This window comes from Camellia sinensis, chromosome 6 (genome assembly GCF_055761805.1).
Source record: "Camellia sinensis isolate YWXY chromosome 6, ASM5576180v1, whole genome shotgun sequence".
Lineage (NCBI taxonomy): Eukaryota > Viridiplantae > Streptophyta > Magnoliopsida > Ericales > Theaceae > Camellia > Camellia sinensis.
Window position 1 is genome coordinate 170,531,555 of NC_138966.1, and position 72,089 is coordinate 170,603,643.

A 72,089-nucleotide genomic window follows, 5' to 3' on the forward strand; every position below is an offset into this window, starting at 1 on the left:
AAGGGTTAGTTTGGTAATTAAGTCCAAAACTTGCAATCCATCAATATTTAATCTATTTTAATCATACTAAATCAAATTTCAGATAAATACACCATAAAATCACATTAATTATGAGGGTCGTGAAACATCAATTGATTCTCGGTTCGGCCGCCGATAAGGCCTTCAATTAGAAGTCTAAACATAAAACATGAACAGATGAATAATCAATCAGACAGATAGAATACAAATTAACATACATACTCCGTCAATTCAGTTCCAGTTTTCAGTCAGTCAGTTCAGTACTTTAATCAGTCCAATTATCAGTCATAATCAGTTCAGTTTAACGGTAATCAATGTTTATCGGTAAGCAGTGGTGAGGGTTATTACAAAAAACCAACACTTCTCCTAAGTTGAAGATAAGGATCTAGACTGTAGGACGTTTGGCAGGAATAACCAAACACTTCGCTCTAGATTGGCAGGAATAACCAACTTTGAGCTCTCTTCAGCCAAGATCAGGATCTAGGCTGAAGAGGTTGACTGGAAAAGCCAACACTTCTCCTAAGTCGAAGATAATGATCTAGGCTGTAGGACATTTGGCAGGAATAACCAAACACTTCGCTCTAGGTTGGCAAGAATAACCAACTTTGAGCTCTCTTCAGCCAAGATCAGGATCTAGGCTGAATAGGTTGGCTAGAAAAGCCAACACTTCTCCTAAGCCGCAGATAAGGATCTAGGCTGCAGGAAGTTGGCTGGAATAACCAACTTTTAGTACTCTTTAGCCGAGATAAGGATCAAGGCTAAAGAGTGGTTGGCTGGAATAACCAACTTTTAGTACTCTTTAGCCGAGATAAGGATCAAGGCTGAAGAGTAATTGGCTGGAATAACCAACTTCTGGTACTCTTTAGCCGAGATAAAAACCTAGGCTAAAGAGGTTGGCAGGTATGACCAAATAGATTACAAGGTTAAAACCGAGATAGGTATCTCGGCCAGAAAGTATTATACTTTACGCAAAACATAGTAGAAAATAAATACAAGCATGAAGTAAATTGAACAAACAGTTGAGAAAAACAAAAGACAAAAAACTGAAGATTTCGTTCCAAAGTGCATTACAAAAGGAGGGGCCGTAGCCCAGTTACAAATTTCATTGATAGCAAAAGAAGAAACATACAATCAGGCAAAGAGATCTTCTAGATCGGCGTCCAGATCAACCCGGGCTTCACCCAAAGGTAGCTCGATTGTGGCAAGCACACCTTCGTTGAGCTCAGTTGAGGGCACTGCGTTTGTCACAGTAGGGGAAGGCGGGATGGAGACCACCGGAGTGGAAGAGATAAATTGGCGACCGAGCTGGACGTTGTCTTCAGGAACAGGATCCTCGTCTTCCCCTTTTTGAAGAATTTTTTGCTGAATTGTAGTAGCATATTCCACCATGTAGCTCGGTATGAAATGAGGAAGAGGGTTGAGGAAGACCTCGGTCTCTTGGCTATGACTGAGCTGCGCCACAGCTGCCTTCCATCCACATTTGAAGAATATATCTTTCGCTGCTTCGCATTGTTGGATGTAAGTGGCCTCCCTCTCTTTGTAACCCCGGTCTTCAGCGTCTTCCACGGTCTTTTCTAACCGGGCAATCTCAGCATTCTTCTTTCCCTCGAGCTTGGCCAGCTCACGCAAGTATTTGTCTTTCAACTCGGCCGGAGCCTTTCACTTATCTGCTTCAGTCGAGCTGACAAAACCGGTCAGGCAGGCCACCTCGGTATGTAGCTCGGCCATTTTCTTCTTGGCCTCTTCTAGCTCGGCCGATTTAGTATTGGCCTCTGCCACGACCTGCCTTATGGTTTTTCGAAGCTCCAACACGCACTTGTGAACGACGTGGTTCTTTTGTAGGGCCTGCAAAAAGAGAAACAATTTTGAGCTAAACCGAGCAAACAAACGCAAAAATTAGGGCAAGAAAAATGAGAAACTTACCAGCACCATTGATTTTGTTGCCGAGCGAATGGCCTTCAGCTCGGTAAGGTGGTCGTGATGCTCCATATCGGCTGGAAGACATATGCTCTTGGCAAGGTTGAAAGCCAGCGAATGGTCTTTTTCGGCTACCACTGAGTTAGAGTCAGTGATAGCTCGGTTCTTGTAGGAGACCTTCGGCACCCACTTTGATGGGCTAGCCCGGTCTGAACACTCAGGTTGTGGGCTTGGTGGAGTGGTTTGGGGAAGCACTATTTCATCCTCATCAACAAGGCGTGGCTCGGTGGTGGAAGTCCAAGTACGCTTGCTTGGCCAAGATAAAGACGGCTGAGCGGTTGGAAGGGCTACCACGGCCGGTTGTGTTTGACTGGCTTGTGGTACCTCGGGTTGGTTTGTCTCGGTGATAAGGGCCCTTATTGCTTTCTTCTTAGCCATCTCTTGTTCTGTAGTTAAAGGGATCAGGTTGATTTGAGGCAAGGTTGGATTTGGTTCTGGCGAAGGCTCCAACAGGAAGTCTGTCACCCTGGTCTTTCGCCTGCTGTTGTATCTATACGTCGGCTCAAAGTTGAGTAGCTCAGCCCAACCTCGATTGGGATATCTAAGCGCGGCGCGGAGTGCGTCAAGGTTGGGGTAACTGTACAGTAACTTTAGATGGTCCAAATCTGTATAAAAGAAAAAAGACAACGGTTAGTGCGGTTCAAAACTTACAAATGGAGTAAAGAGAGCAGAATATTAAGCCGAGGTAATTATACCGGCTACTCCTTTGTTCCAGTTGATGCGGTCTCCAGGTATTTGGGCTTCTTGGTCCTCACAGTTACCAGAGACCCAGAAAAAGTCGTTATCGTTTACATCTTTGTCTGGGGTGTTTTTTATTATCTTTTCTCAACGTCTTCTTATTCTTAAATAATAGACCCAGCCATCTTCGTTCTGGCCGAGTGAATACTGGTGAAATAGCTTGGCTAAACCGAGATTAAGGCCAAGCCGGCGGTTTAGCTCAACGATGCCATTTATCATTCTGTACGAATTCGTGGAAAGCTGGGTTGGGCAAAGGTTTGTTTGTATAAGGAATTCACAAAGAAAAGGCTATACAGGGAATCGGAGTCCGGTTTCTACAATAGAAAGAAGAGTGAAGGGAACGAAGCCCGATTTTCCCCAGGAAGTGGTATCTAGCTCAACTAAACTAAGATGGACATCATCAGGGATATGGTAGTCCCTTCGGAACTCGACCATAACCCTTGGAGAGTTTACTAAAAACCTATATCTACCCATGTGGTCTTAAGTTATGTATAAAGTAACTGGGGTACTGGCTCGGTGGTGAGATGACGCTGAGTATCTCGGTTGAGCGATCAAGGGAGTACCTGGCCAACCTAAGTCTGCAAAGTGAAAAAAAAAGAAAGGTGTTAAGCACAGATCGTTGGACCGTGCTAAAAGAAATAAAGGCAAAATAAATGGAGTCCTAGCTCGGCTACGTGGGATATTATCCGTCCTTAGCTTAGTTGAAGCGAAGGACTTTAGCCCGGCTAAGTGGAACGAGGGGTTCGTAACCCGGTTGAAGCTTAGCATACGGCATTCTTGGTTAAGTTTTGATTAAGTCTGAGAGCTGGTTTGGTCCTAAGTGATAGCCCGGTGTAGACGTCCCCGAACGCCCCGAGAGAATGAGGCCTGTTCTGTTCATTTGTGGGTCTACTACAGTTCGGACTCTCAAATTGTCACGGTTCTTAATCTGAACCAAAGAGTCTAAATTCGGCAAATCGTTTTGAGAAACAGATTTTTGAAAAGAAGTGCCAAACATGGACTGTTTTTCCAGATACAGAGTTGCCACCTAAATATTTTATTTTGAGAAATTTAGGAAACCCTGACTCGGTGCCAAAGGCCACGTGACCGTCATCACCAAAGTTGCCTCGGCTCGGGAGCTTGGGTATGATTGGGGAAGGTCAGCTATGAGCACCCCCTCTCGCCCGATTCGAAGATCGGCCTCTACTGACCGTGATATCCGTTTTTGAAAACGTTATGTGTTCTTATTTCGGTTATTAGCCTAGAATTACTATGTTATACGCACAACAAACAAGTATAGACCAAATCGCCTAAATTGGAACAAAACATTGCATGCTTGTTTTGAAAATGATTTTCTACTCGCAAGTAGGCTAAAATGCAAGTTTTGCCACCCTCAAGTGGGCTTTAGAAAAGATGGTTTTGCCACTATCTAGTGGGCTTAAAACTCACAGTTTTAATGCATTATTCCAATTTAGGTAATTCGACCTCCACCCACAGGCACTCAAGTAGTTATATCACATAAGCAGCTAGCCTCATGGTAATCATGTTATTATGGCAACACTCACACGCATGCGGTATGCTAAAGCGCAAATGCTTACCTAGTACTCCGAGCCAAAACAAAAGCTAGTTAATAATCAATGCATGATCCTAGCTCATGTTAAGATGGCTAATGCAACACATACAAGATGCAACTAGAAATGGGCTCGGCTATTCTAAACATGGCATGTGAAATGCTACAACTAACACGTACTCAATTTGGAATTGAAACACAATGCAGTTAGCATGATGTGCCGAGCCTGGTGCATGCAAGACAAATGTATGAATGCACGCATGCATAGCATAAGGTATGCTAATTTAAATATGCCCTAGTCTACCATCATAAGCGAGTAAATAAAAGGGAAGAAAGACGTGGGGTTGGAAGACATACACACACTCACGCACACTTATTACACAATTGCCCTTGCTCGGAGGGTCCAAAAGAATAATATAGTCCGAATAATGAATCAACTATCCTAGCTAATTAATTATTACAGACCCTCTAATTAATTAACAAATTAATAACAAAAGAAGGTGGCCATAGCCCGCCTCGGGATGCGTGAATGATGCATTCTTGACTCGTCTCGCCTGGAAACTCGCTGTCATAGCACTGCTGCCTCTGTTTTTCACTGCCCTGCTCCTCTGAGGACTGCCAAAGTCCAAAGGCATGCTCTCTGGATGTTGGGGAATACCACCGACCAAGTAGAAACACCACCGGCCTAATAGGATGATCACCGGCCGCCTTTTAACCTGTCGGCCACAGATTACTGGCCGGTCGGCACTATATTTAGCCGACCGGCCAAAGCTTCCTGCAGAACCTGCAATTGACAGCAGCAGAGGGCAAGCAGTGTATGGCATGGAATTTTCAGGCAAATGTATGCATGGCCACACCCCCTATCATGCAATGGACTCAAGGGAGCATGGCCCTCGACCCTCGGGCCACCAATTGCGCATTTCGATGCATGATGGCCGAAGAGTCAAGTATGCATTTCAATGTCAAATGCAATACACACAAAACATACAAGGGAACCAACCTCAATCATGGTTGATCAAGAGGCGAGGCAATGCACAACGATGCACATGCGACCTAAGCATGCAAGCAAACATACAAACATGCAATGCAACTACATGGCACACACAATGCTAACAACATAACATGTACAACGCATTGAAACATGGCATACACAATGCAGGATGGACTTACACTAACATGAATGGACCTCAGCCACACTCACATCAGTAGCCACTAGGTGAAAATGAGACTCTCGAAATGCGTGCACACATGCATGCAAACCGAGGACCGAACCTAAAGCATAACATGTAACTCTAACAAGACATGGCAAGGGACGCAAGATGGCATGCAAACTCACAAATTCCAGCACTGAAATATGATGCTAAACAGCCCCAAAACATGGAAAATGGCACCCGATGCACGAGATGAAACCCGAAACTCGAAACTAGGCACATAGAATGACTTATAGCTATACAAAGCATGCATTATTTGATCATGAAGCATGAAGACAGAGCCAAGGCAGTCCCAAAACATGAACATTTCTATTTCAAAGCATGGCCAAAAGATGCTAGCGTGGTGGACAAAATAGCATGCAATCTTGACTAGTAATCATGGTTTACATGGCAAGTATATGAAGCAAATGTAATCTCACCAAACCAACAAAAATCAGTGAATAAATCATGTGAAAATAGATCCAAATAACCACTGATATACAACCATGGTATGCAAAAATAATGAGTTACTTTGGAGGGCCATGTAAGGAGTTATTAAGCACATGCAAGGTAGACATTTAGCATGGCATAAAAAACTATGAAAATCAAATATGGTAATCCGAAAACTCACTAAATTGACCCTGGAAAGTGACTTCGAAGCATGCAATGTAGGGTCTCTTTGGAAGGCCAAAAAGGCCACCAAACAAGAGAAGGAGAGAGGGGGTCACCCCCCTCTAATCTTGGCTCTCAAAACAGTGTTCCAGCCACTGAAAATCCACTGGATTTCAGTGGCTAGAAGGCCAAACAAAGCATGCAATTGGGGCTTAGGTGTAAGGCTCAAAACAAGGGACAATCAAGCATACAAGGAAGCATGTGGCCTCAAATAAAATAATGCCCTTAATAAAACATGAAGATGATGTCAAAAAAATCCTTTTTCCAGTTTATAACAAGTCTCAAAAATGAACATAAATAGGGCTAATCTATCATGCAAAAATGGCCCTAAAAGAGAGAATAGAGACAAGGGACAACATCTGGCCCCAAACAGTGAAGAGCCCTTCAAAAAAGTTGAAGAGGGGCTCAAAATGAAGCACTTTACAGTTTATATCAAGTCTCGAAAATGAACAAAAGTGAGGCTAAATCAGCATGCAATAAAAAGGCCTAAAAAAGGGATAAAGAGGCAAGTGGTAGCAGCTGACCTCAAACAGATGAAAGCCCTTCAACAAAGTTGAAGAGGGGCTCAAAATAAGATATTTCACAGTTTATGACCAAGTCCAAAACAGCTCACAAATAAGCTTAAAATATCATGCAAAAATAGGCCTAAAAGAGAGTTTAAACACGAAGGGGGAGGAGGAGACCTCAAACAGCAAGAGGTCCTTGATCAAACATGAAAATGAGCTCAAAATATGACTATTTACAGTTCAGGTCGGAGCCCAAAAATGTAAGCAACAAAGGCTAAGATTGCATGCAAAATAGAACAAAAAGACAGAGAAATGAGGCTCACCCTTGTAGTCCAAACTTCCAGCAGCTTTTGATCTGAGAAATGGTGTTCTTAAGCTCTAAAAAATAGCCTCAAGTTACTGGAATGGAGTATGGAGGTTGTAGGCTATGAGTGGTAGTGTAAAGGGGGCAAGAACCTTAGGGTTTGAAGGGTTTGGAAGGGAGAGATAGGGAGTGTATGTATCAATGCCCCAGCTGGTTTTTTTTAGAACCTGGTATAAGGAAGATAAGAGCTTCCTTTATAGAGTCAAAGGACTAAAGCTTCTCTTAGAAGCTTCAAACTAAGAGCAAAGATCCTCCATACACGTGTATGGAGGATCCAGTCTGTGCCCTCCAGCTGGCACAGCTGGCATCCATTCAATCTGTCGAATACACCAGAAGGTCGTCGGCTAGCAAAATTGGTCGGTCGGCCATCTATTTGGCCGGTCGGCTAAATTGATGGCCGGTGGTGGCTGCCAAGGCCAAAAAGTGGCCGATAGGTGTCCAGATTAAGGCCCCGGAAGTTATCTTTCCAATGGCGCAAACCTTGCATTAAAATTCCTCCTGTGGAAAAAGTTATGCCCATTTTGGTGAAGCCGCGCAGATTCGATCCAACCGGGATGATACCCATCTTCAACCAATCATATCTCCCCCACCCGGACTTGGCTCTAGGAGATTCTTGAGTGCAAAATGAAGCCCCAGAAGTAAGCTTTCCAACGGTGGTGGCCTCATAGCTAAAATCCAAGTATGCAAATGAATAAGCCCGATTCAGCGAGGGCTGCTCAACTCTCTTTTACTCGGATTCATGCCGAACTTCTCTCAAACTAGTTTTCTCCTCTCCTTTCCTCTTTTCTTCAACTCCAAACCCCTAAACAAAGTGTTTTGAAAGATTTTTCAAAGATTTCATCTCTCTTTCATTCATCTCCAACTTGTCCTTGCTCGGTTTACCGAAAAGCGCAACATTTACCGAAATGTGAGCGTCGGAACATCGTAGGAATTTTATTTTCAAAACATTTTGAAAGAGAGGATTTTAAGATCTAAAATCTTTTGATCAAGATTGTTTTGCTCCAAAAGGGGTATGAAGTTGGGATTTGACTCTCTCATTGCTGACGAATTTGAACCTTTGCCCTGCACACCTTGTACCACCAAGTAAACCATCAGTAACGCCCAAGTCTTAAGGGCGGTCAAAAATGGGGTGTCTACACCCGGTCATTAGTTAAAGTTTTCTAGTTTGGTAGTGCGCACACCTAGTACAATTACCTAGTTCGGCTAAGTAAAACAAAAAGTAAAGACCTACTGGAACTTAATCTAGTTTGGTTGGGTACACAAAGTACAAACATGTTGCTAGTTCGGTTGGAGTATTATTTTGGATCAAAAGTATCGTTTCTCAGGTTATTCATAAATACAGTGGTTCTATTACATGGTTCTTTCCCAGAAAAATGGAAGCAAAAATGGTATATGTGTTTTGAAAAGCATATGAGTACTATGCTATCTACTTTAGAAACTATACAAACGAAAAGAAAGTGGGATTGAGTTACTTACAGTTTGAAGACGAGAGGATGAAGATCGAGATAGCAAGGAAAAACTTCGCAGTCACTGAGTTTGGAAAAATGGAGGTTCAGAAAGAGAGAGAGAAGATGATGAATAGTTGAAATGGTGGGCACAAAACGTATGGTTTTAGTGCAAAGAAAGTGAAAAAGGCGGGACTGTTCAAAATTCGTGAGATACGAAGTCGGCGTTGACAGCTGTACTCAACCAGTAGGGGCCTGCCACGTGTCTATGGAATAACAAGCGATCTAGATGACTGCGTAACTGAAGAGACGTTTTTTGACCGGGCCAAACGGTAGCCCGACGGCATTTTATCTCGATTGAAAGGCTAAAGTTTTTAGCTCGGCAGGTAGAAAGGTAATCCTAATCATGCTACGTAGATGGAATTAAGGGGCAATTGAGAGGGTAATTTGTGAACAAATTGGGCCGAGCTAAGGAAAGGCCATCTTTGTAAGTTGGGCCGCACAAAGGGGCCGGGGTAAAGGGTTGACATAGCTCGGTCTTAGAACTAAATGAGTCGGACCCAAGTGATGTTGAACCGAGATAAGCATCGCGCATAGTAGCACCGAGCTAAGGTCGTCATTGGGCATAGTTCGGTCAGTCTCAAGCAAATAGCTTGGTTGGAGTATGCCAAACCGAGGTAACAACAGTAAAAGGAAGGCCGAGCTAGGCATAGATCGGTCTAAACTGTCCTTTGAGCATGGCAATACTAGCTCGGTCGTTTGGTCATACCACCGAGCTAGGACCATCTTACTTGGTTTATGCAATGAGTGGGGCGTGAAATGATAAGTATTATCTTTCAGGAGTGTGATTCGTAGGAGGATTCTATATGGAGGAATAAGAGTCCTACTAGGATTGTGCTACGCGGAACCTATAAAAGCTCACAACCTAACCTATAGAGAGGTAACACAACTTTGACTCTCGAATACACAGAGCTTTTGTCCATTTGTCTATTTTACTGACTTAGGCATCAGAGAGGTATCCGGCACACACCCGCCGGCTAGCTCACGTTTGTGTTTTCAGGGAGTAAAGCGACGACGTTTGGAGGAGCGCAGACTTGATCAACAGGATTATACGAGAAGATTGTTTCGTGCTCGTACAAAGGCCTATTCAACAATAAATGTACTTAAGTATAATCAACACGTAAGTCCCATATGTAAATCACTTCTACATTGATTCTTAGACATATAGGACTACCCGACCTAGCGCTTCTGTCATGATCACACGATGGCCCAAATAAATCGATCTGGGGATGCGATTTGCTTTGATGTAAGTTTGTGGAGGTTTTTTTCAAGTTTTTTTTTTAATGATTTGAACCGTTTATATTGTAGAATTTGTTGAATAGATCATTTATGTAAAAAATTAAATTGATTAGAAATCTATAGCTTTATAACAAGAGTACATTTGTTTTTAAAAAAGTAAATGGTTGACATTATTTTGATAATTTTTGTAAAACAATTTGAATCTGATCATGGGATTACGATCTTTTGATTAACTTGATTTTTTGTATGGTTGATATATTCTACAAACCCTATAATATGAATGATTCAGATCATCGAAAAAGACTCAGAAAAAGTCTACACAGATTCACAATAGATCATTGTTGTGACTTAGACATAGCAGGATTCTCAAGTCCCAAATAAATATGGACCCAGTGAAGCCCATATTTTGGATTTAAAGTTGGGAACTTACCGATAAGTCTTATATACAAAATTTAAAATCCATCTAATCTTAAAACAAAACATTTACACCAATTAGTTATACATATTTTCAATTGTTACCAAAAAATTATTTTTTTAAAAAAAATAAAATTACGGACACTATTACATCCCACCACCGTCAGACAGTCATCGGAGAATTGTTAGAATATTCAACATCACCAGAAAGTCCTCGGAGTATCGCCGAAGTGTTCTGAAAATACCTGGAAGTTGCCGGAATGTCCAGAACGTTCGTTCGACGTTAAGAATATTGTTGGTAACTCACCAGAATGTCAAGAATATTGCTAAAAAAAAAGAATAAATGGAGAAATTAGAGCAAAAAAAAAAAAATCAAATGTGCTAAATATTGATAAATTGAAAGAAAAAAAATATAACAACAAACAACAACAATAGGGGAAAAAACATATGTTATTTTTTAATTTTTGTAGGATTTAAGCAAATAATCTCTAATATTGATTAAACAACAAATTTTGAAACTGTAAAATGTTACAATTTCAAAGCAAAAAACTATTGAGCATTTATTCTTATTAATCAAACTGAAAAATATGTAATGAAACTGTAAAATTTTACAATTTTAAAGAATACTATGAACCGCAAAATTTTGCAGTTTTAAAGTATGATTCATTCCAGTACTAAAAAAACTAAAACTGTAAAATTTTACAATTTTCATCACTTGTAACTAAAACTCGAAAATAACTTATTCAGAATTTGAAATTTTTCTCCATTAAAACTAAAAAAAAGATGTGTGCAGCAGAGAAAAGGTAGAAAAATTGATAGATCGAAGGAGAGAGACAGATATAGAGAGAGGATTGTACTCCGGTAACTATTTTTGATTTAGATCTACTTGGATTTAATGTAGATCTACTCAGATTTGAGTAAATGTACTTATGTTCTTTGCTGGAAACTCACTTCCTTTGTCGTTGGTGAAGGTGAAGTAAGAAGTTGTGGTCGATAGTTGCTAGTGAACCCCAATTGATATTTGTTGTTGGTGATTATATATCAGAAAGAAAAAGAGAAAAAGCAATACGTGATCTCTAGTTGCCAATCGCCAGAAATTAGAAAGAGAAAGAGAAAAGAACGAAGACAAAGAAGAAGAAAAACGCTACAAAACTTTTAAATATAAATAAAAAAATTATAAAACTAAATAAGCCACACCTCTTTTAAATAGGACTTGTTGATAATTTGCCTCTTAAAGTTAATGGTCCTGCTTGGTGTAACTATTAAAACAGATTATAGATTATAGTTTAACAAATTATAGATTATGACTTTAATCAGAAGCTGTTAATCTGTTTGGTATAGCAGTCGGATTATAAATTTAAGTTGTTGAGTAGTGTTTGTTAAATAAGCTGTGAAGTAACTTTTTCAATTAACTTTTATTTTTTATTATTCACTATTTGTTTGCATTTCTCATAAAAAATAATAATAATATTTTATAGTCCATTTGGGTTTTTTTTTCTATTTTTAAAAAAATAAAAAATAAAAAAATCTAAGAGTATAACCGTGAATTAACATGTCTACAGCCGAAGTTGATAATCAGAAGCAAGAGGTGGGTACCTTCTCAGAATCAGCTTTTTTGGCTTAAAATAAGTTGTTAGAATCAGAAGCTATTTGAAACAAGTTTAACCAATTAGTCCAAAATAATTTTTTAAAAGCTAGAAACCATGAGTTGGCTAAAAAAAGCCCCACCAAACACCTCTAATGTCCCGTTGGACTTCATTAGATGGGCTAAACTTGCAATGCCATGCCCAATAACTGTGTAATCTATACATCATGAGTAGACTTTTACTTTACCTCTCTCTTTCTTTTCTCTTCCCCAAATAAAAGGGAAATTTTAGTAGGTGTTCGACATCTCTTAAAAAAGTTAAAAAGTCACAAAAAAGTAAAAAAATTAACACTATTCGCATGTTTGGGAGGGAAATAAAATTATGAATGGACAGAGGTAAAATGACATAGATGCCCTTACTACACTTCCCTTCAAACAGTTACTTTTTGGTGAAAAAAAAAAAAATTCAAAATAGTGCAGCACAGTGCATTGATACAGTACACTGATGCACAGTGCACTGTGCGGCAGCACATCACAGTCATTGACATGCACGGAAGATGTCAGTGCTCAGAAGGGTATCAAAGTAATTTTGCTAGTTGATACAATATTTTAATACATATTTTTTTCGTAAAAAGTTAAAAAGTTATCCCAAATATACATCTTTTTGTCCTCTACTTTTTTAGTCAAAAAGTCAAAAAGTACATTTATATAGTTCATCCCAAACAACCCCTTAGTCAAAATTCCTCTATTGGATTCTTATTTGGTAAGAATGACAATCCAATTTATTTTTCTTCATAAATTTCTTAAGGAGAAAACACATAATTGAGTAAGGATAAAACAAAATCAATTTTTTTTTTTTCTACTGTGAGACAGAGTAACGTATTACTGTCAAATATAGGAATTGTCAAATAGAGTAACATGTTACTATAAGATAGAATAACATGTTACTGTCAAACAGAGTAACATGTTAATATTACTGTTTACATCAATTTCAACGGTAATAATTTAAAAAAAAAAAAAGAATTTCATAGATCTTGTTTGATAGATCTTGATGAGAAAATTCTAAAAATATTAATTTTATTAAAAATTGACATCTACATCAAAAGTTATATTATTTTAAAGTTTAATATTTTGATAATAGTGATATTTGTTGGACTTTTTAAGAATTTTTTTTTGTACTTGTCCTTAATGGGTGTCCTAAATAAATGCACTTTTTATCTTTTTGGACTAAATAAGTGCACTTTTTGACTTTTTATGAAATATGGGTTGGGTTTGGATTGGGTTTGAAGTGATGTATTAGAGAGGTGATGTGACTTAAATAAGATGATGTGACTTAAATAGGATAGTGATTTTTTGACTTTTTGTCTTTTTTCAATCTTCCCAAACTAGGCCTTAAGAAAAAAAATATGGATGTTTGGGTTAACTTTTTGACTTTTTATAAAAAAATGTGTATTAAAAAATTGAATAAAATTATAAAATTACGAAATTGCCCTCGCTGACAAGAGAGTGCAGTACTGGCAATACACTTTGTCTCTTTTCAATTTTTTTTTTTTTTTTTAATGGCATGTGTGGCTACACAGTGTGCTACGTAACTTTTTGACTAGGATGTGTGGCTGCATCGTACCTGTGCAGCGCTGTTTTTCCCCCCCTTTTTTTTTCTCTCAATTCAAAGATTTCCCTCCAAAAGAGGTAACTAGTATGAATTTTTTTGTATTTTTAGTGATTTTTTGGCTTTTTGAATTTTCTTGAGGATGTCAAACTTGGCCTAAAATTTTATTATGAGGGCGTTTTAACCAAATCTCACCAAACAAAACCTATTGCAACATATAAGAAATTTACGGATTAAATTTTTTTATCTCTAAAAGCAAAAATTTTTTTACAAAAAATTGTTGAAAACAAATTATTGTTGTTGCTAAAAAAATCATTTTAAAAAGTCAAAAAAATTACTTTTTGTGATAAAATTTTAAACATATCGCTAATAAATGGGAACAAAATATTTGTTTCCAAAATGATAAAAATTTATCATTAAATGTCTAATTTCGTCTCTAAGAAAATAATAATGACACTTTTAGTAATACAATTAATTCATTCTTAAAAAATGATTCAACAATGATTCATCCCCCCTTTTCCCCCACCCCTTTGACCCCTTCTCTCTCTCATTGGTTACATTTTCATTTTCTTTTTCTTTTTTTTCCTGCTCCTCCAATCACCACCCACCACGTGACAAAGGGGGTGAGGGGTGATCCCCAAAAGGGGGTCCCAAGCATTATTCAAAATGATTTTACCCCAAGACTGTTTAGATCATAGATAGACAGGTATTTAAAAATAGGAAGGAAAAACATAAGGGCGAAATTATTGGTTGTAGTGGCATCTAGATCTGCCACATGGGTTGTCGCTTATGATGAAAAGAAGGTTAGCCAAATATTGTCCATGACATTAAATTGATACAATATTGATAATGATTTTTTAAAAATTAAATTAAAATTAAAGGATAAAATAATTTACTTGTTCTTTTCAAAGTAATTAAGGAATTGATGTGTAATTTGAAATAGTTCATTTTTTTAATTAATTAATTTGTCATTGATTTCTATCTAATTTCTTGACAAATGCTATAGTTCAATTAAATTGACATAATGTAAATTTTTTTAATATAATTAAAATTATAAATACTAAATTAACACAAGAGGTAATTTACAAGGGTTACAGGTATATAATTGCCTTACATATGTCAAAACAAATTATTGAAAAAGAAAAAAAGAGAGGAGAACACTTTTAGCAAGTAGTTGGAGAAGAGAGAAGGAGAGTTTGGAAGGGATTGAATGGCTGGAGCTTGTTCAAGGGGAGGGTGGTTGTTGAAGATATGGAAGAAAAAGAGAATTTAATTTGAAAACAAGTGAAAAAATACATATTTTTATATGATGTTTAGTTTATGTTATTTTTAAACTAAAATTTAAAAATAAACATATTTAGTCAGTTGTAAAGGAAAAAAATTGTTAGTTTATATTAATTGCATTCTCTCTCCTCTTAGGAAGAAAGAGAAAGAAAATTTAATTTTAAAATAAATGGAAATACATTTTTTTAAAGGGTTTGGTGTCGTTTGGTAACACTTACGTTTTTAGTTTTCTGTTTATATTTACAAAAATTTTAAAAACTCAAATAAAAACTTGTTTAGTAAATTTTTGAGTTGTAAGTCAGTGGTCTCAGTTTATAAATTTGGTCAAAAAATGTAAACTCAAAAAATGTATTTCCGTTTTGAGTTTTTTTTTTTACCACCCAATACTAGCAACCACCCGCCACTATTTTCCACCACCGTCTTTCGCCACCACCACCCACTTGCCACCCATTCGCTGCCGCCACCACCACCACCACCACCCACCACCCACCTACCATCCACCTGCCACCACCCACCACTCGTCACTACCATCCACCGCCCGCCACCACCACCACTCACCACCCACCTGCCACCATCATCCACCACCCGCCACCACCAACCACCCACCACCACCAGCCACCACCCACTTGTCACCCACCGGCCACCACCACCTGTCACCCACCGGCCACCACCACCCACCACCCACCACCACCACCACCTACTCGCTACCACCCACCACCCACCATTCGCCACTGTCACCCACCCACCTACCCACCCACCACCACTTGCCACCTACCTGTCACCACCTACCACCACCCGCTATCTGCCACCCACTTGCCACCACCACCCACCACCCGCCACTACCACCACCACCACCACCACCACCTACTCGCTACTACCCACCATCCGCCACCGTCACCCACCATCACCACCCGCCACCGACCCGCCATTCGCCACCCACCTGCCACCACCACCCACCACCCACTACCACCTCCACCGCCACCACTACCACCACCACCACCCACCACCAGCAGCCGTCACCCACCCATCCACCACTACCACCTGTCACCTACCTGCCACCACCACCCACCCGCCACCACCCACTACCACCCGCCATCCGCCACCCACCTGCCACCACCACACACCACTCGCCGCCACCACCACCACCACCACCACCACCACCATCCACTCACTACCACCCGCCACCGTCACCCACCCACCCACCACCACCAGCTACCCGCTACCCACCACCCAACGTTACCACTTTCCACCATCGTCTTCCGTCGCCACTTGCCACCACTTGCCATTTCTCACTATTTTTTATATTTTTAAAGTTTTTAAACATTTTGTCAATTACCAAATGTGTTTGTAGTTTATGTTTTTCAAAAAATAAACAAAAATCAGTTTATAAAATTTTTATAAATACAAACTAAAAACGTAAACGTTACCAAACAGTTCTCTTTGGTTGGGTATCCAACTAGGGAGATATTATTGGACTTGGTGGGTCTTCTCCCGGAAATATCTCGATAATCTGATTTATTAATTTTTTAAATTTTATTAAGTAAAATATTCATACATAAATAAAATGATCAGATATTAACAACATATAATCAATTCATATTTATATATAAAAAGGATCCACCATAATAATAATGTGTCGGTGACAATTTTAAATAACAAATCATTTTCATGTATCTTTAGTTAGAAATAAATGAGTATTAATTTGATATATATATATTTTATTTTAAATATATATATTTTTGTTTATATGTCATTATTGTTCATTGAATTACACAAGTCACACACAAGAAAAGCCAGTCAGTCATGATTTTGCATGGCCGCTGATTCACCCATACCCTGGGCTAGAATGGCTTGACAGACATTACTTACTAACGTAACATCTTAAATTTTCACTTCTTTTGATTCACCTAACTCTGCATCACGAAATTGAAAGGCAAGTGCTATTCTCGAGACACTCTCACACCCAAGTCTCTTTTCACTATGGACTATGGATATTTTGAAAAATATATTATATTTATATTAAGTATTTATTAGTGTATGATATATTATATAATATTTTTCATATGTATCAAGTATACAAAATGTATATTTAATTTTTTTTCTTAATTTTTGAAGTACTCAGATATATCTAATATATAATCAAATCAAGCCGTACCGTAATTTAGTTGAAATAATATTTTTTTCTATTTTAAAAATAAAACTCATTTCACTAGGTTTTTCTTTTATTTTTAGTTTTATACTTAATATAATTTTAAAATTAAATTATAATTTATAAGTTATTTAATATATTGACATTTAATTTTGATTTATACCTTTGTTTTTGGCGTTAAATATTAATTATAAGTTGGATCTTAATAAATTAAACTATTTAATTAATTTTTATATTACTCAAAATTAAAAATAAATATTTTTTTACAAGCGTACCAAACTCAAGCCGTGCTCACACCTTACTTTTTCACATTTTACCATATGTACTGGTATTATACCAATATTAGTACTCATATGCATGCCCGTCTTTCATAACTCTCTTATTGCCATACATACATTTACTACAACCCGTTTAATACTGCAACTGTCCGCTACCCTTCACTCTCTCCATAAATACCACACCATGTACGATCACAAGCACTGAGTGAGAAGCTAACTGTGATCACTTGCTTTTACAGAGAGAGAGAGAGAGAGAGAGAGAGAGAGATGGCAAATGGGTATGTTCTAGTGTTTATGGTTGCATTGATACTAGTTCATGCAAGTGCAAGGACTGTGCCAAGTACCAAAACAACTAGTGTCAATGATGAGCAAACTAACGCTGTGAATGTGCCTAATGCCAGCGCAGCTAGAGGAAAGGGTGTCAAGGATAAAAAGTGTGGTGTCATCTTCGCTGGCGTTGGCGGCGCAGCCGGGGTTGGTGGTGCTGCTGGGGTGATTCCGCTTGGTGGCATCGGTGGAATTAGTGGACTTGGAGGTAGTGCTGGTGGGCTTGGTGGCAGTGCGGGCAGACTCGGTGGTGGTGCTGGTGGACTTGGTGGTGGCGCAGGTGGGCTTGGTGGTGGTGCAGGTGGGCTTGGTGGAGTAGGAGGTGTAGGTGGTGCAGCAGGTGGTGGCGCAGGTGGAGTTGGGGGTGGAGTTACACCCTAGATTTTCTTAATTTTAATAATGCATTTATTTGTGGTTATTTTGCTAGTAGGTCTATTGTTGGTGTTTTGGTTATGGTAATTAGCAGAAGCCCTTGTTTTTTTTTTTGCTATGAATTAACTTATGTTTCTAAGTCATTGTAAGTTTCTTTGAATTTGAATGCATGGTCTTTGTTTCTAATGTGTCAAGTGAGTTTTTATGCTCTCTTTCACTTGCGTTTCTTAATTTCTTTTCCTTGTTTTCTTGTCGATTTAATCACAATTCACTTCTATAATTACTGAAATATTTGATCATTGAAATTACAAATCATACAAACGCTTGTAATTATAAATGAGAACATTATTGCAGTGTACCCTTTTTGCGGGATATAGGTATGCTTTTTCCAGTGCAAAATTTTTCATTTTAATGTTCTCTTACTCCGAAGAAGAAAAAAAACACATAAAAAAAATTACTTAGAAACATAATGGCTAGTCCGAATTTAACTCTTGAAGCTCATAGAGTGAAAACAAAAAAAGGGTATTTCTTAATGTTTTCTTGTATCTGAGCTCTTGGTGCTACCAATGTCTTCTTTACTGATGTAAGTATGAGCTCTTGGTGCTACCAATGTCTTCTTTACTGATGTAAGTATCATACTTGTTATGTTTTTCCATCAATAAAGATTCTCTTTTGCTGATAAAAAAAAAAAAGGATTCAATTGAGAACAAGTTTTGAGTTAAAATTTGTTTTGACATCAAACAAATTTGGGATTAAACAGTGATAATTTCACATCTCTAGACATGTTTGGCAAAAATAATTTTTGCTGGCAAAACAGAGTCAATTTTATTTTAATGGATGAAATGAAGTAAGCACACATAACAAAAGTAAATTAAGCTTCTTTGTTCTTAGCGGCCATGACCACCACCCCTGCCAAATCCAAAACCACCCCCTCCACCACCTCCTCCACCTCCACCTCCACCTCCAAACCCACCTCCCCATCCATATCCTCCTCCTCTGCCACCGCCGCCACTGCCACCACCACCTCCTCCTCCTCCTCCACCACCACCACCACCACCACCACCACCTCCACCTCCTCCACCAATCCCTCCATTACCTCCCCCACCACCCCCTCCCACACAATCACCATTGCCGCCTCCACAATCTCTGTTATTTCCATCGTTGCCTCTACCACCGCCTCCAATAGATCTGTCTCCATTCCTTCTACCACCATTCCTTCTTTGACTACCGTCATTCGATCTTCTTGCACCATGGCAGGCTCTATCATCATCTCCACCCCCACCGCCAACACCACCACCAGGGTTGGCGCCAGGTACTAAGCCAGTCGTTCCACCTGCTGACTCACCACCACCGCCTTCTTCACCACCTCCATAACCACCATAATTTTTACCATTGTCACCTCCTTCCGCACCACCACCACCACTGCCTACCACCACCCCCGGATTGACTCCAGGTGCACCTCCACCACCACCATAATCATCACCAACATTGTGACTTCCACACTCTACATGCCCACAATCCACTTTTCTTTCATCCAATCCATTGCCTCTAGTAAGGTTTGATGTATAAACCTTAGAAGAAAACAAGGCTAGCACTAGGAGTAGAACTTGAAAAGTTAAATGTAACAGCTTCATTTTTGCATCTAGCACAATAGTATGAGTAGACCAGACAGGATTTATATAGATAAAAAACTATAGAAGACGCCAATGCAGATCACTTCTCTGTGTGAAGAGAAAAAAAATAAAAAATTACAAAAAAGTTTGCATGGGGCATGCACGTGAATCTGGCAAGAGCTGGTCCAGAGAACAGACTCAAGCTCTAACTTTGAGTACGTGGTGGGCCTAGGAGGGTCTTAGCATTTCAGCAAGATTTGTACGAAATGGTACGTGGTTGGTTCTGACCACAGAATGGCTAGTATGTGCTAACCTTTGTGGTTCCAATGTTAATTTGTCCTCACACTCCATATTGTTTGTATTGTTTTCTGAATCAGTTGTGTAAAATGCTACTAATAAGTGTTCAAAATTTTATTTGTAATTTAAATGTGAACAAAATTCATTTTAATTATAGTTCACAACATATTAATTGGAAAGTGTTTAGGTATACAAGGTGCATATCATATGTACTTGCATAAATTTTTATAAATATACATAAGTTATCTCACAAAATCCGACCCGCCCAAACCGCCCTACCCGAACCGAACCGCACGCATGTGGGCGGTTTCGCAAACACATTAGGGTAGGGTGCGGTTTGGATTTTATATGAATTTCGGGTTGCGGGCGGGTTGCGGGTTTGAACCGCACCCGCCCAACCCGCCCGCATTTAATTTAATTTTTTTTTTTTTTCCCTTCCAAACCAAATCTAACCGTCCATATTTCTTTCACTCACCAACTCACTCATATAACAAAACAAAAGGAAAAAAAAACCCTAATATCTAATCCTAATCGGCATCTCCTCCTCCTCACTCACTCACTCTCTCTCTGAGTCACATCTCACTCTCTTCCTCACTCTCTTCTCCTCGGTTCAGCAGTGTGCACACACAGACCGATCGGCGATCGATCACTCTCCTTCTCAGCCGATCTACTTCATTCATTCACAGGTGAACTCTATTTCTCTCAATCTCTGTCTCTCTCTCTCCCGATCGTTGATTTGTTGTCCGATCGTTGATTTGTTGTGGATGAACAATAGAAAACTGATTTTTTTCATCTCCGACTCCGATCTACTTCACAGGTGATCTAGCAGGTGATCTCTGAATTTTTTTATCATCGCACAGCCGATCTGCTTCAAAGGTGAGCTCTCTCTCTCAATCTCTCTCTCTCTCTCTCTCTCTCTCTCTCTCTCGATCGTGGATGAACAACAGAAAAGGAACAGATTTTTTTCATCTATGATTTTTTTTCATCTCCGATCTACTCTTCGCAGGTGATCTCTGATTTTTTTCATCATCGCACAACCGATTTTGAACACTGCACAGCCGATCTACTTCACATCACAGGTGAATCTGATATCTCATCTCTGATTTGATCTTAGTTTATTAATTTTTGGAATTCAGATTATTTAATTTTTGGAATCTGTTTGTTTTATTTAAATCTATTGAATCTGTTTGTTTTTGGTTAATTTTTGGAATCTGTTTAATTTTTGATTAAATCTGTTTGTTTTTGGAATCTATTTTTGATTAATTTTTGATTAATTTTTGATTAATTTTTGGAATCTATTAAATCTGTTTGTTTGAATCTGTTTAATTTTTGATTAATTTTTGTTTTTGTTTTTGTGTTCAGATTTTTGATTAATTCAGATTTTTTTTTTCCTTGCTATTTTTGTCAATTTCTTGGATAGAATCATATTCTTGATGAAGTATTTGATGGAATGATCATTCCATTCCACTCCATTCTAGAGATTGAACACTACCTTTGGGAATTGATGTCTTTGCATTAGAGATAGGCATTGTCATTGTTTTTTAAATTTTCGAAGCTTTTTTCTCTTGAAATAATAATTATTTGAGAATGCATTCCAAATGCATGAACGAAAAAAATAAATAAAAATGAAATGTTCCTAATATCAAATAGAATAATTTCATAAAATAAGATATCAAAATATCATGTGATATTATTTGTGTGGTACTTCCAACAAATAATGAAAAACTTTACGAGTGAATGAAGATTATATGAAATTATTTGTGTGGTACTTCCAATATATAGACATTTGTTTATTTTTTCAGTTCTTACTATTTATAATTGAAGATTAAAGTTTATATTTTTTCAATTTGTTTGTGTAGGGTTCATCAACCAAATGCATGGAATTGGAATTTGTTAAAGTTGAATTGGATATGATTCATGAAGATGAAGTTTGATATTTTAGAAGTGTTTCAATTTTATTTCGTGGGTTTGTATTGAATGAAGTTTAAGTTTGACAAATTTTTTTTTTTAATTGCGTTTTGGTTTTGGATGAATGTAACTTAATGCATTTTTATTTTTTTTTGGCATTTTGGATGAATGTAAGCTAATGAAGAATTATTCTTTTTTTTTCTTTTTTTTTTGGGTTAGGATGGATGAATGTTTAATTTTTAATGTAGGATTTTCTTATTTGGATTATGAATGATGAATGTAGGATAGGATGAATGCAAGTTAATGATAGAATGTAGATTTTGAATGATTTGTTTAGGTTATGAATTGAATTTGTTGTGTTTTTTATTTTATAAGTTTTTTTTTATAAGTTTTAGTTCATTAATTATTAATGTTGGAGTATTTTAGAAAATATGAGAAAAAAGGTTCAAAATAAAGATTGACAAAATGGGAGAAAAAAAAGGTTTAAAAATAATTTTTTGGAAAAAAAGTTCAATCCGCAAACCGCCCGCAACCGCCCGCACACCCGCGAACCCTATCCGCACAAACCGCAAACCGCATTGCGGGCGGTTGCGGGTTGATTTTTTCTCAAACCGCATAGATGCGGGCGGGTCCAAACCGAACCGCAAACCGTCCTAAACCGAACCGCGGACACCCCTAGCTAGCACTAGGAGTAGAACTTGAAAAGTTAAATGTAACAGCTTCATTTTTGCATCTAGCACAATAGTATGAGTAGACCAGACAGGATTTATATAGATAAAAAACTATAGAAGACGCCAATGCAGATCACTTCTCTGTGTGAAGAGAAAAAAAATAAAAAATTACAAAAAAGTTTGCATGGGGCATGCACGTGAATCTGGCAAGAGCTGGTCCAGAGAACAGACTCAAGCTCTAACTTTGAGTACGTGGTGGGCCTAGGAGGGTCTTAGCATTTCAGCAAGATTTGTACGAAATGGTACGTGGTTGGTTCTGACCACAGAATGGCTAGTATGTGCTAACCTTTGTGGTTCCAATGTTAATTTGTCCTCACACTCCATATTGTTTGTATTGTTTTCTGAATCAGTTGTGTAAAATGCTACTAATAAGTGTTCAAAATTTTATTTGTAATTTAAATGTGAACAAAATTCATTTTAATTATAGTTCACAACATATTAATTGGAAAGTGTTTAGGTATACAAGGTGCATATCATATGTACTTGCATAAATTTTTATAAATATACATAAGTTATCTCACAAAATCGTGTAAATTCTCACAACTATATATAAGTTATGATTTCTCAAATTTTTATGAATTACTTACGTATGTTTGTAAAAACTTACGTAATTTTCTAAGATAATTTACATATATTTGTAAGAATTTATACAAATGCATATGGTATGTACTTGCATAATTAAAAATTGTCCTAATTTTAAATTTACATCATAATAGAATTATGAATAATTTTTTCATAGTTCCTAGAATTATTGGTTATGAATTGAGTAATGTTGTCAAATGGATCTAGATTTTCTTACGTCATTTAGTAATTTTATAAAAATAAAAAGTTGGTTTTTTTTTCATTTATAAATCAAAATAGGAGGATGTTCTTTAGCTTTACGAGTCTCACCATGAATCTTATTTCAATTATTCAAATTGTTTATTTTTTAAAATTATTGTATAAACGAGTTTTATTTGATAGATCGTAATGAGTATATTTGTAAAATAGTTATAAATAAATATAAAAAAAAAACGTATGTAAAATAAAAAATATATTTTATTTTAAATAAAAAATTCAAAATTATAATAGAATAAAGCTAAGAACCACAAAAATAACAAACTCCAATGCATTGTCATTGGATCGACACATATGGATGATCCGGATCTGATGCATTATAAACTACTCTACAAGAAATTAAAATACATTTTAATGTGTATAGACAAAATCGTCTGAATTATTGACTTCATTAATTAATTTATTTATTTTGTCAGTCCGTAAGAAATAATAAAGACCTCACATATCATGACAAATATATTCAGAGGAGATCAAATTAGTTTCAGTCCAAATCAAATGGTGCTACGTTAATAATTTTTTTCACAAATTAAAGGTACAGATTTGTTCACAACACAAATTTAAAATAAATTTAAATTCAACCAACGACCTTGCTACGTAGCTCGAAAGAGTTTGGCTCGAATTTGGCTCTGTCTTTTTTTTTTTTTTCCTGTGTTTTTGTTGCAAAAGGAAGAAGAAGAAGGGTGGAGAAGAAGAGAAGGAGAAGAGAAGGAAGGAGGAGGAGGAGGAGGAGGAAGAAGGAGGAGGACTGGAAGGGGCATAATCACAGGGAGAGAAGGAGGCAGAGGCGGGGCCGGAGGTGACGGCGGTGGTGCTGCGACGATCTCCTCTCCTCCTCTCTCTTTCTCCCTCTCTCCTCCTCTCTTCTCTCCCTCTTTCTCCTCTGTCTCGGTCTTCGAATTCAAATTCGAGCCAAAATCGAGCCATTTTATACAAGCTACCAATCATTTCCGTTCAACCAAAAACGTCCAACCTAAATGCATCAATGAGGTTTGTGAGTTGGGGTCAAATTTGAGCAATTAATATTACAAAAGGACTAGTGTGAACCATCTACTCGGGACTAAGACTGTATGCAAATCTGTTATGTTTATTAAGATATTTGGAACTAAATTAGTCTATTAAAAGATAGGGTAAATTATAAATACATCATCTGAGATTTACTTAAATTACAAATTATTCCTGTGATTTTAGAAATTACATTATGTCCCCAAAGATTTCTAATTTCATAACATATAGATCCTTTTATTAATAAATCTTCAAGTTAATTAACAGTTTTTAATAATATTAAAATTTTATTTCAATTAATAATTTAGATAATTTTATTATTGTATAAGTGAACAGTTAGAAATTTCACCTTTTCAATTAATTTTGTTAATAAAAAATTCTAACATTGAGGTATTTGTAGTTTTCCAAACAACAGGAGGCAATTCGTATTTTAAGCAAACCTTAGGGGGTGTACTTGTAATTTACCCTAAAAGATAAAAGAGGTTAAAAATTCAATAAGATAAAATGTCAAGTTCAAATTATAATTATTTTACTTTTTCTCTTACAAAATTACAATTTTTTTTTTTAAGATATCTGATATTAAGATTTTATAAGATAAAAGATATATAATATTTTCATAGTAGTTAATATCCTTCAAAATTTTCACAGAAAAAATTACACTTAGCGAAATTTTATCTGACTCAGAAAAATTTCAATTTTCACAGAGAAAATTTCTCTGAGTTGGCCAAAATTTCTCTAAGTCAAATTTTCTTATGAAAATGTTAAGAGACCTTAGCTAATAATAAAAAAATTCTTTATGAAAATGTTGAGGGACTTTAGTCCTATATATTTTAAATTGTTATTAAACTTTTTTATTTTTAATTTTTAAATTTATAGACGGTGTTATATCCCACTACCATTATACTTCCGTCAAATTTATTTTTAATTTTTAAATTTGTTTGTTTTGACATCAAACAAATTTGGGATTAAACAGTGATAATTTCACATCTCTAGACATGTTTGGCAAAAATAATTTTTGCTGGCAAAACAGAGTCAATTTTATTTTAATGGATGAAATGAAGTAAGCACACATAACAAAAGTAAATTAAGCTTCTTTGTTCTTAGCGGCCATGACCACCACCCCTGCCAAATCCAAAACCACCCCCTCCACCACCTCCTCCACCTCCACCTCCACCTCCAAACCCACCTCCCCATCCATATCCTCCTCCTCTGCCACCGCCGCCACTGCCACCACCACCTCCTCCTCCTCCTCCACCACCACCACCACCACCACCTCCTCCACCAATCCCTCCATTACCTCCCCCACCACCCCCTCCCACACAATCACCATTGCCGCCTCCACAATCTCTGTTATTTCCATCGTTGCCTCTACCACCGCCTCCAATAGATCTGTCTCCATTCCTTCTACCACCATTCCTTCTTTGACTACCGTCATTCGATCTTCTTGCGCCATGGCAGTCTCTATCATCATCTCCACCCCCACCGCCAACACCACCACCAGGGTTGGCGCCAGGTACTAAGCCAGTCGTTCCACCTGCTGACTCACCACCACCGCCTTCTTCACCACCTCCATAACCACCATAATTTTTACCATTGTCACCTCCTTCCGCACCACCACCACCACTGCCTACCACCACCCCCGGATTGACTCCAGGTGCACCTCCACCACCACCATAATCATCACCAACATTATGACTTCCACACTCTACATGCCCACAATCCACTTTTCTTTCATCCAATCCATTGCCTCTAGTAAGGTTTGATGTATAAACCTTAGAAGAAAACAAGGCTAGCACTAGGAGTAGAACTTGAAAAGTTAAATGTAACAGCTTCATTTTTGCATCTAACACAATAGTATGAGTAGACCAGACAGGATTTATATAGATAAAAAACTATAGAAGACGCCAATGCAGATCACTTCTCTCTGTGAAGAGAAAAAAAAATAAAAAATTACAAAAAAGTTTGCATGGGACATGCACGTGAATCTGGCAAGAGCTGGTCCGGAGAACAGACTCAAGCTCTAACTTTGAGTACGTGGTGGGCCTAGGAGGGTCTTAGCATTTCAGCAAGATTTGTACGAAATGGTACGTGGTTGGTTCTGACCACAGAATGGCTAGTATGTGCTAACCTTTGTGGTTCCAATGTTAATTTGTCCTTACACTCCCTATTGTTTGTAAGTGTTCAAAATTTTATTTGTAATTTAAATGTGAACAAAATTCATTTTAATTATAGTTCACAACATATTAATTGGAAAGTGTTTAGGTATACAAGGTGCATATCATATGTACTTGCATAAATTTTCATAAATATACATAAGTTATCTCATAAAATCGTGTAAATTCTCACAAATATATATTAGTTATGATTTCTCAAATTTTTATGAGTTACGTATGTTTATAAAAATTTACGTAATTTTCTGAGATAATTTACATATATTTGTAAGAATTTATACAAATGCATATGGTATGTACTTACATAATTAAAAATTGTCCTAATTTTAAATTTACATCATAATAGAATTATGAATAATTTTTTCATAATTCCTAGAATTATTGGTTATGAATTGAGTAATGTTGTCAAATGGATCTAGATTTTCTTACGTCATTTAGCAATTTTATAAAAATAATAAGTTGGTTTTTTTTTTTTTTTCATTTATAAATCAAAATATGAGGATGTTCTTTAGCTTTACGAGTCTCACCATGAATCTTATTTCAATTATTTAAATAGTTTATTTTTTAAAATTATTGTATAAACGAGTTTTATTTGATAGATCGTAATGAATATATTTGTAAAATAGTTATAAATAAATATAAAAAAACGTATGTAAAATAAAATATATTTTATTTTAAATAAAAAATTCAAAATTATAATAGAATAAAGCTAAGAACCACAAAAATAACAAACTCCAATGCATTGTCATTGGATCGACACATATGGATGATCCGGATCTGATGCACTATAAACTACTCTACAAGAAATTAAAATACATTTTAATGTGTAGAGACAAAATCGTCTCAATTATCGATTTCATTAATTAATTTATTTATTTTGTCAGTCCGTAAGAAATAATAAAGACCTCACATATCATGACAAATATATTCAGAGGAGATCAAATTAGTTTCAGTCCAAATCAAATGGTGCTACGTTAATAATTTTTTTCACAAATTAAAGGTACAGATTTGTTCACAACACAAATTTAAAATAAATTTAAATTCAACCAAAAACGTCCAACCTAAATGCATCAATGAGGTTTGTGAGTGGTGGTCAAATTTGAGCAATTAATATTACAAAAGAACTAGTGTGAACCATCTACTCGGGACTAAGACTGTATGTAAATCTGTTATGTTTATCAAGATATTTGGAACTAAATTAGTCTATTAAAAGATAGGGTAAATTATAAATACATCCTCTGATATTTACTTAAATTACAAATTATCCCTGTGATTTGAAAAATTACATTATGTCTCCAAAGATTTCTAATTTCATAAAAAATAGATCCTTTTATTAATAAATCATCAAGTTAATTAACAGTTTTTAATAATGTTAAAATTTTATTTCAATTAATAATTCAGATAATTTTATTATTGTATAAGTGAATAGTTAGAAATTTCACTTTTTCAATTAATTTTGTTAATAAAAAATTCTGACATTGAGGTATTTGTAATTTTCCAAACCACATGAGACAAGTCGTATTTTAAGCAAACCTTAGGGAGTGTATTTGTAATTTACCCTAAAAGATAAAAGAGATTAAAAATTCAATAAGATAAAATGTCAAGTTCAAATTATAATTATTTTACTTTTTCTCTTACAAAATTACAATTTTTTTTTTTTTTTTTTTTTTAAGATCTCTAATATTAAGATTTTATAAGATAAAAGATATATAATATTTTCATAGTAGTTAATATCCTTCAAAATTTTCACAGAAAAAATTACACTTAGCGAAATTTTGTCCGACTCAGAGAAATTTCAATTTTCACAGAGAAAATTTCTCTGAGTTGGCCAAAATTTCACTAAGTCAAATTTTCTTATGAAAATGTTGAGGGACCTTAGCTAATAATAATAAAAAAATCTTTATGAAAATGTTAAGGGACTTTAGTCCTATATATTTTAAATTGTTATTAAATTTTTTAATTTTTAATTTTTAAATTTATAGACGGTGTTATATCCCACTACCATTATACTTCCATCAGATAGTCACTAAAGACTTGTCGTAATGTTCAACATCACCGGGAAGTCATCAGAGTATTGCTGGAAGTTCACCAGAGTGTTTTGAACGTCAATAGAAATCATCGAAATGTCTAGAATGTTCGCTGGACGTTAAGAACATCGTTGGAGACTCACCGGAATGTCTAGAATATTGCCGGAAAAAAAGAAGAAGAATAAATGGAGAAATTAAAACGAAAAAATATAGCAAATGTGCTAAATATTGGTAAATTAAAAAAAAAATGTAACGACAAAAAACAGTAACAATGAGAAAAATATGTTATTTTTCAATTTTTTTAGGGTGTAAGCAAATAATATCCAATATTGATCTAACTGAAGGGTAAGTTTTGAAACTGTAAAATGTTACAGTTTCAAAGCAAAAATCTATTAAGCATTTATCCTTATTAATCAAACTTAAAAACATGTTATGAAACTGTAAAAATTTACAATTCTAAAAAATATTATGAAATTACAAAATTTTGCCATTTTAAACCATGATTCATTCCAGCACCAAAATATTGAAATTGCAAAATTTTATAATTTTCACCACCTGTAACTAAAACGCGAAAACAACTTATTCAAACCTTGAAAATTTTCTTCATTAAAACAGGAAAAGAGAAGTGTATAGCACAGAAAATGTAGAAAAATTAAGAGATCGAAGGAGAGAGGCAGGTATAGAGAAAGGATTATACTCTGGCAATTATTTTTTGTTTAAATCTAGCCGGATTTGATGTAGATCCACTTAGATCTATTCATTTTCTTCGTCGGAAATATATCTTCTTCACCGTCGGTGAGGGTGAAGTAAGGAGTCGGTGGTCAGTAGTTGCTGGTGAACCCCAATCAATAGTAGCTGTCGATCGCTGGTGACTATATATCAAAAAGAGAAAGAGAAAGAGAAAGAGAAGAAGCAAGACGTGGTTGCCCGTCGACGATCGCCAGAAATCAGAAAGAGAAAGAGGCAAAGAAAAACAAAGACAGAAAAGAAGAAAAACGTTACAGGATTTTTTGAATATAAACAAAAGATTATAGAACTAAATAGACCACATCTTTTTCAAAGAAGACTCTTTAGTGAGTTGTCCAAAAATTATTCCCAAACGAAGACAACGCCCAATTTATTTTCTTTGGATCATTTTAAGTAATCCCAAACCACCAAATAAATCCCTGGGACAAACCCAATGATTTAAATCACAGGATGGCATGACCTAGCGCTTCTGTCATGGTCATTCGATGTCCCACATAAATATAGGCTTGGTCAAGCCCATGTTTTGTATTTGAAGTTAGTGTCTTGTTGGACTTCATTCGATGGGTTTCACTCTCTCTATCTCTCACTTCTCTCTCTCCCAAACAAAACCCAACTGTGTGAGTGATTTTCTGACCACACTGCCCGCTTAGTAACCAGCTGGAGAGCACCGGCAGAATAAATGGCACCTGGCTGACCTGCAACAGAAAGAGAAGATTCCAGCGGTGGTTCGTCCACCCGGGGGCACTCCGACGATCAAGTTAGTATATCTCTCAAAGATAAATCAAGTGTTAAACTCACAAGCTTGAGTATCGAAAGCAAACCTTAGACCCATGGGGGTGCCTCTCTTTTATAGCCAACATAAACCTAGTCCCAATAGAAGCCTAACTTCTATGGACTCAGGATTACTGCTAATCTTAGATTCCCAATAAGATTAGGATAAACTCTCTAAGAGTCATATCTTAATACAAACTGAAGTCTTCTCTCATTCTAGGACTCTTGCCCCTCATCCGTTTATCTTGGATTCCGATATCTTCGGAGGTAACCTCGGCCTATCCGAGATGACCTCGGCATAACAACCAGGACACGTGGCACCTCGGCTGACACGTCGGCGTCACCTTGGCCACGTGTTGGTACTCAGAAAATATATCTCCACAACAACTATTATAAGAGTTTTAAGAATTAAATTTTTTATTTCTAAAAATAAAAATTTTGTTACAAAAAATATTTGAGAATCAATTCTTGTCGTCGCTTGGACAGTCAATAAAAGATGGTTTTAAAAAGTTAAAAAAATAATTTTTAGTGGTAAAATTTTAGAAATGTTGGTAATAATGCATTTTTGGGAACAATTATTTATTTATTTATTTTTTTTGTGTGTGTTCTCGAAAGGATGATAATTTATCATTAAATATCTAATTTTGTCCCTAAAAATATAATAATAATAATACTTTTGTGTGTGGGTGATTTTCTGACCACACTGCCCGCTTAGTAACCAGCTGGAGAGCACCGGCAGAATAGATGGCACCTGGCTGACCTGCAACAGAAAGAGAAGATTCCGGCGGTGATTCGTCCACCCAGGGGCACTCCGACAATCAAGTCAGTATATCTCTCAAAGATAATTAATAATGCTAAACTCAATGCTCAAAGCATAAGATTGCGTACCTTAGACCCACGGGGGTGCCTCTCTTTTATAGTTACCTCAATCTAAATCCCATTAGAAGCCTGACTTCTATGAATTCCTGTTCAGTACTTACTTTGGACTCCTCAAAAGATAAACTCCCTAAGAGCTTTATCCTTGTCTTGGCTAAGTCTCCTCTTTATTCTAGGACTCTGGTCCCTTATTTCTTATCCGCTTATATCGGATTCCGATATCTTCGGAGATAACCTCGGCTTGACCGAGATCACCTCGGCGTTATGACCCTGACACGTGGCACCTCGGCTGACATGTCGGCGTCACCTTGTCATGTGTCGGTACTCAAAAATATATCCCCACAACTGCCCCCTAGGTTCTATTACCTCGGCATTCTGAGGTGATGGAACCTATATCATTCCGTTTTTCCAGTACGTCGGTTTTTAGTATCTCAGCTGAGATCATTGTTTTGGCCGACATGTCTTTGTTGAAGAACAAGAACTTCAAGAACCCTTTCACGCGTATGAGCTTCCATACATCATAATTCAACCATTTTTAGCCACGCGTTTCTTTCTTACTGGTTCGTACCTATGATGCGCCCGTAAGCCGTCTCTCTCTCACGTGCGCCGTCTGACGCATACGTTTTTCCAAGCGTATTGATTACTTTTTGCCGCTGTTTTCATTTTTAACAAAACACCTCTTCGATTTTTTCCTCTCACTTTATTCTTGTTTCTGGAAAACTTTTTCTCTTTCTAACTTTCTCTTCTCGAGTCCACCATTGTTCAAGCTTCCTTGCTCTGAAACTTATTCCGTTCACCCCTTTCAGCGTGTTTTGTACCATTTTGTTGCCTTCACGACCGTCGTCTGACTTCGGCGATCTTTACACCGGCTTCATATTTTCTGGTAAGCAACTGTTTTCTTCTTTTTCCAGTTCTTGATCTTTTCTGGAATTTCTTGTTATTACTGCCTTGCTCAAACATTTAATTTTGTGAATCATTCATCTGAATGTGTTTGATTTTACTTTTTGCTTATGTCTTGAATACATGTACTGTTTATAGTTTTCTTGCACGTCTTGCCATTGTTCTTGGCCTTCAACCCTTTGTATTCTTCATGTTTTTGATAATCCATCTCTGTTCTTGATTCTGAAACTTCGCCTTTGTTTTCTGTTTTTTGTGTCTTTTCCAGATCTGTGCCTTTGATTTTCATCTCCATAGTTTTTTAGGTTTGGGATTTGTCTGTAGAACCCTTTATTTAGGAAAAACTAAAACATCCCTTACAAATTTTTGTACCAGTTCAAACCTAGTTTTTTTTGCTGAGGTCCCAATAATCCTTTTTGAAACATCTTCTTTTTAAAATCCAATACCTTTAGTTATCTCAATATCGGGTAGACACCCCTTTTAAGCTAGACTTTTTTAGGCAAGAGTTTGAATCCCAGCCGATGTCAATCTGAGGTTGGCTGGGGATGATGACTCCATCATGCCTACTGATCACTCCATGCCCTTCCCTGTAGTTAACTTGCCATCAATTCTTACCGAGTTATTATTGGTACTATAGCCTTAGTTAAACAAGAGAATGCCAGGATTACACTTGCCGACTTCCAATACTATTATACCACGTGTCGTCATAGAAAAGACACGGACTATGTCTATTACCTTAAGCCGAGATCCACGGAATATAAAATCGTAGCCGACCTCTCAGACTCTAACAAGGGAGCTGGAGACGCTTACTTCATTGTCTCGGGCAATTGGGAGTTTCAGCCAAACGACGAACTCCATCTTTATCCTTTAAGCCGCACTGTTTTGGGGGAAGGAGCTGGTAAGGGCCACCATTCATAAGTTTCTTTTTATCTTCTTGCATAAAGTTTTCATTATTCTTGTTCAAATGTCTATGCTGTTTTTATCTTTTGTAGTTCTTCCTCAACCTCCAAAGAATTTTCGCCAATCCTTCTATCCCAGCAAGGATTTGAAAAAACTTCTGAACTTGTCAATTCACAAACGAAAGGCGCCTCTGCTCCTCAACTTTATTCCAACATACAGGTCCGCTTTGCTCGACGTCCCTAGGAGGAAGAAAAAAAACCTTTCTCCACCATCTGCCACAACGCCACAGACCGCATCCACATCTTGGACAAACCAGGGGTCAACCTCTGATCCAGCCGAGCAACCGTTAACTTCAGCTCCATACTTGGTTCCAATATCATAGCGCCGTCGCTGACACCGAACAGTTTCTACTGCCGAGATGGGTCGCCCAAAACCAGTTGCAAAAGATCTTCTGGCCAGCATTCCATCATCTATTGACAATCAACCAGCACAAACCCAACCGTCACCGAAGCCGAAAAGAATAAAGAAGGCTCAACCAAAGGCTAAGGTAGCTCAGGTTGAATCTGAAGACACCTTGCCTATCTCAAAGTTGGTTGAGAGTGATAAATCTTAGCCTTTCGCTGGGAAGAGGCGCTCTGAGTCCCAATCACCAGAATCCCAAAAACCAAAAAAGTCGAGGTCTTCTTCTGCAATAACTTCGAGATCAAAAAAGCCTGATACCCCCTGGGCCCCCACTATTACTCTGTAAGACAAGCCTGTCATGGCAAGTGATAGTGCCGATGATATCAACGTCGGCGTTGCACGTAGTACCGCTCTGCTTCTTCCAGGCGATCTGGAGCGAAACGCCCAGTACAGTGAGTATGAGAACTACGCTCTAATGCTTCAGCACTCCGTTCAGGTAAATGTCTTCTATTTGGCACTTTTTCTTTTTCATACTTAGAAAATTTTCTAATAACTTTCGCTCTGTTTACTTTCAGGCTATTCAGCATGCTCATTCCTTTTCAATTCAGTCTTTTGAAAATCGGGAGAAGTTGGCCGAGATGAAGAAGGAGTTATCTTCTCTTCAAAAGACCAACAAAGGTCTTCAATCAAAGATGAAAAAATTGGAGGACCAAGCCGAGGCTGCAATCAAAGCTCAGACCAATGCCGAAGAGAAGACTGAGGCTGCTGAGGCTATTAGGAAAGTGGCTGAGTCTCAGAAGAGAGAAGCCGAGAAAAGAATGGTACAACCCGAAAAGGAGCTTCAGAAGGCACTGGCCACAAAAGAAGTTGAAATAAAAGATGTCAACGAGAAGGCGTATACCCAAGGCATGGCCGACGTCACAGATGCCTACGAACAATAGGTGAAGGAGGCATGCAACAAGGGTTTCACCCTTGGTTGGATGTCCTTTCTAAAGAAACTCAATGTCCCAGAGGACTCACCACTGAGGAAAGCTGATGCCATTCCTCTTCCATTCCCTCCAGCTCAACCTCCAAGTCAAGACGTCGGCGAATCTGAGTCTGAGGATGGTGATGAGGAAGACGATGAGGCTTTGGTAAGAAAATCAAAGATGCTGATGGGGCCAAGTCCCCTCTTTAGAATGAGCAAGTCCTAGACTTGACTCAAGATGAAGAAGGCGATAAGGTTAACAAATATGCTGCTTATGTGAAGGAATCAGCCGATGCCACCCTAGCTGATAAGAACCTTGATGACACTCTTGCAGAAATTGACACTGAGGTCGCGGCGGATAAAGCTGCTGAGATGTCTTCTCAACAATCATCTGATCTTCAAATTCAACCAACTGGTGGAGAGGAGTCTTAACTTTATGTTTTTCTTTTGCTTACTTGTATTTTGTTTCTTCTTTATCTTTTGGAACAATGTAAGCTTTTTGTATGGCCGACGTGCCCTTTTCTTGATAAATGCTAATACAACTTTTCTTTTCTAAGTGCTTGCACTCTTGTCTTCTCTTTATTGCCTCTGCATGATTCTATACTTAGAATATTCTGCATGTCTTTTACATACTTTTCCTTCTTTACACAATCTTCTCGGGGTGACATTACCTCGGATAGACAAACTTCTTGGTTTTAATCTTAACTTGTAAACTTTTAACAAGTGTTGAACATCATACTAGTTTAACTCAACTTGTAAATTGTTCACAAATTTCAACGAGTGTTAAACAATGACTTCTGTTTAATTTAACTTGTAAATTGTCCATAAATTTCAACAAGTGTTAAACAATGATTTCGGTTTAACTTAACTTGTAAATTGTCCACAAATTTCAACAAGTGTTAAACAATGATTTCGGTTTAACTTAACTTGTAAATTGTCCACAAATTTCAACAAGTGTTAAACAATAATCTCGGTTTAACTTAACTTGTAAATTGTCTACAAATTTCAACAAGTGTTAAACAATGATTTCGGCTTAACTTCAACTTGTAAATTGTCCACAAATTTCAACAAGTGTTAAGCAATAATCTCGGTTTAACTTAACTTGTAAATTGTCCACAAATTTCAACAAGTGTTAAATAATGATTTCGACTTAACTTCAACTTGTAAATTGTCCACAAATTTCAACAAGTGTTAAACATATTCTTCTTCTCTCTCCCCCCTAATGTGAACCTGAGTTTCACTTGGGTTCTCATTATGCATGTATTCTAGAGACAATATCAAGTATTCTTGAGAAGATAGCAGAATCTTTATTTATTTACTTGGACAAATGGCAAAGGAGCAAAGAAATTTTAATGATAGAAAAATTTCAAATTACAAGTGTTCCAAGGTCTTGGCAATTCTTTGCCCTCATTATCTTTAAGTCGATATGCCCCATTACCCAGTACCGAGATGATTCTGTATGGTCCTTCCCAGTTTGGGCCGAGCTTGCCCTCACTGGGATCTTTCTTGTTGTCGACGACTTTCCTCAGGACTAGGTCGCCGACTTGAAACTCTCTTGGATTGACTTTCTTGTTATAAGCTTTTGCAAGTTGCTGCTGGTATGCTGCAAGCTAGATTGCAGCTTTCTCTCTTATTTCTTCTAAAAGATCCAGATCTCGGGTTAAGAGTACATCATTAGTCCCGTTTTCAATTCCCTAGGTTCTTATTCCTGGGATGTCGATCTCTAGCGGGATGACTGCTTCTGTCCCATAAGCCATGGCGAAAGGGGATTCTCCTATTGATCTTCTTGGCGTAGTCCGATATGCCCAGAGTACATTGGGCAATTCGTCTACCCACTTGCCTTTTGCTGCTTGCAGCCTCTTCTTTATTCCATCCAAAATTACTTTTTTGGATGCTTCTGCTTGTCCATTGCTTTGTGAAAAGCTTGGGGTTGAAAAATAGTTCTTGATCTTGAACTTTGCACAGAAGTTCTTGATTAGCTTGCTGTCAAATTGAGTTCCATTTTCTACAACAATTGCTCTCGAAATTCCAAATCTGGTGATGATGTTTCTCCATATGAAGTTCTTGACGTCCACATCTCGGATCTTGGCAAGAAGCTCTGCTTCTATCCATTTTGTAAAGTAATCTGTTGCTACCAGCAAGTATTTTCTTCGTCCAGTTGCTTGGGGTAATTGGCCAACGAGGTCCATGCCCCATTGGGCAAATGGCCAAGGACTGGATGCAGGGTTCAGGTCAGCAGCTGGCTGGTGTATCAAAGGTGCAAACCTTTGGCATTGTTCACACTTTTTCACGTAGGTTGCTACGTCTTTCTGCATATAAGGCCACCAATACCCCTGGGTAATGGCCCTGTGAGCTAATGATCTGCCTCCAGTGTGGCTTCCACAAATTCCTTCATGGATTTCGTATAAAAAATCTTCAACCTGCGAAGGGTGTACGCACCTTAAAAGGGGTCTAGTAAAGGATCTTCTGTAGAGGTGTCCCTCTGCTGTTAGACTGAATCTTGTCAACTTCAATCTGATCTTGTGTGCCTTCTTGCGGTCGTCTGGCAGCTTTCCTTCTTTTAGGAACGCAACAGTTGCATCCATCCAGCTTGGTCCCATGTCTATGCACATTGCTTCATGCTCTATGGTTACTGGTTCAATGCTTGGGCTCGACAGGTAGTCAATCATTATTGTCCTTGCTTTTCCAGGTTGTACTCCACTAGCTAGGTTAGCCAACGCATCGGTGTAGTTGTCGTCATCTCGGCTTACCTGAAGTAGTCGGCAGTTCTGAAATAAGGCTGACAGTCTGATGACTTCCTTTGCGTAGGCCGACATTCGTTCATCTTGGGTTGCAAACTCATCTGTTGTCTGGTTAACTATTAGTTGTGAATCACAAAAAAATTATTACCTCATCTGCTTGCACTGTTGCTGCCAACTTCAGTCCTGCAATGAGTGCTTCATACTCTGCTTCATTGTTTGAGGCCTTGAACCCCAAACGAATTAACTGTTCTAGTACCTGCCCATCTGGGGATATCAATACTACTCATGCCCCCGCTTCTTGTCGGTTTGAACTCCCATCAACAAATAGTCGAAAGGAGTCGCCGATGTAAATGCTGCAGGGTCTGAGTTTGTCCTATTTCCTTTGTTCTTTTGCCTTTGGCTGTGCTTCTCCTTGTTTGGTTGGACATCGCTCATCCTGGCTCAACAGAGCCCGATGTTCGATGGACTCTGGTGTGAACTCGGCCACAAAGTCGGCCAGAACCTGGCCTTTAATTGCTGTCCTTGGCCTGTACTCCAGGTCATACTGGCCTAGGGTGACTGCCCATCTGGCTATTCTTCCTGTCAGGTCTCCTTGTTGCAGTAAAGACTTCAAGGGGTGCTATGTTAGCACCACAATTTTATGAGCTTGGAAGTAATGGTTCAATTTCTTTGAAGCCATTACTAAAGCTAGTGCCAATTTCTCTAAGGGTAGATACCTCGTTTCTGCATCGGCTAGGATTTTGCTTACATAGTAAACAACCCATTACTCCTCTTTTTCTTCTCAGATTAGTACTGCACTTATCGCATGTTCTGAAACGGCTAAGTACAGAAACAGCTCCTCCCCAGGTTCTGGATTTGAAAGAACTGGAGCTGTGATCAAGTACCTTTTCAGGTCGGCCAAAGCGGCTTCGCATTCTTCTGTCCACAAGAAGTCTGTGGCTTTCTTTACCAAGTTGAAGAAAGGTCTGCATTTATCTGAGCTTCTGCTGATGAATCTGTTTAGGGTTGCGGCCCTTCCAGTTAGCATCTGCACTTGTTTTGCCGACGTCGGGCTCTTCAATTCTAGGATGGCCCTGATTTGATCTGGGCTGGCCTCGATGCCTCTTCTAGTCACCAGGTATCCTAAAAACTTACCAGATCCAACTCCAAATACACACTTCGATGCATTGAGTCGGAGCCGATATGTTTTAAGGATTTCAAAGACTGTTTTTAGATCGGCAATATGACCCTCAGGCTTCTTGGTCTTAACGACCATGTCGTCGATGTAGACTTCTACTGTTCGGCCAATCAGCTGCTTGAAAATTTTGGTTACCAGCCTTTGGTAAGTTGCTCCTGCGTTTTTCAACCCGAAAGGCATTACTCTGTAACAGTACAGGCCTTTTGGGGTGATGAACGCTGTCTTTTCTTCATCTAGGGGGTATATGGCGATCTGGTGGTACCCCCTGTAGGTGTCTAGAAAGCTCATTCTTCCATGCCCTGAAGTAGCATTTACTAGCTGGTCAATCTTAGGTAGAGGAAAGCTGTCTTTGGGACAGGCTTTGTTGAGGATGGTAAAGTCTACGCAGACCCTCCATTTACCGTTCTTCTTCTTTACCACTACTGTATTGGATAGCCATGTTGGGTAGTGTACTTCTCTAATAGCCCTGGCCTCCAGAAGTCTGTCCACTTCTTCTTCTACTACTTCGACTTGCATCAACGTCAGTCTTCTGGCTCGTTGAATTACAGGTTTGGCTGACCTGTCAACATTCAGTTTGTGGCACGTGACCTCGGGGTCAATGCCAGGCATTTCGTAAGGTGTCCAAGCGAACACCTCAATATTTGCTCTCAAAAAACTTTCCAACTCTTTTTCCTCTTCTTCGACTAAGCCCGAACCGAGAAGAAAGAAGTATTCTTCATCTCCATCTTGAACGAGGATTTTCTTTAGTGCCTCTTTGCTTTTCTCGGCTGGCTCTTTGCCGACGTCTTCTAGGACTTCCACGTCCTCATCTTCAATTTCTGCCTTCTCTGGCTCTCGCACGCTGCAGGTAGATTTCATTGCTACTATAGAGCAATTCTTCACCTGCAGCTGATCGCCTCTGCCTTCCTCTATCCCATGCTTTGTTGGGAATCGCAATAGTTGATGCAATGTTGAGGGAACTGCCCCCATTGCATGCAACCATGGCCTTCCCAAGATGATGTTGTAAGGGGAGGGTGTGTCGATGATGGTGAATTCTGTCTTGATCTTCCTGGTGCCAGCCTGCACCTCCAAGCTTACTGCTCCCAGAGGCCATGTCGGCGTTCCATTGAACCCAACCATTGGGCCATTGGATTGTTCCATATTATCTAGGTGAAGGCCAAGCTCCTTGTAACATCGGATGTACATGATGTCGCAAGAGCTACCTTAATCAATCAGGATGCGTTTCATTTGGCACTCCCCAACCTGGAGGGATACCACCAAGGCATCGTTATGCGGATGCTGGACCATCTCTAGGTCGTCTTTAGTAAAGGTTATCGTTGGTCCTTAGTATTCTTCTGCCCGATGTCTTTTCTCTCCGACTTGGTAGACATGTTGCAGGTGCTTCACTTTCTGGGTCTCTTCTCGGATTTCATTTTCGTTGACCTTTGAGTGGATGACGTTGATTATCCGAGGTCCTCTTGCCTGCGGCTGTTATGCTGGGGGAGGTGGGACTGCTGGTGCCTGCGACAATCTTGCCCATTCTTCCCTTGTCCTGGTCTCATCGACGAGGTCTCTTAGATGTCCTTGTCTTACCAGGTCTTCCAAATATGTTTTCAGGGCTCTACAACCCTGAGTTGTATGCCCATCTTCATTGTGGTAGGCACAATGCCTGCCAATGTTTCTTCCCATGAACTCTCCTGGAGTCCTCTCTGGCGTTCTGAAATAGGGCTGGTTTTGAATTTGATCCAGGACTTTGGGAATTGGAATTCGGAACACAGTTGTTACTGCTTGTGTGGCCCTCAGTTCTGCCTCTTGCCTACTCCTCGTTTCGGCGAGCCGTTTCCTTTCTCTTGTTTTGTCTCCCTGGTTCCCGACGTGTTTTCTTCGGCTCTGGCGTACTTCTCGATTCTCGTCATGAGCTCCTCCATACTTTTTGGCAATGTCTTTGCCAAAGACTTTCTTAGTAGACAGTTGTCTTTCAAGCCATTCTTGAAAGATACGACTGCCACCTCTTGATTATATTCGGGTATTCGATTGAATACTTCATAGTATCTTTTGCATAGGCCCTAAGGCCTTCATCCTTGCTGATCTTCAGAGCCATCAATGCGTCCACCCTTAATGGCTGCAGCTTGTTTGTCACAAACCTGGACACAAACATCTCGGCCAGGCCTTCCCAAGTCTTCACGCTGCCCTTCGGTAGTTTGTGGAACCAATCTGATGCAATCTCCTCGAAGGATGAGGGGAATACTTTGCAGAGCAACGGCTCGTTTCCACTATATAATGCCATTGAATTCAAATATAGTCCAACGTGGAAGTTGGGGTCTGACTTTCCATCGTATATTTGAAATCTCGGCATACTAAATCGCTTTGGTGCCTCAAATCTGTCTAATTCCACCGAGAAAGGTGTCCTCGGTTTATCTGGAGAGGTTACCTCGGCTTCGGCATTCTGTTGCTTCCTTTTGAGGTAATCTCTTAAGTCTTCTTTGTTCCGCCCAGGAGCTCGGCTATCTTTTGACTTCAGTCTTTTCGGTATACTACTCTCGGTCTCGTGGTGAGCCCTTTTCGATCCTTCTCCATGAGTTGTGTCAAAGCACAGTGTCTGCCCCTGAACATGCCGATGTCCCTTGGGGTCTGCCTCCTTTGTGCGATGCGTCCTCCGTGATCATTCTTTTCTTGATTCTCTTCGTCCGTCCTCCCTAGAAGGTCGGTGAGAGTATCTCTCGTCTCCATTGTGCTGAGGGGCTATAGGGATTGTTTTCAGTCCTTCCTTCTGGGTATTGGCCGTTGGAATCGGCGTGTCGTGCAGTAGGTATGGTGGCTGCATGACGTTTTTTTGCATCATGAAATTGACGACCGATTGCAGGTCTACCAATTTGTTTGCCCTTTTTTTTTGCTTCTTTGTCCCTCCGCAGGCACCTATCCTTCCAAACCTAGAGGTCGTCTTCGTTGTAGTACCTGTTTTGATCAAGTTTCTTTGGTGCGTTGCTAGTCTGGCCGACGTCTTTCGCTCCATGATTTTGTTCATGAGTTTCTGCGTTTGACCTTTCTCCTTCGCCATCAAGGTCAATAGGTCTCCCACTCCCATTAGGAGTATCGTCCCCAATCTTTTCCTTCTGTCCGGTACTGGCCATCTATTCTACTTTCGTTCCCACAGACGGCGCCAAATTGTGTGGGTGATTTTCTAACCACACTGCCCGCTTAGTAGCCAGCTGGAGAGCACCGGCAGAATAGATGGCACCTGGCTGACCTGCAACAGAAAGAGAAGATTCCGGCGGTGGTTCGTCCACCAGGGGGCACTCCGACGATCAAGTCAGTATATCTCTCAAAGATAATTAATAATGCTAAACTCAATGCTCAAAGCATAAGATTACGTACTTTAGACTCACGGGGGTGCCTCTCTTTTATAGTTACCTCAATCTAAATCCCATTAGAAGCCTGACTTCTATGAATTCCTGTTTAGTACTTACTTTGGACTCCTCAAAAGATAAACTCCCTAAGAGCTTTATCCTTATCTTGGCTAAGTCTCCTCTTTATTCTAGGACTCTTGTCCTTTATTTCTTATCCGCTTATATCGGATTCCGATATCTTTGGAAATAACCTCGGCTTGACTGAGATCACCTCGGCGTTATGATCCTGACACGTGGCACATCGGCTGACATGTCAGCGTCATCTTGTCATGTGTCGGTACTCAAAAATATATCCCCACATTTTGGTAACAAAAATATTACATCCCCTAAAAGGTGATTTTGTCCCAAGATTGTTTAGGTCATAGATTTGTATAGGTATTTAGAAATAGAATGGAAAAAAAATACAAGTGAAATGTAAATGAGATATCAACTAATTTTTTTCTCTATTTTCTTTTCCCTTTTTAAATTTGTATCAAATTTCATGATCCAAACACTGTATAAGATTGAAACCTAATTTTGAAGATGAACTTTTGTACTGATGTGGTGAATCATGTTTGGAAAAATTGAAACCTAATTTTGAAGTGCAATTTAGAATAGGTTTCTTTGATATATGTATTGAATGTTGCAAGCCTTGCCATTCTTTTTCATTCAATGTTATCTTCAGTTATATTGAATCTTATCTGTTATGCAAAATTAAATAATAGGCTACAATTAGCAAAGAAAATTCATATATGTAAAAACAGTGAGATGGGCAAAGATCAACAACAGCATTGGGAGAACATTAAGGTTGTATTTGATTTATAAATTTAAGTAGATATTTGAAAATAGAAAAAAAAAATATGTGAATGTAATTATATTTTATCTATATTTTATCTATTTTCTCTAAAATTTTTATTCAAATTTATGAACCGAAAAAAAATATGTCAAAAAGAGTGAAATTAATTGGGGGTGGTGGCATCTACATCTGCCACATGCTTTAGTCAAATATTGTCCATATCGATACAATATTGATAACGATTTTCAAAAAATAAAATTCAAATTAAAAAAATAAAATAATCTATTTATTTTTTAAAAATAATTAATGAATTGTTATTTAATTTGAAATGATTCATTACTTTTTAAATTTAATCAATTTGTCATTAATTTCCATTTAATTTATTGACAAATGTTATACAAATGTTATTAAATGGATAAAAAAAACATTGAAATTGATAAAAATTAAAAAAATTAACACAACAACTAATTTACAAGGATTACGGGTATATAATTGCCTTATATATTTTAAAAACAAATTATTAAAAAACAAAAACAAAAATAGGGAAAACATATTTAGCAAGTAGTCAGGGAAGAAGAAAGGGGAGTCGCTAGAAGGGAATGACGGAATGGTGGTCCAAGAGAGGAAGTGGGGATACTGTGTGGGTTGTGCAACAGCGACTGTTGTACTGTGAAATGGGCCTCATTTCGGGGTCTATTTTGATAATTCGAACCGTTCAAATTTTAGAATAAATCAAATAGAACATGTTTACAAAAAATCATGTTAATCGAATATTATTTATCTATTCATCCACTCACGTTTGTATTTATTTTAATACTTTAAATTACAATTATTATTTATATTTGTAGATACAAATGTGAGTGGATGAATGGGTAAATGATATCCAATTAACTTGATTTTTTGCAGGCATGTTCTATTTGATGTATTTTAAAATGTGAACGGTTCAGATTATCCAAATGAGCCCTGAAAGGGGCCCTGTGACAACCCTACTCTATGTTAATTATGCTTATAATTATGAGCTTGATATGATTTTGAATGCTAATTATATGATTATATGTGTTTTTGAATTTCTATCTGTTCACCGACAGAAAATTTATTTAATTTTCTGTTATAAAATTTAAATTGAAGACCGTAGAGGCGACATAAACTGAAATTGACTGTATTATGGGGATTAGCCTAATTTTGAGAGCCTACGATGAAATTTAATTAAAAATTGATTCGGATTGAATTAATCAGATTAAATTGATTAAATTAAGCACAATTAATTAGTTCTAATTAAGGTTGATTATAGAAGTGTATATAAAGAAGCTAAATGTGCTTAGGCTCATTACGTGAGCTAAAAATATGAAAATAAACACTCTAGAGAGAGAGTGAGCCGATTCTAGAGAGAGAAAGAGAGCATCCTTGGAGATTTTGCTACAGAATTCAAGAATTGGGAAAATTAGCTCAAGAACTAGCTAAAGTTTAGAAGATTGAAGCCTCTAGGTGAGTAATTGAACTCACATTCATGAGTTTAAATTCATAGCGAAGTGAATTCAAAGAGGATATGAAGTTGAGAACAAGATTTGAGTTGGAAATGATAAAATTGAGATCAATATGTATATGCATGTAACAAATTGCTATAAATCTTCATGTTTGTGTATAAAACATGTTAAATAAGTTGAATTGGTAGTCATTTGAGGCATGCATCCATGAATAATAAGGTTATGAGACTTAATTACATGTTTTGAAGATGATGGATTCATGTAAGATCATACATGCATGTCTCAAAGTTATGAACATGAAATTGAATGATTTAAGCTTGTACGAAGAATTTTATGGCGAATTGAACTTCAACTCTTGTAAAACTAACTTTTATTTTCATGTTAAAAGTTATTTGCCCAAGATATGGAACTTAACATGCAAGAAAAACAAGTTGGCATCAAGTTTTGATCTTCAAATACAATTTTGGGAATTCCAGAATTCGACATGTCTGCTTGAGCGAGAAAAGTGTCACTCGAGCGTAAAAATCAAGCTTCCAGAAGTTTTGCAAACATTGATGTCGGCCCGAGCGAGAAGAATTGCGCTCGAGCGCCCACTTACATGTTTTGACTCTTCGCTCGAGCGCAAAAATGAGGCAACCAGTACTTTTGCAGCCCAAAGGGGTCTGCTCGAGCGGGAAAAGCTGTGCTAGAGCAGAAGGCCCTGTTTCAGAACCTTTTGAAAGCTGTTTATGTTCCAAATTCCATTCTCTTTCATTTCTGGGCATTCTTAGGCACACATTGAGCATCTTAAATGAATTAAAGGACATGAAAGAGGCTTAAGAACATTAAGTAAACTAAAGAACGAATTGAATTGTATTATGACCCAATGTGTTATGAATTATGTAGGGTCAAGTGCAAGGACGAATCAAGTACCAAAACACTGTGAGTAATATCTTAGCAAATATATTTTTGTATATGCATTATTTTTTAAATGATGCCTATGTGGTAAGGTTCTAAACTTTTAAAGTGATATTATGAATGAATATTCTAATCACTTAATTTGGAATGAAATATGCGAAGTGATCGATGTATGGGTATGAAATGGGCCTAAGGCCGTTCAGTATATTCAGTAAAAATGTGGATTGGGCCTAAGGCCGTTCTGTATAATTGTTAAATGGGCTGAAGGCCGTTTCGGATAACGAACTGAATGGATCTAAGGTTGTTTTGGATACAAGAATGAATATGTATATGACCATGGATTTAAATGTGTGCACACAAATGTGTATATGAATTAGACCTAAGGTCGTTCTGTGTGAATTGGACCTAAGGTCGTTCTGTGTGTAATAGACCTAAGGTCGTTCTGTGTGTAATGGACCTAAGGTCGTTCTGTGTGTAAGTTGGACCCAATGTCGTTTTGCCCATGATTGACCCAAGGTCATTTTGTATGCTACATGGACCCGAGGTCGTTTCTTGTTTGAGAAATGATAAAAAAGACTTGAGGTCGTTTTGCTTTATTATTGATTTCCAAGTGTAATAGTAATTATGATTGTAAGAATTTTGTTCACGAGCTCTTTTGCTTTGGTATTATTCATTGGGCGTTAGCTCACTCCTTATTTATGTATATGTAGGTGAGCAGTGAGATGTCCAGCCACAACCCCAGTGAGCAATGAGAAAACAAGTTTTGAGGAGTCAACCAAGGTCGTCTCATCCAAGAGGCCTTACTTTTGTTTTGCTTTTGCTTTTCCTTTTGTTCTTTTGTGATCGTGTATGACCAACCTTGTGTTTAACCTTGGTTTTTGTTAATACTGACTTTGAATGATCCTGAACTTATGTAATACATACATAATATGGATGTTTGTATAGTGTGAGTTATTTCATATATGAGAATGTTTTAGTTGAGCCATGTATGCACAGCTCATTTGACAATCTTTGTAAATTATGTTTCCGCAATTTGGCTTCCTATTATTGAATATGATTTGATTTCTAACTGAGACCTCAGGTAATCTCATGATTACTGGCTGATTATGACTCTAATCCATAGGGGTGGGTTTGGGTCATGACTGGCCCATTTCACCGCACAGCAATCGCTGCTACGCAGCACATCCCTAATTCCAGAAAGAGGAGGGTGGTGGTTGAAGGTATGGAAGAAAACAAAAATTTATTTTGAAAATTCGCATTTGGAAACTTTTAATATATAGCAAAAAATAAGGTCGCATTTAATATATAGCAAAATTTTTAAAAGGTCACTACAAAAAATTAAGGGAGAATTACATGTCAGTGAACACATAAAATAAAAAAATTATATAGACATGGAGAAATGCAACTTAAACTTGCGCCCCCACAGTTGTTGAGTTACACCTCACCACATAAGGAGTTGCACCCCAATGTTTTACAATTTTTTTTTTTTTTGATCTTTTACCAAGCACTGTTATTTTCCGAAAAATTAATTAATTCTCTCTATTTTTCTATACATCTTTTTATAAAAAATAATAATAAAAAAAAACTACAAAAAGTCAATCCCCAAACCACTCTAAGTGAAAAAACCTAGGGGTGTAACTTGGGCGGGGTTTAACCCTCGTAGCCCAAATTTTTTTAAGACTTAGGCGAGATAAATTGTAAAAACTACCATAGCAGCATCTCTCTTACATTATATAAATTATTTGTTTTGATGTTATTAATGATTTTTTAATTTTTTTTGAAAAAATAAATTCTAATTTCAATAAATTAATAATTTAGTTGCACAAAAAAATAAAATAAAAATAATAACTAAAATTCATGTGCAATTCGAGCAATTCGGATTTAACTCGAGTCAGGTTTGAACAGATAACTTCGAATTACAATTCGGGCCTGGCGTGAGGCTAGGTAAGTCTTAATGTAATTTAGGTTGGGTTTGGATAACCTTCCAACTAAACCGAACTTGCCTAAATTGCATCTCTAAAAAAAACACATCTTTTTTGTATATGATGTTTAGTTTACATTATTTTTAAAATAAAATTTAAAAAATAAATGTATTTGATGAGTTATCAAAATAAAGGACTCGTTAGTGGGTTCAAAGGGGACGGTAGGTTGTGGTAGGAGGAGAACGAATGAAAATTTATTTTCAAAATAAATGAAAATATATATTTTGAAAGGGTCAGGATTTTCTTTGGTTGGGGAAATTTTTGTATGTTGGGAAGATATCGTGTGGCATTGTCAAATGATTTCTTACACTAATCACAAATACAAATGACCTTAATGTTATATTTGGTTGGGGAATTTGAGGAGGGATTTGGAAAGGAAAATAAAAAAGATAGGTGAAATATGAATAAAACATATTTATATTTTGCCTAATTTCACGCACCTTTTCCCTTTTCTTTTCCAAATCCATCTCTAAATTTCCCAACCAAACACAGCATAATTGTCTCTCAAAGACTCAACATAAATATAATACATTTTACTGTCAAATTCAATCATAATAGAAAAAGGTACATGTGACATTTAACCTACTATCACCAAAAAATTTCTTATTGCCCTTGGTGGGTCTATTTGAGGACGTATCTCGATCTGTTCATCTTTCAAGCACTACAAAAAAATTGATTTTTTGCGACGGTAAAATACCGTCGCTAATACTCCTCATGCCGTCGCTAATACTTTTTGCGACGGCAAAATGACTTTTTGCGACGGCAAGAGGGGGGTCGCAACTGCAGGGGTTGCAAAAGAGTTTTTGCGACGGTAAGTGCCGTCGCTAATGTTTTGCGACGGCATTTTTTGTCTTTTTGCGACGGTACCATACAGTCGCTAATAACGTTTGAAATTTCTTGACTTTTTTGCGACGGCCCTATTTTACCGTCGCTAAAAATGTTATTTGAGACGGCAAAAAACACCGTCGCCAATAGTCTTTTTTTTTAAAAAAAACACTGTTTTTTGCGACACTGTGGTGCCGTCGCAGAAAGTATAAAAATATGAAATTTTCTATTTTTGGCGACAGTGTAATGCCGTCGCAAAAAATATTAAAAAATAATAAAATTTCTCTTTTAAATAATAAAATTTCTCTTTTTTGCGACAGTATATTGTCGTCGCAAAAAGTAAAACCTGTAACAAAATTAATAAAAATATTAAAATTTTCTATTTTTTCCGACGGTGGTGCCGTCTCTCTCTAAGAACTGATTATTTACATTCCATTCACAAAAACATCATAACAAAAAATAAAAATAAAAATTGATCAAACCATCAAATTCAATATTTTACAAAAAACAATTAAACTGTACATGTTCATAAAAGCATATTTAAATTATAAAATTCACCCAAATCCTAAAAAAAATAATAATAATAAAATAAAATCTAAAATTCACCAATCAACACATTGGATATTTAAATGCTCTTACAAAAATTAAAAAATTTCCAACAAGATCTCAATTTTGAGCCTATTTCAAAAATCAAGCTGCAAATTCCTTACTTCTAGAATCAGATCTTCCCCTCGGCAAAATTTATCCTTTTGACCTACAAATAAATAGATAACAGTTGCAAATTATAATCTTTTGGAAAAACCAACTATTTAAACACCAATAAAAAATTGTGAGAAGAATACTAATATGTGATTACAATTAACTCTATATATGGTAGTTAATCAGGTGTAACAAAAAAAATTTTACAAAAAAATAAAAAAAACAGGGTGTCCACTAAAAATTAAATTTTTTTGTATTTTTTGTATTTTTTGTGCAATAATTTATGATCTATGGTTGTTAGGAAAGATGAGAGGGAGACGATATAAATGCTTTAGAGCTCTAATATTAGAATTCTAATAGCTCTAATGGAAAATGGGTTCTACTCTGATATAATATTTTAGTCTTATTTTTTTTATCAATAATATTTGAGAGCTCTAATACAACTCTAATGATGTGGAGAGTACTCATGTGAAGGTGGGGCTCACACTCCTCTCTTTATTTCTCTCTACTCTATTTTTTCCACCTCACTAGAGCTCCATTTAGAAATTGAAATTTATTACACTATTTTAGACTACATTGAATTCATAAATGGATGCTTGAAAAATGACTTACATTAAATCATAATAAATTTAGGAAAAATTTCATTTAAGTGGATGCTTGAAAAATATTTTTAAATTAATGATAAATTTTACAAAAATTAAAAATTAAAATTATAAAGTTTTTCAAGATTTGGTAATTAATTTTTCAAAAATTCACTGATATGTGATTTTTCCATAAATTTATTTAAAAACTTAGAGGGAAATAAATTTATAGTCATTATACAAAAACAAAAATAAAATTTATTATACATATATGTAAATTGCATATAATAATTAAGAATCGTGAAATGAAATTTTATGACAAATTTCTCATACTTAAAATGAACCAATTGAGTCCATTTTTTAGCTTATTCTATGAAAATATTCATTACAAAAATGAGTAAACTATAGAGAAAATGTTAAGTTATGAATTTAAAGTCTAACCAATTAACACCAAATTTTCATAGTTTCAGCTTAGCCAACTCAACTTGTTTTGAAATTGTTAACTTAATACAATATTCTGTCATCTATTATACGGAAAAATTAAATTGACATATTAAGGCTAAATATTAATCTTAAAAAGCTTCATTTTGCATGACCTAACTTAAAATGAAAATATTCTACTTAATCAAAGAAAGCAAAATGGTGCATTTTGCACAATATAAACATAGATGTGAGCCAATTAAACTTTACCTAGTGCAAATCCAATCACCGGATTTCCATCCAGAGCGATTGTTGCCACTGCCGCCACTGCCACCTCCGCCAAACCCATAACCTCTTGCACGGGACAAATCACCATCGAAGCCACCTGACGATTCCTCCTTAAACATGCCACATTTGAAGCAGCTCGAGCGACTGGCAAAGTTATGGGCACCACAGTTGCCAACAGCACAATACCAATCACCCGGCCTCACATCAGGGCCAGTAAATCCAAATGGTGAACCACCTCTCCCACCAAAACTTCCATAGTCACCTCTCTCTCCATGTTTCGGCTCCCCACATCGGTGACATGAATCTCTCCTCAGGAAGTTTAGGTGCTGGCATGACCTACAGTTCCAATCTCCTGGCCTGCTCATCTTTCCTGTCTCAAGAATACCACACACACAAAGAGAAATCACAAAGAAGCACTTCTATTTGCAAAACCTAGTATTCTACATTGGTAAGAGATAATAGAACTTATGTATCTCTTGTTAGTCAACTAATACTAGTGAATGAACCAGCAAGTAAACATACCAAACTAGCTAGTGGTGTTAATATACCAAACCTATAACATGTAAGAAAAATGCTACTATAATGTTAAAAATATATGAACTTGTTTTGGAGAGAGAATGGCCAAACATGAGCTGTAGAACCAAGAGTAATTTAATAAAAACAATGACATGGACTCACCTTGAGAAAACAAAGAGAGGGTATGCACCGAATGCTAGAAGTTGAAGAAGAAGAATAGATTACAAAGAAGGTTGGGTGGTGATTTTGGTTGAGGGATGGTGTGGTTTATATACTTGCTTAGGCCTCGAGAATCGAGCGGATTGAGGGCGCCAGTGGAGGGCTATGGGGTGTTCCTTTTTATATTCTTGTTCTTCACTCTTCTTTTTTTTTTTTTTTTCTTTTTTTGCTTTGTTCTTCACTTAGCATCCTTGAACAATGGAATCACATAATTAAACTAAAATATAAAAATGAAAAAGATCAGAGGAAAAAAAATTTTATGTAGGATACTAAAGAGAGAAAATATTGTAAAATTTGATAAAGCTTTTTCTACTGGTTTCAAGGCTTGTGGAGGTGGGAAGTGTACAAGTCATAGGGAGCTTTTAGGGGAGCTTCTAAATACATCCATTGTATTTCTCATTACACCAACATTCTCTCTATATTGGTACATGAATTTCTCCACTAGATATACAAGGGCTACATTGCTTGAGGTGGATGTAAAAAGAAATTTAGTTCTTTTAATTGGCACACATCCACTATTTTAATTTTTTAATTGTAAATAATTTTGTTCAAATGTTTCTATAATTTAAAATATATATATATATATCTTTATATAAAATAATTTAATCAGGATAGGCCATAGAGTTACTATTTTTGCTTACTTTCTAATTTGTACTTCAAAATCAAACTATTTTATTAGTCAATTATTAATTTATGAATAAAAACCCTGATCTAGAATTGATTTTTTTTCGGACCATTCATGTTCATACAAACATAATCTTCAAACCCAGTCTGACATCCATTCATGTTCATACAAACCCAGTCTGACATCCATCACCATTCATGTTCATACAAACATAATCTTCACTAAGGAGAGATCAAAAGAAGCAGGGTTACATACCTGAGAAGAGTTCAGATCATTCTTCTTGCACATAAAACTCAAAGCACGACCGATGCTGCTCCTCCGACGACACTGCTCCTCCTCCGCTGCTCCGACGCTACTCCTCCGCCGCTCACCGTGGGGTAGGGATTGAGATTGGGGATTTGTGGGTTTGTGGGTTTGACATTGGGGATTTTGGGGGGGAGGGGGGTAGTGATTTTTGGGTTTGAGATTGGGAATTTGTGGGTTTGAGATTAGGGATTTGGGGGGCGGGGGCGGGATTTTTGGGTTTGGGGTTTGAGATTGGAGATTTGGGGGGGACGGGATTTTTGGGTTTGGGGGTTTGAGATTGGAGATTTGGGGGGGGGGGGCGGGAATGGAAACAAAAGGGGCGGTAATAAAAGGTAATAAAAAATAAGAAAATTTATTTTTTAGTCACAAATGAAATTTAAATAATAAAATGATATCGTTAATTTTTTTTTTTTTTGTGACGGAGTTATCGTCGTCAAAAAAATTTATTTTTTGTTAAAATATATATATTTTTGTAGTTAATGAATTTTTTTTAATTTTTTTTTGTAGTTACTAAGATTGAAAATTTATTTGTTTCATTCTTATTTTAATGAAAAAAATATTATTATTTTTTATTTGGTAGAAGTAGGGGTAATATTTTAATGAAAAATATTTTTCACTAAAATAAAAATTAATTTTCTGTAGTTAATGAAAAATATTTTTCTGTGGCCTATTTTTTTGGGTTACTAAAAATCATGATCTAATTTTTTATGGTAGAGGAAATTGAGCGGCAATAGTGGTGGTGGTGATGGTGATAGCGAAAGAGATTAGTGGTGAAGTTGTGGTAGTGGTAGTGTAAATGGAGTGGCAGGGGTGAAGAAGAGGGAATGGTAGTAGTAGTGGCAGTAGTGGTAGTGGTAGTAGTGGAGTGGTGGCAATGGTAGTAGTAATGGTGAAGTGGCGACAGTGGAAGTAGTGGTGGTGGTGGAATGGTGTTTGCAATAGTGGTAAAGGTGGTAGAAGAGATGGGTGGTGAGAGAGAGAAATGAGTGAGAGACAGATAGAAGAGAGAGAGGAGAGAGACAGAGTGATGAGCGAGTGAGAGACAAAGTGGTCGCTAAAAGTGCATTTTCTTGTAGTGGATCGATAAATCGAGAGGGAGCTCAGTAAATAGAGAAGACGAGAGTGAGAAAGTGAGCAACGCAAACACAGTAGGAGAGAGAGAGAGAGAGAGAGAGAGAGATAGAGAGTGAGAGACAGAAAATAGACATAGAGAGAAGAGAGATGGACGAGAGAGACAGAGAGAGATAGAGAAAAGAGAGATGAGCGAGAGAGATAGAAAAAGATGAGAGATGAGAGATGAGAGAGATAGAGAGAAGAGAGATGAGCGAGAGAGATAAAGAGAAGAGAGATGAGCAAAAGAGATAGAGAGAGAAAATAAATGAGAAAAGAGATGAGAGAAGAGATAGATGAATGAGAGATACACAGAGAGAAAGACAGATAGACAGACAGACAGACAGAGAGAGAAGAGTAATGAGTAAGAGAGAGAAAGAGTGATGAGTGAGAGAGAGACAGGGAGAGAGAGATAGACAGAAAAAGAGATAGAGAGAGAAAGAGAGAGAGATAGAGATAGAGGGAAAGATAGAAAAAAAGAGAGAAACAAGAGATGAGCGAAAAGATAGACAAAAAGAGAAAGAAATAGAGCGAAAAGAGATGAGCAAGAGAGAGACACAGAAAAAGAGAGAGACAGAGAGATAAGAGAAATGGGCGAGAGAGATAGAAAGATAAGAGAGAGAGAGAGAGAGAAGAGAGATGAGCGAGAGAGACAGAGAGAGAAAACAGATGAGAGAGATAGAGAGAAGAGAGATAGGCGAGAGACACAGAGAGAAACAGACAGACAGAGAGAGAAGAGTGATGAGTGAAAGAGATAAAGAGAAGAGAGAGAGATAGAGGCAGAGAGACATGAAGATGAAAAAATGAATGAAAAGATAAATGTTACATCAAAAGAGTAAGAAGACATTGTTTTTTAAAATTTTTTTTTGTGAAAGAAAAAAGTACTAGAATTTATTCAAACCATTTTGTAACTGTATATATATGAAGCTGTCTCAAAACCACAATCACTATGCTAGGTTAGAGTTTTCCAAAAACTCTTTTGAGAAAATTATATTTTCTTGTTTTCCGTGTTATATTGTTTTTACTGAATTTTTTTAATATTTTAAGTATTTTTTTTTTAATTTTTAGACACACCTAATATAAACACACCTAAAAATTAAAAAAAATGTAAATTTTTTTTTAAAAAAATTCACTAAATACAAAAAATACAATACATTTTTTTTTGTATTTTTATGTATTTATTAATTTTTAAAAATATTTTTTCATAATTTTTTTTTAGATACATCTAAGTAAGGTGCATCTAAAAAAAATATTTAAAATTTTAAAAATATTCACTAAAAATTAAAAAAAAAAACACGAAAGTCACTTTTTGCGACGGCAGAAAATGCCATCTCAAGAAAGCAGAGTATTTGCGACGGCACCATTTGCCGTCTCAAAAAAGCAGAGCATTTGCGACGGCACAATTTGCCGTCTCAAAAAAACAGAGTATTTGCGACGGCAGAAAATACCGTCGCAAATGCTCTCATTTTTTGAGACGGCAAATTGTGCCGTCGCAAATGCTATGCTTTTTTGAGACGGCAAATAATGCCGTCGCAAATACTCTGCTTTTTTGAGACGGCATTTTTTGCCGTCGCAAAAAGTGACTTTTTGAGACGGCAAGTGTGCCGTCGCAAATAGTCCCGTCTCATATACCCACTTTTCTTGTAGTGAAGGCCCATTGAGTAGTATCTATGTAAAAATTAAAGTGATCAGATACAGCAGCATATGATCATCTCACACTTATACATCAAAAAAATCAAGTGACAACTTTAAAATAACAAGTCATTTTTCATGTAATCTTTTAATTGAAACTAAATGAATATTAATTTGATATATATATATATTATGTATAATTTAAATTTTCGTATATCATTATTCATTGTCGAATTACACAAGTCACACAAGCAAAGCCAGGCGGTCATGGTTTTGCATGGACACTGATTCATCCATATCCGATGCTGACTCCAAAAATTTTTTTAGGATAGATATTAAAAAAATTTAAATTTTATAAATCTACTAATTTAGATTTTTCAAATCACAACACACAAAAATAAATAGAATGATAAAATGAGATTTTTTTTTTCCATAGATTTTGGTTTCTCTATGTTAATTTATACAGTAAGTTATAAAATAAATTTTTGAGGCATAAGTTTTGAGAATAGAAACAAAATATATGAATATATAATCTATATTGGATTATTATGTAAAAAATTTATATATACTAAAAAGAATAAACAAAAACAAATTTAAATAATATCTATATATATTAATAACATTAATGATTATATTCCTTACCATATTTTTATTTAGGGAAGGGCTCATTGAGGAGCCCGTGATCCTATTTCGATTAGATCATATTTTAAAAAATAAATTGATCAGATTATATTTTTATCAATAGTAAATATAATTTTAAAAATAAATTATTAACAACAATGTGTTGATCAAAGGACTACTGATATCTGATCAATGTGATTTTTTTTGTAGAGATGAAATATTTAACAAACTACATATCGAACTATTCATATCATCGAAATGAGACCCGTGATGGGTCTCACGAGTCCAATAGCATGGTCTGGTCCACTGTGAAAACTCACATTTAATTATTCTTAAAAGAAAATTAATTAATTAATTAATTAATTAATTAATTAATTAATTAATTTTATGTAGAGTCTATCTGAAATATATATTAGCGTAAATGTTAGTTTTAAATTAACCAAATTCAATTACTAACAAAGACAATATTAAGAATAGTAATTTTGTGGGTGTTCAATATTTGTTATTTATAAATTATTTTAATTAGGATTCAATATGATAATTATTTTTACTAAATACCTTAGTTAAAAATCTTAGTGTAATAATTTTAAGAAACCCACACAAATACAAAAGAAAAAAAAAAATCAAACATTGCAGAATTTTGGTGGCAACTTTTCACATGTTTATTTGCATGTTAGTATAGGGAAGAAGAGCCCCCTTTATGCTTCTTGGAAATGGGAATGTTGGAGAGAGAGAGAGAGAGAGAGAGAGAGAGAGGGGGAGAGGGGAGCCCAGCAGAGGAATCTGGCGATATTGCATGCATTGTACATATATACATGCATGCTTGCATTTGGTAAAGGAGGGAAGAAAGGAAAATTTGCCAAATTGAGTAGGAGGATAAGAGGATGAGGAGATTAAGAAGGATATATATTTCCTACCATTTCAACATTACAATTAAGTAAGAAAACCCTATCAACCCTCTCCTTTTTTTTTATTGTTGAAATTTTCAGATTATATTCATATGATAAAATGACTAACCTATAGATAGAAATTTTTATATATATGTATATAAATCTTGTGATGTGTATATCAAATATTTGAAGATATTGATAGTTTCAAAGTCATGGTATTATTGTGGAAATAGGCTTGCATGTATAGTTTATACCATTAAAGAGATGATTGAAGATTTTATTTGGCCCTTAAATTTGCCAGAAACTTTGTATGAATTTTTAGACAATTTTATACTCAAAATTTTGAGATGATTTCTTCTACAAAGTTGTTGATAATAATGTCTAGTTCATTCACAAAAATTTTCAACAATTATTGCGTTTTTTACGAATTTATAATTGTTTTTTAATTAAATCTGGAGCTGCAAGACAGATTTACTATATGTTTGAAAATTTATTAAAAATTTTATATTAAACCAAATCTGGTAATTTCTAAACAAAAAAAATGAAATTTGATAAGTCTAGTTTCATAATAAATTTTTAGATTATGGAATTGATTTATAAATTTAAGTATGGAATTAATTTAAGAAAATGTGACAAATCTGTGTCATAAACTTTCTTAGAATTTTTCAGAATTATTTATAATTTATTTTTGGAAAATTCTTTCTAAAAAATGATCATAACATGTTTATTGAGTATTCTATAGATTTATATGAATTTTAGAGTTGTATAAGTAATTTATTTATAATTTTAATTGTGAGATATATATTCTGGAAAAAAAATGGCAGATTAAGGAGGAATCAAAAAAAAATTATCTCTTCAATTGTTTATTTGGACAAAAATTTAATATTATGCTAATCTAATCTTGTAGATTAAAAATCCATGCATGCGTGTGATTATGATTTATTTCTTCTTTTTGGTATCTACATTATTATTTCATACCATGGTTTAAATAAATTGTTTATTTAAATTTTGTACATTTGTTTACTATTGTGTGACATGTGTAATATTTCATGTTGGGAATTGTAATGAGTTGGTATACCATTATTGGTAATTAAATGTTGAATTATTGTGAATATCTTAACAAGTAAAGAAACACGAAATTTAACCAATGATACATTAAAATTTAAAAGTGATGGGGTGAGTCCGGTTTAGAATCTTGCGCAAGTGAGTTGCGAACCCTAACATGGCACGGGAAGGTATTTCGGCTCTTATCGGTGTAGGCGATATAAGGTTGGTGGTGCGGGTGTCACAACATAGACCGTTCCCTTGGGGTAGACCGTGATGTCACGACTCGAGTATGTAACCCTGGTGCGTGGGCATCATTGATAGTTACAGTAAGTAACATCTGAACATTTGGCCAAGGGGGAGTCAGAATTGCCCGTGGCCATTGCTTAGCGGTTGAGTGGAAATAGTGTTCCGCGGGGAGTTACTTAAATTTATCTGATAAACTAAATCTATGAAAATTTAAAAAGAAAGGTAGGCATATTCGTTATGATGAAATACTATTTCCGTTTGTTATATTTTTTTTATTTGATTTATTATTATCTATTGTTATTATTTCAACTGACAACATTCCTTTTATGCTTACTAAATATTACTTATTATTCTGTTACTACATATTATTCATAAATTGTGAGTATTATTATCGGGGTGGATATTTTCGGGTTGTAGTATCTTATTGAGCTCGTCGCTCACTGGAATTCCCGTTGCCTTAGCATTTTATGCCAGGTACCATAGAAACTGAAGGAAACACTTAGGCCTTGCAAGGCGACACTCAACCTTGGTTACCTTGAAGAGTGCCCAAGATCCATAAACCATTTTTCTAAGTTTTTTTTTTTTTTTGGGTGTTATATTCGTGTTGTTTTTATGTACAAAGACTAAGTTTTAAGTTTTTATTGGAGTTGTAATTTAAGAACTTTTAATTTCTGGGTTGTTAATTAATGCTAGTAATATTGGTGACAACATTCATGACCGGTTAGTTATTAACAAAATTGATTTTAAGTTCTAAATCTTATTATGATGTCCTCAAATCTTAGGGCGTCACAACATTGTATCAGAGCTTAGGTCTAAAAACCCTTGGGGCCTTGGGTAGACTTAAGCACACGTCTCTTACTGCACTTCAATTAAAAACATCTTATGATCTAAAGTCTTACCAAAAGTATAATAGTGTCATATTTCCTCTGTTGGATGTCAAGCCCACCGCACAACGACGACTGGCTCTCGGACCCAGAATCTGACCCAGAAGAGGAGCCATTAATAAGTGATCCAAAAATATAGGTGGAGATTTCTGAGTCTGAACCAAAGGAGGAGGATCCAGAAGAAGAAATGATGGAAGAAATGGATGAGGAGGATGATGTGGAAATAAATTTTGTGGAACCCTTAGCCGTCCTTCCCCCTGAAGAGTCTGAAAGAGAAGAGAGCGAGGTGGACTCGGACCCCATCCTCTCCATAGAATATGCCTTCGAAGAAGACGAGGCAAACTCGGGAAATGTGGCGCAGGGGGTGGCATTCCCAGTTAGACTTAGGGTGTATGTCAAGCTACAGCCGATAATACCTTGCGAGTGGAAGCATCGAAGGGAAGATGACAAATACGTGAGACCTGTAAGAGTTGTCCGGGAATTTACTGGGATCATGTACGAGGTCGACCCTTTACTACCAACCTTGGCCGACAATTATACTGTCACGACCCAAACCCGCCCCTATGGGTTTAGTACCATAGCCGGCCAGTAATCCGAGATTACCGAAGGCCCGCTTAACAGTAGAACAGTAATACAGAGTACAGGGGCTGGCGGAAGTCAATACAGTAAGTAAACAATGTCCAATGAGCTGTGAGTCTGTATGCAAAAAGATTTTTCATACACATATACATGAACAGTACAGAACAGTATGTATAACATCTACAGTCGATCAGAACAGAGACTTAATCCCTGTTATACAGTACAGTACAGCGACATTCAGTCAATACAGTTATACAAAACAGATATAGAGACAGACGGGGAAATTAAAACACCCCTAAGCCATAACTTGACAAGCTCGGAACCTCGCAGTGAGGCACAATGGTTGGCTTGACAAAATTGAAGTTACCCCAACGCTTCTAGCCACGATCTGGTGCCTGTACACCTACATGTATATATATATATATATATATATATATATATGAGCAGTGAGCTAAAGCTCAGTGAATAACGTAATGCGTAAAGAGGTTAAGAATGAATGTCCTTACAGTAATTAAAACAGTTCGTTAATTCAGTATATCAGTCATTCAGTCATATGTGGTACATCCATTAGCATAACAGTACAGTAAACAATAGGTCTTAAAAGACCGAACAGTAAATGATGGCCATCAATCAGTAAACAGTAGTGGTTCCAACAAGGGAACCGACAGAGATCTCTGTAATAGTAACAGTAAACAGTAGTTGCTAAGGATGCCACAATACATTTCAGAATATAGGACATACATTTATTCAATTAACAGTATCAGTTCAGAAAGCAGTACAGTTCAATTGTTCCGAAGATAATCATTTTGAACATATCTTTACACAGTTGTTACTCACAGAGTTCTGGGCTACAGTAAAGCTAGAGCGGGTCCCCAGTCGCCAACCCTACACAGTTACAGATTGAACACACACTAAGCTACACAGTTGAGAAAGATAATAACTTAATCCCTAATTTGTCTCGGTGTGTTCTACATCTATATCCTCATTAAGATGTCTTAAACTAGGCCTAAGAATGCCTAGGATGGGATGAGGATGCAAAGATGCATTCAGAAAATATTTTCAGAATTTTCAGAAAACAGAGGTCCCGCTCGAGCGGACATGCAGACAAAGGTATCCGCTCGAGCGTAGACTTTCACGCTCGAGCGTTCTGCAAAATAGGGCAAAAGTACTGGATGTGTGAAAATCACGCTCGATGGGCGCTTGATAGCCGCTCGAGCGTGAGACATAAGGTCCCGCTCGAGCGTCAATTATTCCGCTCGAGCGGACATCAAAACAGTGCAAAGTACTGGGAGCACAAATTTCCCGCTCGAGCGCCACTTCCCCCGCTCGAGCGGGAGTTCAAAATCTGGAATTTCCAGATTTGAACTTCCAAGCTCAAACCAAGTTCACATGCATTAAAACCAATTCCTTTGGGCCCTTTTCTCTGGAAAACATTTGTAAATACATAGAATAACATGATTCAAAGCTCAATTTGTAAAATCAAGGCCCAAAAGGAAGATCAATTCAACTCAATTTGAAACCAATTTTCATGAACATAATTCAAACATAACATGCATGAATTTAAACCATTTCAAAGCTTCAATTTCATGCTCTAACGAGTCAATATGTTCAAAGACGAGATGAAATCATGGTCTACACTCAAAACATGGACATGCATATGAGGAATTATGGACTACAACCTCAAAACTTCAATATATATACATGTATGCAACACGTAAGCTCCAATTCAACAATTTGAGCCATAAATTGGCTCTAGACTTCAACTTTGCTCAAAACCATGCAAGAACAAGCTTAAACACAACAATGAGAGGTCGAATTCCCTTACCTAGGTCACCAATACAAGGTGATGAAGCTTAATTTGCAACCTATATTCCAATTCTTCAAGCCAATGCACAAAATCAAGTTGAATTCATTCCAAACCTCTCACTCTCCTCTCTTGGTCGGCAATAACAAGGAAAGAGGCTGATGAAATGTTGTGTTGAATGTATAATAAAGCTCAAATATGTTGCCTAAGTGGTCCACTAAGTGGCATGTTGGTAATTAAGCCAACTATTGTAATTTAACTCATTTTAATCCAATTTAATCATACCAAATCACATTTTAGATAAATACACCATAAAATCATATAAATTCCAATGAACACAAATCATCAATCAGTTTCAGATTCAACCGCCGATAAGGCCTTCAATTCGCAATTTAAACACAAAGGCATGAACAAATAATCAAACAGTCAACAGATAGACATACAATTAAACAGATATACTTAATCAATTCAGTTCCAGATTTCAGTCAGTTAGTTCAGTACTTCAATCAATTCAGTTACCAGTCATAATCAGTCTCAGTTTAGCAGTAATCAGTGGTTAATCGGTAAACAGTGACGAGGGTTGTTACAGTCTCCCCTCCTTAAAAGAGTTTAGTCCTCTAAACTCGAGTTACCTTCGTTTTGAAAGAAAACAGGATTCAGTGGAAACAGTTCAGGATATCTTTTAGCCATGTCATCTTCTCTCTCCCAAGTGGCATACACGCCATCATGGTTTTGCCAGTCAACTTTCACTAACGGGATCTCTTTGTTTCTCAACTTCTTGATCCGTCTGTTTATAATCTGAATAGGCCGTTCCTCGTAAGTGTAGTTATCACTCAGCACTACACGAGTAGGCTCTATCACGTGGAAAGGATCCCAGAGGTAGTCCCTCAACATAGAAATGTGGAAGACGTTGTGCATATGCTCCATTTCAGGAGGAAGCGCAACTTGATACGCCACCGGATTGATTTTCTCAATAATCTCATATGGTCCGACGTATCTCGGCGCTAACTTGCCTTTGACTCCAAAACAAGTCTGGCCTTTCATCGGTGTCACTTTCACAAACACGTGATCACCTACTTCATATTCTCTATCCCGTCTTCTGACATCAGCATAACTTTTCTGTCTGCTTTGTGCGGTTTTCAGTCTCTGTTATATTAGTTTCACTTTCTCAGTCGTTTCGTATACAATCTCGGGCCCAAGCAAAGGCCCATCTCCAACTTTTGCCCAGCAAATCGGAGATCTACATTTTCTGCCATACAATGCCTCGAAAGGCGCCATACCAATACTTGAATGATAACTGTTGTTGTAGGCGAATTCAGCCAATGACAAATGGCTTTCCCAGTTTCCCTGAAAATCAAGGACACATATTCTCAGTAAATCCTCCAGAGTCTGGATGGTCCTTTCTGACTGGCCATCGGTCTGAGGATGATAAGCACTACTCAGTCTCAATTCAGTATCCAATGCAGTCTGTAAGCTTTGCCAAAATCTCGATGTAAACTTCGAATCCCTGTCAGAAACAATGGACACAGGCACTCCATGCAGTCTAATAATTTCATCAATATAGAGTATAGCCAATTTGTCCGCATTATAAATTGTCTTAACAGGTAAGAAGTGAGCAGATTTAGTCAGTCTATCAACAATAACCCAAATTGAGTCCATACCTTTACTGGAGTGAGGCAATCCCACAATAAAATCCATGATGATATGTTCTCATTTCCACTCCGGTATGGGTAAGGGCTGCAATAAGCCTGCGGGTCATTGATGTTCGGCTTTAACTTGTTGGCAATGAAGATGTTTCAATACAAAATCAGCAATTTCTTTCTTCATTCCTGGCCACTAGAAATTCAGTTTCAGGTCTTGGTACATTTTCGTATTTCCTGGATGGATGGAAAATTTTGAATTGTGGCCTTCTTGCAGAACTCTTTTTTTCAGTTCAGTATCATTTGGTACACACAGTCTTTCTTGAAATTTCAGTACATTACTTTCAAATTTGAAACCCGGTCTTGGTTTAGTTTCCCTTTCTTTGATGATCTTTTTCAAGAAGTCATCTAGTTGCTATTTCTCTTTAATCTCTTCAATCAGTGCTGGTTGAGCAGAAATAGCAGCTAAGGTTCCACCTTGTTCTTACAAAACGATTTCAATTTCAGATTTTTCAAGGTCACAAAGCAATTCCTTTTGCCCGGTAAGCAAACAGGCTAAATTTTCAATCGATTTCCGACTTAGTGCATCGGCAACGGTGTTGGCTTTTCCCGGATGGTACAAAATCTGTAGGTCATAGTCTTTAATCAGTTCTAGCCATCTCCGCTGTCTCATGTTCAGTTCTTTCTGTGTGAAGAAATATTTCAAACTCTTGTGGTCGGTATATACTTCATATGTCGCCCCATACAGATAGTGACGCCAGATTTTCAGTGCAAATACTACTGCAGCAAGTTCCAGATCATGGGTCGGGTAGTTCTTTTCGTGCGGTCTCAGTTGTCGGGAAGCATAAGCAATAACTCTCTCATTCTGCATTAAAACACATTCCAAACTCTTATGAGAAGTATCACTAAATACAGTAAAACCATCCGTACCTGTAGGTAGGGTAAGAATCGGTGCAGTTACAAGTCGAGTTTTCAACTCTTGGAATGCTGATCCCCTTTGGTCAGTCCAGTCAAATGATATCCCATTCTGAGTTAACTGAGTCAACGGTAAGGCAATTTTGGAGAAATCTTTAACAAATCTTCTGTAATACGCGGCTAGTCCCAAAAAGCTTCGGACTTCTGTCACATTTGTTGGTCTAGGCCAGTTTACTACAGCTTCAATTTTCTGTGGATCAACAGAAATTCCATCTTTGCTAACAATGCCCCAAAAACATAACATGATCAAGCCGAAATTCGCATTTAGACAGTTTAGCATAAAGTTTCTATTCTCTTAGGGTCTGTAGGGCAAGTCTCAGATGATGTTCATGTTCTTCTATACTTTTGGAGTAAATCAGTATGTCATCAATGAATACTACAATAAAGTCATCAAGGTTTGGTTTAAAGATTTTGTTCATGAGGTCCATAAATGCAGCAGGTGCATTGGTAACTCCGAAAGGCATAACTAAAAATTTTTAATGTCCATACCTCGTTCGAAAAACAGTTTTGTCAATGTCTTCTGGTTTAACTTTCAACTGATGGTATCCTGATCTGAGGTCAATCTTAGAGAACACTTGAGCACCCTATAACTGATCAAATAAGTCATTAATACGTGGCAATGGGTATTTATTTTTCACAGTTACCTTGTTCAGTTCACGGTAGTCAATACACAGTCTCAGTGAGCCGTCTTTCTTCTTCACAAATAAAACAGGAGGGCCCCATGGCGAAGTGCTAGGCCTGATGAACTTCTTATCTAGCAGTTCTTGCAGTTGCACTTTCAATTCTTTCAGTTCAGTTGGAGCCATTCGGTTAGGAGCTTTAGATACTGGCCGCGTTCCCGGAATCACATCAACGGTAAATTCAATCTCCCTGTCAATCAAATCCCCTAGCAGATTATCTGAAAAAACATCTGGGAATTCTCTGACTATAGGAATACTGTTCACGTTAACATTATCATCAGTAGATACAGTCAATACAGAACACAGATATCCTTTACACCCCTTTCTAATCAATTTAACAGCATTCACAGATGAAATCAAATACGAAGGAGGTACTACTCCAACCCCATTAAACACAAATTCGGGTAAACCCGGTAGGCGAAAAACTACTTGTTTCATTACACAGTCTATGGTAGCATGGTATTTCGTTAACCAGTCCATTCCCAATATTACATCAAAATGATCAATGTTCAGGGGCAGTAAGTCAATAAACAAATGTGCATCTCCAACAATAATTTCACAAGCAGGGTACATATATGCACAGGTCATAGATCCCCCAATGGGTGATGATACAGCTAACAGATAATTCATGGTTCTAATGGTCTATTCAGTTTTCGCGAAAAAGCATGCGACACATATGAATGCGTAGACCCCGAATCAATCAGTACATAAGCATTTTGAGTACAAATAGAGAGAATACCTGACACAACGGTCTCGGTATTCTGCACGTCTCCCGGTACTAGGGCGAACACTCGGCCTTGCCTCATGGGCTCTTTCCCGGTAGCTTTGGGGTTCGATTTTGGTGCAACAGTTGATGCTGCCACGCTTGGTGCAGCTTTACTATTGGCTTGTGGAGCAGAGGGGCAGTCTTTAACGATGTGGCCCACCTTGCCACACCTGTAACAGGCTCCAGATATTTTGTAACTGACCCATTTGTGCTTCTTGCCACACTCAGAACAGGGTGGTATGAAACCACTCCCTTGGCTGGGGCTAGTTGTTGACCCCGTATTCTGTTTCTTGTTCAATGGGTTATGCTTGCCTTTCTTGAATTTAAAACCCTTCCTTTTACCACACCATTCAGACGCTGGTGTTTCAGTTTTCAGTGCCTCAATGTTCGATTCAGCCATTAAGGCTCGGTCAAGAACATTTACATAATTCGATAATTTCAGAACATTTATTCTGTCGAGTATTACAACATTAAGGCCGCCTTCAAACTTTCTGGCCTTCTTGTAGTCAGTGTCAACCATATGTGGTGCATATCTAGCAAGCTCGGTGAACTTCGTTTCATATTCAGCAACGGACATTGTGCCCTGTCTCAGCTGTTCAAATTCAGTTACTTTTCTGTCCCTAACACACTGAGGGAAGTACTTTTCAAAGAAGGCTCTTTTGAATTGAGCCCAAGTCATAACAGTATTGTCATCACGGATAAGCATCCACCACCTTCTAGTTTCTTCTTGCAGAGTAAAGGTGGCCAATAGCACTTTATGTGCTTCGGAGCACGGAAAAACCTCAAACAATTTTTCTGTCTCGAGAACTCATGCTTCAGCTTTTAACGGTTCAAGGCCTCCTTGGAAGGACGACGATTTCATTTTGCTGAACTTATGGGTGAGAACAATTATGTCCCCATCATTAACATTCACATTCTGCTCCGGCTGTACCGGAGGAGGTGGTGGGGGCTGTTGATTCTGTTGTTGATCTAGTCTTTCAGTTATTAGTTCCATCATTCTGTCCAGTCTTGCCATTCTTGCCTCAGAGGATGAGGATTTAGATTCATTTGTAGTTGTCGCATTATCCATTTCATTATAGGCAGTTATAACAGTTATCAACATAGGCAATCATTTGTTTAAACAGATAAACATATTAACATATATTCAGTCATGTCATAGCCACACACTTATCATGCTTATGTAATGCCCTAATCGCTTTTCTAGGATATCCTATAGCTCATTGGGACACGTGTATGCGGTATAACTTGTGGTAAATATCGCTCTGATACCACTCTGTCACGAACCAAACCCGCCTCTATGGGTTTAGTGCCGTAACCGGCCAGTAATCCGAGATTACCGAAGGCCTGCTTAACAGTAGAACAGTAATACAGAGTACAGGGGCTGGCGGAAGCCAATACAGTAAGTAAACAATGTCCAATGAGCTGTGAGTCTGTATGCAAAAAGATTTTTCATACACATATACATGAACAGTACAGAACAGTATGTATAACTTCTACAGTCGATCAGGACAGAGACTTAATCCCTGTTATACAGTACAGTACAACAACATTTAGTCAATACAGTTATACAAAACAGATACAGAGAAAGACGGGGAAATTAAAACACCCCTAAGCAATAACTTGACAGGCTCGGAACCTTGCAGTGAGGCACAGTGGTTGGCTTGACAAAACTGGAGTTACCCCAACGCTTCTAGCCACGGTCTGGTGCCTATACACCTACATATATATATATGAACAGTGAGCTAAAGCCCAATAAATAACATAATACGTAAAGAGGTTAAGAATGAATGTCCTTACAATAATGAAAATAATTCGTTAATTCAGTATATCAGTCATTCAGTCATATGTGGTACATCCATTAACATAACAGTACAGTAAACAGTAGGTCTTAAAAGACCGAACAGTAAATGATGGCCATCAATCAGTAAACAGTAGTGGTTCCAACAAGGGAACCGACAGAGATCTCTGTAACAGTAACAGTAAACAGTAGTTGCTAAGGATGCCACAATACATTTCAGGATATAGGACATACATTTATTCAATTAACAGTATCAGTTCAGAAAGCAGTACAGTTCAATTATTCAGAAGATAATCATTTTGAACATATCTTTACACAGTTGTTACTCACAGAGTTCTGGGCTACAGTAAAGCTAGAGCGCGTCCCCAGTCGCTAACCCTACACAGTTACAGATTGAACACACACTAAGCTACACAGTTGGGAAAGATAATAACTTAATCCCTAATTTACCTCGGTGTGTTCTACATCTATATCCTCATTAAGATGTCTTAAACTAGGCCTAAGAATGCCTAGGATGGGATGAGGATGCAAAGATGCATTCAGAAAACATTTTCAGAATTTTCAGAAAACAGAAGTCCCGTTCGAGCGTAGGTTTACCAGCTCAAGCGGACATGCAGACAAAGGTATCCACTCGAGCGTAGACTTTCACGCTCGAGCGTTCTGCAAAATAGGGCAAAAGTATTGGATGTGTGAAAATCACGCTTGATGGGCGCTCGATAGCCGCTTGAGTGTGAGACACAAGGTCCCGCTCAAGCGTCAATTATTCCGCTCGAGCGGACATCAAAACAGTGCAAAGTACTGGGAGCACGAATTTCCCGCTCGAGCGCCACTTCTCCCGCTCGAGCGGGAGTTCAAAATCTGGAATTTCCAGATTTGAACTTCAAGCTCAAACCAAGTTCAAATGCATTAAAACCAATTCCTTTGGGCCTTTTTCCCTAGAAAACATTTGTAAATACATAGAATAACATGATTCAAAGCTCAATTTGTAAAATCAAGGCCCAAAAGAAAGATCAATTCAACTCAACTTGAAACCAATTTTCATGAACATAATTCAAACATAACATGCATGAATTTAAACCATTTCAAAGCTTCAATTTCATGCTCTAACGAGTCAATATCTTCAAAGACAAGATGAAATCATGGTCTACACTCAAAACATGGACATGCATGTGAGGAATTGTGGACTACAACCTCAAAACTTCAATATATATACATGCATGCAGCGCTTAAGCTCCAATTCAACAATTTGAGCCATAAATTGGCTCTAGACTTCAACTTTGCTCAAAACCATGCAAGAACAAGCTTAAACACAACAATGAGAGGTTGAATTCCTTTACCTAGGTCTCCAATACAAGGTGAGAAAGCTTAATTTGCAACCTATATTCCAAGTCTTCAAGCCAATGCACAAAATCAAGTTGAATTCATTCCAAACCTCTCACTCTCCTCTCTTGGTCGACAATAACAAGGAAAGAGGCTGATGAAATGTTGTGTTGAATGTATAATAAAGCTCAAATATGTTGCCTAAGTGGTCCACTATGTGACATGTTGGTAATTAAGCCAACTATTGCAATTTAACTCATTTTAATCCAATTTAATTATACCAAATCACATTTTAGATAAATACACCATAAAATCATATAAATTCCAATGAACACAAATCATCAATCAGTTTTAGATTCGGCCACCGATAAGGCCTTCAATTCGCAATTTAAACACAAAGGCATGAACAGATAATCAAACAGTCAACAGATAGACATACAATTAAACAGATATACTTAATCAATTCAATTCCAGATTTCAGTCAGTCAGTTCAGTACTTCAATCAATTCAGTTACCAATTATAATCAGTCTCAGTTTAGCAGTAATCAGTGGTTAATCGGTAAACAGTGACGAGGGTTGCTACATACACCAACCTCTTCTACCAGTGGGACATTTTCTTTGTAGACCCACCGGCCGAAAAGATCATCCCTACGGATGTGACGGTGAACTTTTGCGACCCACTCACTTACGAAGAGGTCCCTGTGAGGATTTTGAGCCAGCGCATGGGATGGGAAGGGCCTAGGTTGTTAGTCCGTTGGAGATGCTACGGACTTTACGATGAGAGCTGGGAGCATGCCTGACAGGTGCATCAACACTATCCGTGGCTCTTCAATTAAGAGGGATAAGAGAGTGGTAGGCTAGGTTGCTTAACAACTTTATTATGATTTCATTGTAAAGGCCTAGTCTTACAGTTATTAGTAATGGGGTGAGAGAATCCCCTCAGTTACGAATGTACTGATCTTTTATTATCATTAATGAAATCCTAGTATTTAAAAGTTTGTGTATTGGACTATTTTACTTGCAGTTTATCTAAAATAAAAAAATAAAATAATAATAAAAATAATAAATAAATAAATAAATGGTGTAACAATAATATCCTTCGTACATAAAATGGCAGGAAAAACTAGAGCAAATGGATCCAATGACAACAACGGCAACAACAACAGTGACATCATGAATTTTGTTCGGGCAATTACTAATGAACTAAGCAACCAACCTAGGCATGAAAACAACAAAGCAGAATTAATAGCGAAATTTCAAAACCTCAGCCCCAAATTTTTTTCGGAGAACCCAATCCCTACGCGGCTGAGGCATGGATAAGGCAAGTGAAGAAAATATTGGAGACGCTAAAGATTCAGAACGAGTAGGACCAAGTGTCCCTCGCTTCATTTCTCTTCGACGGGGAGGCCGATTTCTAGGGGACAATGATTAAGGAAAGCCGTCAGGTGGTAGACCTCTCTTGGAGATAGTTCGAGGAATTGTTTATGGAAAAGTACTTCCCAAACTCAATAAGGCAGGAGATGATCCAAGAATTTCTCCAACTGAAACAAAGAGGCATGACTGTGACACATTATGCCAATTGATTTGAGGCCCTTTCTCGCCATGCCATAGCTATAGTGGCAAATGAAACAGATAAGGTAAGTCGCTTTGAGTGGGGACTCGACTCGGGGATCCGAGACAAGTTGGTTGCAGTGTAGCTACCTACTTATACACAGGTAGTACATAGGGCTCTTACCTCAGAGAGAGAAAAGATGGACACTGCAAGGACTCAAGGTTAGCAGTCTAGAGCCAACCAGCCACGAAGTGAAGGACCCTCAAGGAACAACAGGGCCCCTACTGCCTTGGTACCTTATGTTGAGGGGCCACAACAACAGCAAGGGTACAATCCTGAACAGCATAATAGGGAAGGGGCTAGAAGGTGCTACGAGTGTGGCCAAGAAGGGCACTTCAGGAACAACTGTCCTCAAAGGTCAGGCTACTACATCAATCAAAGAGAAGCCACTTAACGAAACAAATGCGTGCCAACTCAAGGAACACGAGCTGTGCAAAATTCCAAATCCGGTAGAGGCCAACTGCCAGCTAATCGGAATGTGGGACAATCAAGGACTCAACAACCAGGAGATGCCAATGCAAGGAAACCTTGGATGCCTAATTAGGGTGCCACCGGGAGAGTCTTTGCACTCCAAGAAAGAGAAGACAATGGAAATCCTTTAGTGATTCAAGGTATACTCATCCTTATAAACTCTTGCGTACAAGTCTTGTTTGATTCTGGAGCATCACACTCTTTCATAGGGGTGGGCGCGGGTCGGTTGTGGCCACGAAACCTTCAATCCGCCATCCGTCCATCAGATTGGTGGATTGGAGAAAATCAATCCGCATCCGTCTGCCAATCCGGCGAATGTGGATTGAGCGGTTTGGCGGTTTGGTGGATAGATGCAAATCAGTTTGGCGGTTTAAAATTTTATAAATTTTCAACATAATTCAACTTGTGCACTTCCTCAAAAAAAGAAGAAGAAAGTATTACAGTCAATGACTTAAAAAAATATTACAATCATAGCATGCCTCATCTAAAGCAAGAAAGTTTGAAACTTTAGAATATGACAATCACTGCATGCCTCATCCACATACTACAATCACAGCATGCCTCATCCATATAAAGTATTACAATCTGGGTTCTTAAAATATAAAAACAATTCAAACCATCAAAACCATGAATAGAGCAGTAGTAAAGATTGTATGTCTCTGTATTGTTACATTTATATCTATTTTTGAAAACAAAAACCAACCAACATATATCGTATTTTCTATTTATTATTTTTAGAGATAAATTTAAAAACCAAAAAATATAGATAAATAATACGTTTATTTTTTTCAATTCAAAAAAGATATTCAAGTTGAAAACTTTTTTTCAACAGAATATTCAAACTTTTTTTTTAATTGAAAACACAAACAGAATATTTAAACAAACTGAAAACACAAAGTCTTATAAATTACTAGAGGTGCTCGCGGTTTGGTGGTTCGGTTGCGGCCAAAGGAATCTCAAATCCGTCATCCGTCCACCAGATTGGCGGATTGGAGAAAATCAATTCGTAACCGTCCGCTCGTCATCACGCATCCGTCCAAAATGCGGTGGATCGGTTTGGTTCGGTTGGTTTTGGCGGATCGGTATATCCGCTGCTCACCCCTACTCTTTCATATCTGCTTCATGTGTTATAACTTTGGGATTAGAGCCTGAACAATTAAAAACACCTATGAGTGTAGCTTCACTAGGAGGTCAAACTTGAGTAGATCTCGTATGCAAATCATGTGAACTAGGAGTCTCTAGTTTACGTTTAACTTGCGACCTACGAGTCATGGAAATGTCAGACTTTGACGTTATCCTAGGAATGAACTGGTTATCAGCTCATAGAACCACCATTGATTGCTATCGAAAGACGGTGACTGCTTACTCTTAAGACGGAACGCGATTCCAATTTAAGGGGGATAGACAAGATTTCCTATCACTGACACTTGGGAATTCAAAGTGGCACGATCACCTAGTTGGGTGGCTAGCCATCTTAGTTTTGAAAGATAAAGATCGTATGGAACTAGGGCTACCTCGTGTGGTGTGCGAGTATGCTGATGTGTTCCTAGAGAAATTACCAGGACTACCTCCAAAGTGAGAAGTAGACTTTACCATTGAACTATAACGTGGTACATCCCCGATCTCAATGGCACCACATCGTATGACACCAGCTGAATTAAGAGAGCTGAAGACATAGTTACAAGAATTATTGGACAAGGAATTTATAAGGCCAAGCACGTCCCCGTGGGGAGCACCAGCCTTATTTGCTAAAAAGAAAGATGGGACACTTAGGTTGTGCATTGATTACCGACAACTCAATAGAGTCACCCTTAAGAATCGGTATCCACTACCCAGGATTAATGACCTTTTTTATCAGCTTAAAGGGGCAAAGTATTTCTCAAAGATAGACCTCAGGTCTAGGTATCACCAATTGCGTGTTCAGGAAGAAGATATTCTTAAGACTGCGTTTCGAACCCGTTACAGCCACTATGAATTCGTAGTGATGCCATTCGGCCTAACCAATGCACCGGGCTTAATGAACAAAATATTCACGCCTTACTTAGATTATTTTGTGGTAGTTTTCATAGATGATATTTTGGTGTACTCCAAGTCTTAAGAAGACCATGAACAACATTTGAGAATGGTACTTCAAACTTTGAGAGAGAACCAATTGTATGCTAAGGCTAGTAAATGTGAGTTCTGGATAGAAGAAGTAAAGTTTTTGGGTCATGTGGTATCTGAAAAGGGAATATCAGTAGACCCAACTAAAGTAGAAGCAGTGACACAATGGAAGCAACCTAAGAACACATTCGAGATTCGTAGTTTCTTCAGATTGGCCAGCTACTATCGAAGATTCATTCAAGACTTCTCAAAATTGGCCAAACCAATAACACATTTGACTCAAAATGGGGTAAAGTTTGAATGGAACGAGTTTTATGAAAATTCATTCCAAGAACTCAAGAAAAGATTGACGAGTGCCCCTATTCTCATAGTGTCTGAACGTGACGTTGGGTACGTGTATTGTGATGCTTCCAAAGAAGGTCTGGGGTGCGTATTGATGCAGAATGGCAAGGTGGTGGCATATGGATCAAGGGAATTAAAGAACCATGAGAAGAATTATCCCACCCATGACTTGGAGTTAGCAGCTATAGTTCACGCACTCAAAATTTGGAGACTACCTGTATGGTGAAAAGTTTAAGATATTCACCGATCACAAAAGCTTGAAGTATCTGTTCACCTAAAAGGATCTAAACATGCGCTAGAGACGTTGGATGAAGTATTTCGAAGATTATCAATTTACCCTTTCCTATCATCCCGACAAGGCTAACGTGGTGGTAGATGCGCTAAGTCGCAAGAATAAAGGGATTGTTACTAGTTTAGCACTTAGAGAATAGAATATGGTTGGAACGCTCAATGAATTTGGGATACAAATGAGGGTTCAAGATGAAAAGGCTTACCTTGGTGCTCAGATTGCTACGCCTAAAATTTTGAGCGAGATATTAGAATCACAAAAGTACGATCACGAGGTAGCATTCATCAAGGCACAAATGGAATCTAGTGAGCCATGCCTGGTTGGGAAATTCACACTGATGGGAGTTTGAAATATTAAGGTCAAATGTTCATGCCAAACGACAACTCGCTAAGGGAAAAGGTACTCAAGGAATTCCACCATTCAGTATTCGCAGTACA

General features: G+C 37.4%; 1 protein-coding gene and 1 long non-coding RNA gene across 2 annotated transcripts; both read left to right on the plus strand.

Annotated features, from left to right (window-relative positions):
• Positions 1-20,127: 20,127 nt before the first annotated feature.
• Positions 20,128-22,266, plus strand: LOC145792463 (uncharacterized). The gene is made up of 4 exons (XR_014331861.1): positions 20,128-20,372; positions 20,504-20,562; positions 20,693-20,765; positions 21,546-22,266. It is a non-coding gene; the product is annotated as an uncharacterized LOC145792463 (long non-coding RNA).
• A 48,774-nt stretch (positions 22,267-71,040) lies between these two features.
• LOC145793805 (putative mitochondrial protein AtMg00860) lies at positions 71,041-71,589 on the plus strand. The gene has a single exon (XM_082876676.1). It carries the CDS (start codon positions 71,041-71,043, stop codon positions 71,587-71,589), a length of 549 nt encoding a protein of 182 aa, XP_082732802.1.
• The last annotated feature ends 500 nt before the right edge of the window (positions 71,590-72,089 follow it).

Bases quoted from the DNA above. Each gene is read 5' to 3' on its own strand.
- LOC145793805 (XM_082876676.1), top strand. From the start codon at position 71,041: ATGGTACTTCAAACTTTGAGAGAGAACCAATTGTATGCTAAGGCTAGT.